The following is a 72,089-nucleotide window of genomic DNA, read 5'->3' on the forward strand; positions in this document are numbered from 1 at the left end:
TTCAGGCACATCTCAAAAAGATCGCTGATATAAAAGTAATTCCGCCATTTAAGAGTTGAAACGTGAGATTGATTGATGGGGGTGCCAGAGACAAATTCACTGTGAAAATATTGTAGAAATCTTGCTGGGAAATTTCACTGTTACTGTATTAAAGCGGCCGCGATTCGGAGTGGCTGATGCTGACAGTTGATCAATTACGAAGACCGGGAAAGTTCCTCACTCAACTGATTAATTAATGACGTGTATTTTTGTTTTATTTTTAATTATTTTGCGGGTTTAATGGGAACGAGATTTTTGGTGCGTTAACTTATAATTGGGTCACATTTACCTCTGCGTGACACTGATAAAACATGTCTTTTGTTGAAAATCTTATTATATATTCGACACTTTTGTGGTGTGTAGAGTCACTGCTTACATTAGCATAATCTTGTTTAAAATATACAAATGTTTTACATTTTACATGTTCAGTTTCAAGTTATCATACACTAGTATCTAAACCTATCCCAGAAATATAGTTTAGGTATTCTTAAAGTAGTCAAAATAAAGCCCATGAACCCTTAAGCTATATATCGATATTACTTTATGTAGTTTAAGTTATAATGTAATATAATAATCAACACAAACATTACGTCAATCTTTAAATATAATTATATAATGTTTAATAAACTACATATCAATTATAAATAATTATAATTGTTACTCGCTTTGATGTAACGCTGTCTTCCTGTTCTGCTTGTGATAACTCTTCTATAATGTGAGGTTTATGCAAAAAGTATATTTCCACATTCCATATAAACAAGAAAACGTTTTGTATTGCATTCTATTTATTTGAAGATGACCTTAAGGTTAATCGGTTTAACAATAAACCAAATTAAAGCATTTACAAAGCTTTTAAGTAATAATGTATCCATTTTGATGATATCATACATTCCTTAGTTTAAATATTATCTTTGCATCCTATAACGGATAATATTTTTTGGATGAATGATAATGTTGTGGTACTTTTTCGCAAGAATACTTCAAAATGGATTTTTACACACTATGATCAAGAAATACATTGATTTAAAAAAAATCTAAAACATTGTTCTATTTAAACAGTTAACACTTGTGATTAAACGATGATAAAATTTATTTTACTCATAGAAAATCACTTGTACACTGCTTGTGAGTGTTGGGCTATTTATTATTTTCCGGCTGGATCGTAGCTTAGGTCTTCAAATAATAATAAATATTAAAATATGTCGTAGTTATTATAGGATCTGGTTAAACGTATATCATCTACCTATCTAGCAAGTATCTAGCTATCATAATTAACCTTGTTGGTAATAAGAATTCATGTTATAAAATAGCCAACGAATACCTACCTATTTTTTGCACGGAAAATTAGGTGATTTATACTATTATAACGGAAATTAGTTTATATACTCCATTAGCCATAAAAGCCATATATGTATTCCAATAATAAATATGTCAAAACGGTCAAAACTAATTAACAGAGTTAAATGTCAAATATTTGACATAATTATTGTGTATCAAAATTAAAATAATTTTATTTTTAAAATCTTAATATATATAAATCTCGTGTCACAATGTTTGTCCTCAATGGACTCCTAAACCACTTAACCGATTATAATAAAATTCGCACACCATGTGCAGTTCGATCCAACTTGAGAGATAGAATAGTTTTTATAAAAAAACGTAAACATGTAGGTACCACGGGCGAAGCCGGGGCGAAAAGCTAGTTGCCATATAAATCCAAAGATGTGAAGATTATTATCACGATGCGATATCAAGTTCACTGCGACTAGACAACCTTGTAAGGTCACCGTTTATTATCTACATGTAAATGTTTCATCACAAGCGTCACACAGTTCGTCTTCACTCATATATTAATATTAAAAATACCAGAGCACTCCAAAAAGTACGAATTATGGTATAAATACGATGCACCCGGAAATGATTTTTTAAGTTCACCACTATGGAATGCGAAGTGTCATAAGCCGCGAATGTTGTGGGCACGATTTTGACCCTTCACGCATGGGTTTAGAGTACATTTTAGTTAATAGAGCGTCCTATTAAACTTGTATGCACTAAATTCATAAATCACGCATTTATTTCGTGAGGCACGGCTCGTTGCGGCCGCGGTACGTGCTTATCTGCTATTTCCAATGGAACGTGGTTTCGGCTACATATTGATAAATATTGGCCAGATTTCCCGGCTTAATAACAGCGGTCGGGGTAGTGAAGACTTCGTGATCGATCTACACGTGGGGATGGTTTCACAGATACGTTAACACACTTACACAGAAATAAGGGAGATTTAGTAGACGCTTTTAAAAAGTTTTTATATAATATTTCAGTAACTAGTAGTTAAATTCATGTACAAATGCAAGTCTATAATTAAAGCGCAAATAAAAAGTGTCGCCTCGTTGTTTCATTTTATCGTTTTAAAACAACAAACAAAATGTAATTCACAATATCCGTATACGTGCATAAGAAAACTTCACACAACTATGTACTATTGAATAAACATTTTAAATAATAACAAGTGAACAGTTACTACTGAACTTTGATATAAAAGGTTAAACACAACTCAACCGGTCAAGAATCAGTGATGAGTCGATGCATTCTTAAGTATCGGATATGAATTTATGGCCTTTTTGTAATGTTTTTATATAAATATTGCACTTATGAGCCCATTAACGGATTAACGTTTTAAAGACATGCATTGTTTATTTCTTTGTTAATTAATTGGTTCGTCGACAGTTTTACAGCCTAATCAATTTCAATAGAATTGAGCTCTTTTTGGTATCTGAGCTTTCACTTACCTGTAGTATGTAGAAATGTAGAAAGATACTATCTATATCCTTATAGATCGAAGACAACCTACCATTTCGATAAAACTGACCTAAATCCTTTAAAATTTTATTAAAAAAATAATAGAGTTGCATCAGAAAATAAACTCTAAAAATTTTAATATTTTTATGTTAAAATCTGAATACATGAAATGCAAAAAGTTGGTGTTATAGAGTGAATTTGAAATATAACAGGTTATACATGCACAATTTAAAGATCAACTAGGTACTTATTATCGCTGAAACAAAGATGTTACGCTTTAGAAATGCAATACGCGATATTTTTAAAACTTTTCCCCGACTCTAGTTATAAAATATGTACAGTAATTTCTATGTTCGTTTACTTTCCCACTATGAATATTATAATTTTTGTATCATCACAAAATATTCCAAATCATACTGCTACTTTCATAATTAGGTAATCTATATCTATAATGTAAAAATGAATCCCAAAATGTGTTGGTAAGCGCATAACTTTAGAACAGCTGAACCGATTTCTTTAATTCTTTTTTTATTATATTCCTTGAAGTACGAGGATGGTTCTTATGTAGAGAAAACTTGAACATGTACCACGGGTGAAGCCGGGGCGGACGGTAGTATTTTATAAAAATGAAACCCATTTTCCTTGGTCAGTGCATCACGCCTGAACGGGTGGACCGATTCCGATAATTCTTTATTATTATATTCCTTGAAGTACGAGAATAGTTCTTATTTAGAGAAAACGTAAATATGTACCACGGGCGAAGCTGGGGCGGACCGCTAGTAATAAGTATATAAAACTAAACAACGTATTCCATTTTAATAATTACTACTAATAGTAAGATATTAACTATAATATCGTTTGCAACTTTAAATAAAACAGAATATTCGCTACATTACCGTTTGAATATCAATAACTAAGGTAGTGAAGGTTTACGTCCACACAACTTTCAGTAAACTTCAAGAGGATTCAAGTTTCTAATTGATTAAGATAAACCGGTAAGCCGCTTTGATAGATTCGCTTTGCTGTTGTTTACATAATATCACAGATTTTATAAAGAAAAATATGTAAAATAATTTTGTTTAGATTTAGAAGTATTATTTCATATATTGTTGAGGATTAAATCTAAAATAAATAAAAAAATCTTTCTTATGTAAAAAAATCGTATGAAAAATAAAAATTGTAAATTATAAAACTAAAACAGACTTCTATATCTGACTATTTCTTTGTGTTTGACATATTTATTATCAGCAGACAATGGCTGAAAATAATGTAAATCATTATTCTTATCTAAAAAAAATATTAAAGCGTTTATTTTTAGAAAAATGTCTTTTACGTAAAGAAAAACATTAAATTTTCCGTCAGACCGGGTCTTAATGTATTTATCATTATATTAGAATAGAAGGAAGGCGTCAAAATAATAACTACGCAAAAATCAGTATCGGCGCCAGAATCCACGAATATTAAAATTAATTGGTTCGGTTTTTCGTTATTTGAATGGCATTCGCGTTAATTCACTAAACAAATAAGCTTGCGAACTGATTTACTTAGAAGTAATATTAATTTATTCCTTTTTTATTATAATGTGATATTAATTATGTAAAGATTCCATTCACGATCGAAACTTGTATGCTTCCTTGACTCTAATGTGCTCTATCTACGTCAAAATTTTTATCGTAATACATTCTGAAAAATAATCCCACCAAAAACATTTTCATGTAAAATGTTGCCAAGACGAACCCATATGACTCGCACGGTCAAAAAGTTATCAGATCTCATGTAGAGCCAAGCTTCTAACACTACACGCCCTAACTCTACAAGGCCTAACTTCACAAACTCTACACCTTAGTCAAAATATGTGCTTGGCCATTTCGCTACATTCACATCGGCGTAAGGTGAAAAATTAATTAATTCACTGTTCATTACTTTTGTGTTATACAATAGTTCTTGTAGTAACGAACGGCCAAGCCACATATTTTGACTAAGGTGTAGAGTTTGTGAAGTTAGACCTTGTAGAGTTAGGGCGTGTAGTGTTAGAAGCTTGGCTCTACATGAGATCTGATAACTTTTTGACCGTGCGAGTCATATGGGTTCGTCTTGGCAACATTTTACATGAAAATGTTTTTGGTGGGATTTCATTTCTTTTTGTAAGTTGTTTGTAACAAAATTTTAAATGTCGATTAAATTTTTTTTTAACAAGGAGTACATATACGGGAGTACATGTACGTATATCTATATGGGAACCAAGTTTTAGATTATTAGATTAGACCTCTAGCGTCATCAAAATTTAATTTAAAATTACAGGTCTCATACAAACTCCCATCCCCTAGTTTAAGGAGTTGGGGGATGAAAGTTACAAGTTTTATAATTTTTTTGTTGTTTGTGTGCTAATACTAGCTTACATACAAAATTTCAGCTTTCTAGGACATTAGGAAATACCTTAAGAATTTTGATGATCATCAGTGAGTCAGTGACGAAATTAGCGTTTTTTAGATATAAATAAAATCTGAAGTATAAAAGCTAATGTAATTAAAACTTAATATGTTCAATAAGTCCGCTATTGACAATATATCCCGAAAATTTTGTTGATCTAGCATAATCAAAACCCAAGTTATGAGGGTTCAAAAAAACGTCGAAGCGCTTCGAGAAAAGGTAGGTAGTGCCCGTGCGCTTCGCTTGTTCGCTTGGCTCGTCTTGGCGGGGGCACTACCGTGCCCCCAGATTAGGTCTTATTACATAAAAACTTCCTTAAGGATCTATCCACGTATAGTCTTAACCCATAGGGCTAAAATTTGACATGCAGGTAGCCAGAACATATAGGCATCCTCTACGAAAGGATTATTTTTTTCAAGATAGGGAAGAAACCACAATCATCTCGTCTGATGGAAAGTTAAGATGTGATATTTTAACAACTTGCGGGGTAATTAATATTATATATCTATTGATAATTGCTTTATATATACATAGTATGTGTCACGCAGGATAAGATATTAAATTTAAAATATCTGCGTGAAACATAAATGTTTATCTTTCTACGATCCAAACACAATAACTTAGTATATTTTATGTTACAACCCACTAAAACTAATCTAGATACAAATTTAAAATTTCTAAATATCTAATAACATTTTTATGGAGTCGAAGTTAAGATATCATCAAGCAATATTTATAGTCACCATAATTATAATAACGAGCTTTGCGTATAACTGGAAATGTTTATTTATACACGTATACGTGCTTTACTGATAAGATTTTTTAATTACTGTTTTATAAATTATATGAAGAATATTATTAGAAGGCTATTATCGCACGAAACTTCGTAATACATTGATAACTTACTGCTATTTATTATCATTTATGGAAATATCAGTAGTACCTAAGTTTCCTATGATTTTTTTATAGCACGAAGCCAGCAGGCGCATCCGGCATCATCAAAGCGTATGAAAGGAGTTATATATCAGAGATCTTTGAGTACCCGCAAAATCCACCCTTATTTCTCAAATGCATCTAAGGCATCTGACGATAATACACTACGCTGTAGGTACTAGAATAAGTGAACAATATACTTAAAATTAGTACGTATTTCTAAGGTCTTAAACTTAAATTAAAACAAACAAGCCCATCAAAGTTTTAAGACCTAGTTTCGCCATTTTGTAAACACACTTAATTTAACAAAATATTATCGTCTACTGAGCGTTTGTATAAAACTCCCACGCGAAAACATAAAATTTTGAAGTGTTTCGCTCCACTTTTAAGACATTTATTTACGTAAGTTTAATTTATTTATATCAAAACGTTGTTCAGAATTTGCTTGCACCAGGATCGAATTACTAGAGCATTTATTTATTTATTTATTTTGATTAGGTTTAATATTTAATTTAATAATTTTCTGTACAAGATTGAAATCGGAATACATTTATATAGAGATGAGTGAGTAACCTAATTTAACCCTTAATTTAGTGATTGACGTTCTTCTACAGATCTTGATGGATATAAACAACACAAATATAATAATTGAAATAATATGAAGATATTCAAACCTACGTAAATTTAGAAATGTTAAAGTTCTATTTGGCAAGAAATAACTTGTAATAGGTATGGCTCTTAAACCAGTTCTATTGAGATTTAATGTGATGAGTAATGAAGTAAGTGTAAAACTTGTAATAAGTAACTAAACTAATAAAACAAAGAAAAACTACTAAAATACTCAGTTGTATAAAAACGTTTTATCTACCAAAGTATTATTAAAAAAAACTGATTATTAAAGTACTATTATAAACGATTCATTATCTTAATGGACTAGTAAATTAGTAATAAACTAGATACATAATATTTTTCAATGCTCACAAAAGCCATATTTCATATTAATTGATTTATAGCAACTCCATGGAATTTAGTAGCTTCATGTGATCTGAGGTCATCGGATTTGTACGTCCTTGCGCGGTCGAATAACACGACCTGCGACATTTCAGACATCGTCTCGGAGTCCACATACCGAAATATTATAATAAAACCTATTAACTCCTAATATGGATCAATTTAGATCGCATATTTCATTTTACCAACATCGCGTAGGCGTGGAATTCGCACAAACACATAATAATATGTTGTTAACTGGAGCAAACGCTAAATCTTTCTAAGGAAAATCCTTAGAAATATCTAATTATACACAAACAGAATTTAATTAAATTCGTGTCTAACGTTAACACAAAAGCGTGTCTCTAGCACGTATGCGTTTTTTTATTTTAATTATTAATGAAATGCTTAAAAACCGTACATTGACACTAACGGCAAAGCCGGTAAGCGCATAGTATTGATGTCAAAAATAAAAGGGTCATGAACTCATGATCTGGTCGTTTCTAGGTTCGATTCCATTACTTTTTTCTCACGTTCGACCTAGTAAAAGTGATTGATATCTTCATATTCGCCACAAGTTATTGCACTTACCGTATCGTTTCTATCCGCAAATGATGCCATACCGTTGTGTAGGCGGAGGTATTCATAATTTCTGTCGATTAGACATAATAAATGCATATACGGATTAGAATGGGCTGCGTGCGAAATATAACTGTTTAATTTAACTTTAAGTTAAAATATATGGCCGAAGAGATAATCTTTAGGAGATAAATCGCTCCATTAGGTGTGATTTGAATGACAAAGCGATTGCATTAAATCGTTCGAGTGGAAAGGGTGGTTCACTATCGCGTATAAACCGTTATTTCATATCGATTGTCGCTGTCTGTAAGCTAAACCAAACAATCTGATCGTAAACAGGAATTGTACCGTTTCTTGAATAGATCAATTATAAATGAGGTTGAATATTTCTCATATTCTCAATATCACAATGGTAATGTTGTGGTGCTTGTTAAAACGGATTGTACGCTAGAGAGTTGGTAGTAATTCTGGTACAACTTAATTTGTTCCAGCAAATACAGACTGTTTGTTAGCTTCAGAATAAATACCCAATTAACAACATTCCTGTTTATTTAGTGTTAACATTGAAGATGCAGAAAAATTTATATGAGTCAGTCAATTTGTCATTTCAATTTCGTGAGTCACAAATTCACGTGAATGGTATCGCCTTACATTGAATTATGTTTAACCTTAAGACGGTTTGTGAATGTTTCCGCGAAGTTGGATTTTAAGAGCCGGAGCCAATTCGCTCCAAAAACTGCGAAAACTTGAATCCGCAGGAATGTTTGGAATGTGCCAGCTATTAAATTTGTTTGGATGTCGCGGAGGCGTCGGCGCTGGCGTCATGTACAAGGCGCCGGCGCGGACGCAACGCTCCGAGGCAACTTTGCAAGCGGGCTTTTAATCAACCCGCAAGGAGAATTAATTAAATAAAAGGAGCACAGTATTGTGGATTTACGGCTTTCTTTTTTGAGGATTTGGGTTATTTTATATGACTTTATTGTGCCTAGAACTATTGTTAGCTTTTGTATTAGTTTATTATTACAACACATGATCATTACAAAGTATTTCATTTACTTCAGATAACATTTTCTTTGTTTTTATTATCGAAAGGAATTTTCCTTTCTTTTTCTATAAACAAAAATATTTTAATTAGAAGAAGCTGTTTACCTGCCGTTTTGCCTAATTAATAACAACATAATCTGACAAACGAGTTCGATAGTTATAAATATGCATCTTTAAAATAAATGAGCTTATTTCGGCAGTCCGTTATAAAAACACAAATATTTTAGTTTTAGATGCGAATTCACATTGGATAGAACATCAATACAATTAATATTAAATATGGTAATTTACAAAGAACTATAAACCTATATTCCTTTTTAGATTCTTTACTTATAAGTCTTATAACGGAAACGAAAGCTACGCTACGCTATTGGGTTTAGGTTGATTTTATTAATTTACTTTATTATTTTGAGGGAGGATAGGAACTAAATTGAAGAATGATGTAATAGTAATATTATTTTTTGAAATTTGTTTCTATATTTGCACTGAAAAAATATCAGTTTTCTAAACATTGGTCGCTGGATATAACTAACTTCAATGTGAAACTTTAATCTCAAGGTTATTCGAAAGCATAAAGGTTTACACTTGCACTTATTGCAATTTTATGCAATTTAATTTGTATATTTGAACTTGATATAACCATGTAAAACTAATAAAACATAAAATGTCAAATACCATAAATTTAAATTACCAACATAATTAATTTTCCGACTATGTCAAACGAGTCAATAAAATGACAGTAAAAACAAGTCGTATACAAGATTTATTCATATTAAGTTATAATGCTCTGTATTACATTTATTTATTGTACATAAGTAAATAAATTAATTTTTTTTATGCATTTATAGATTTCACTCTACCTTCTTGTAAAGACGCTCTTTCGTTGCGTAAATGCGACCGATCTTTATTTTAATTATTTCTGTATTAACGTAACAAAGGGTTAATTATTATGTTTTATATTACCTTGATATAAGCAGTAACTAATAGTAAGTATATAAAGTAAAAAAAAATATAGTCAATAATAAAAATTATTTGTTAACGTTTATGTGTTACATGAAATTAGAACAGTAATTGCAGTTGTACCAAACATCAGACTAACTTTTTCGAATAATAATTGCAACAGTCTAATTAACTTCAAACTAATTAACAATAGTTATAGTTTTTATATGCCAGGAATATGCAAAAAATCAAAGATATTTCTCTCATTTAATCAAATTCATTCGGTCATTTCGATGAGAAACATCCAAAAGGTTTTTGTTGATGAAATACACAAAGAAATCAATAAACGGATCGCAAATATAAGTCCTTAAGAAGTCAATTGGCAGTTATTGGGAATGTCTTAAGAGTTAAGATTGACGTTACATCGATGCAGGAAGAGTCAACAGGCCTTTGAAAATGTGACCTCGATTGTCGAGCGGATTATTATGGGATAAGTTCACGTAAAGAACTAATTGAGTGTTCTATTCATATGTATAATAATAGATTTATATCACTAATTGCTATGAGAAAGAATAGTTGTAGGAAAATTTAATCGTCATCTTTTCATTGCTTTCGATAAAATATTTAATGTAAATAAGGCAGTTTGTAATTCTTAACTTATAAGACGTAAAACAATGTCACGATATATTCTTATATGGCGCTAATAAAAATTCACGTTTCGCTAAAAGTATATCATTTAAAATGTTTTAGCTGTTCTATGATCATTAACCTCATTTCAAAGCATAACAAATAATTAAAAACATCTAATTGAGGATGTATTTGTCTCTCTTAGTCAAAAAAATCCTTTTACTATTTATTATAGTTTACTTTATTACTTTATTATTTAGCTTTGCCCCGCCGTTTTACTCGCATTGCTCAGCTCATATTGAGCTTGAGTTGACACGACCTGTTAGATAATATTCATGCAAAATTTGACGTAAATTCATTTTTTACTTTTTGAGTTTAGTACCGACATACAGACAAACAGACAACAAATCTAAAAACTATGTTTTTGACTTCGATATCGATTGTAGATCATAGCCAAAGTTTTCTTTTGAAAAATGTTTAATGTATTGTATTGATTTATGAATGTATTGATTTTCCTACAATTTTATTATATGTATAGATAAACACTTTAAATATATAAAAAATGCAGTAAATGTCATGGTTGGTGGGCGCAACGGGCGGGGCCAAAATCTCGAGTAAGGACTCACTCAAGGTCAGATTCCCTAACATATTTGTGTATGTTGTTCTATAATAAAATGTATCTAGTGCCTATTATATCCATATTTAGAAAGATTTATGAATACGTCTTATCGTAGATTTAAAAATGCTTTGTGAAATCATTAATTTTTCCAATTTTTTTGGCAAAAGGAGTGACAAGTTGCATTTGAATATTTAACAGTTATCCGTCCAATAAAGTATTACAGGAACATTTTAAAATGTCACCTGTAAACTGTCAAATACGGACAATTAAGGTACAAGTCCGAGACGGGCCGCAGACCGCAAACTGTAACAGCAAACTGCAAGCGACACCACTTGTTTCTATGAACATCTATGAATCGCTGCGCGTTGCGTCTGCAGGCAGCAGTGTCGCCGCGCTTGGAATCAATTTTATAGATGTTCATAGAAACAAGTGCTGTCGCTTGCAGTTTGCGGTTGCAGTTTGCGGTCTGCGGCCCGTCTCGGACTTGTACCTTTAGAATACATTTTTAGAATACATTTTTGAAATGGTAATTTAATACGTTATTCGATGAGTTTTAACCACGCCACGGTTTGAAAAATCAGCCCTTAAAGATACACTCTTCTTTTAGGTAAGTGTAGTGTGCTGTAAGATATAATCGTTTAAAACTCAATACACGTCTATTATAAAATAATGTGAGAGTTTGTTTATTGGTTTGTCTTTCGCTCACGTCAGCTTTTTGGAGATATGACAGCCTAGAGACTAGAGAGTGACATAGTTACGCTACTTTTTACAGCGCTGAATAATTTCATACTCAGGGGAATCGCCTCTTAATTTGCAAGTGAAGCCGCGGGTGAAGCTAGTTTAATACATATATATCATTGTTATAGCTAGCTAAACCTAAATACACATTATCAGTATTATTATCAAGGATTAACATTGTTGTTCATGTATGTGCTTCCACTGAACAAACAGGACTAGATTATACTATGCATATTAATCAATATTAGACTTAGGTAACTATAATATGATAATTATTACTAGATTTTACTGCACAATTAACTTCTGATATTGAAAGAATTTCAATTATATCATAAACTAATGACCGTTGCAAAAATGTAATAGGACAAATTATTGTCAGAGCGTCAGATCGCATGTGCAGCTTTGATTTTCAGAGCATCTTATTAAATTATATACTTTTATACTAGCTGTGCTCCGCGATTCCACCCCCATTGCTCCGTTCCTGTTGGTCTTAGCGTGATCATATATAGCCTATAGCCTTCCTAGATAAATGGGCTATCTAACACCGAAAAATTTTTTCAAATCGGTCCACTAGTTCCTGACATTAGCGCGTTCAAACAAACAAACTCTTCAGCTTTATAATATTAGTATAGATTTCTCGATACAAGGAATATTAGAAAAAATATATTTTTATAAAATGTATGGCACGGTAATATTTACGGTAATATAACTTACGGTAAGCATATAATAAACTATTCCTTCTGGGTTGCTGACACACAAACATTTTCTTAAGAAATATAATAGGATACAACAATCAACATTTTTATGGTATACGAATATAACACCTTTTTACTAACACAAGTGAAAGGCGAACATTATCCAAATCGGCAGTCGACTAGATTATTGTGTTATAAAACAATAAAATTCCAAAAACAATATAAACTGAATAATTTCTCACTATAAAACTCTTTTAGCTTTAAAATACTTTCTCGAACACAATAAATTAAATCTTAATGGCGAACTAAAGGAAAGAAGGTCAAGGAAGGTTGTTAACAACTTCTAATTTATTCAAGGAAATTAAATTTCAATCATTTGTTTTGATAAAATTGATAAGACGGTTATTTCCGGTAGCTTAGAAATTGTTATTGAAATTTATGGTCAAACTAACTCTCTGAATTGTACCCTTTGAATTATATGCTATTATAATAGTTTCATATTTATTTTTATAAGTTTGACTGTTTATTTTTCATTGCACTCAACCGTTAAACCTTTATAAGTTTATAGGTTTAACGGTACTTACCCATATACAATATTGATTTTTTTTTCAATTTTAGTCGATAATGTAATATTGAAAGAATATAATAGCGAAATAATAGCGAAAGATAATAATAATACTATTTAGTTCTTCTATGGATAAATTAACAATATGATTATAACATGAAACATTATTTGAATTACAATAAATCAACTTATAGGCGACTACTAAAATAAAAGGATTTATTGCCTTTACCTACATAACAAACAAACATACACAATTTTCAAATATCATTCACTAAGTTATTTTAATTCACACGAATACTTTCAATAAAGACTAGCTATGTCGAGCGGTTTCAACCGCTTATTCTGATGTTACCTATATGTATTCCTGTAAAGTTTCATCACACCGTCCAGTAGTTTTTACGTCAAAGAGTAACAAACATTCGTACAAACTTTCACGTTTATAATATATTAGTAATACTGGTAATACTAATAGATGAAAGGGACTAAATATAATAATCATACTACTTTAGTATGACAGAACACATCTTTTTTATAGAAGCATACTTAGATAAGGTGTAGGTGTCCCAAATTCAGATCTATTAAAGTTTCATACAATCTCCTCAAAGGATGAAAAGAATTGGACTGTAGGAAAAGTGAAATAACAATGTGAGATATTAAACAAGGTATGAACATAATTCGGCCTTAATTGGCCCACTGAGTGTTTTATCGCTAAATACTAAGTCCCAATAAATTATTTCACTCCACCATTATCCACGTTACACTCGTTATTCCGTTTTATTTCTGTTATAATTTTTAATTCCATGTAATCAATCGTAAGGCGAATGTATTGCCGTCAATAAAGTTTTATTTAGTTTTATGTATTTATACCGTCAGTAGCTTAAAAATATCGTTTTAAGGTTTACAAGCAAAATAGCAATTAATTCCAAAGTCTTGAAAATATGTCCTTAATTATACTAGCCTTAACGCAGAAGCTTAATACGTATTCCAATGAACAAATAAACGCGCTAACTCGAGCTCTAGCCAAAAATCTAGAGCAATTATTCTAAAAATTTACATAATTTCTAGGACGATACGTATATTGTTTTTTAAATAAATAATGTCCTGTATAACCTCATATTTTACATGGCATTGCTATAAAATATTTGTTCTTGAAATTGTGGGCGTAGATATTATAAAATTTACGTATTGTCTCCAAAATGTAGATCTAGACCTATTTATTATTGATAACCTTTAATACAGGATATTAACTTTGTAAGTGGATGTTTGAAAAATCTGAAGAAAATGTCATACTTATTATTTCGTTAGATAGTAATGCGAATTATACGTGGAATCTTAGATTACAAAATAAAACGTGGCATTTGCGGATTCGAAAAATGAACTATATTTTTGAAGTGAAACTTCTTATGGCGCGATGGAGAAAAATGATGAGAGTGAATTTTTACGATGCGCGCGCACACTGACACCTAAATTTAACAGCATGAAGTTAGTTCTAGGTGGTATGAAAATTGATATCTATGTTCAAGTTGTATATTCTAGTATTTTTTTTCCATACGCCAAAGAAGTATAACTTCTAACGCGTGTACATAAGTTCACACACTCTTTTTTTAGTAGAGCACGCATAAGCACAAATTTGGCTTCAGACTGTGGAAGGTTACCCCCACAGAAGATCGGCGTGAAACAGAAGCACAATATGATTGCTATTGAGTTTTCCTAGGTACCTACTGGAAGCCCGTTCTTTTTCCTTTCCCATTACAAACCATTCCCGTATTGTCTTAGTAAATCATTTTTTCACATATTAGCGGGTAACGCTTTTACAGAGACTCAGCCTCGGCCAATATTCACAGCGAGTGGTGGTCGCTTACCATCAGGCGAACCACAAGCTCAGATGCTCGATGTAACATAAAAAAATAAATGTTCTTTTGTAGGTATATTTTATTATATTGTATGTAAGAAGAATGCAATTTATTATTCTCAGTGAAGATTCAGCAAAAATTTTCAAATTAAGGGTTACGATTTTTGCTAAGTTACGAAATTATACCTACCCGTCAATCGTTTGGATTCTTCAATTATTGATAAACAAATAACAATTGTGTACAATTTATTTCATAAAGCATGGTTGTTTTATTTCTAAATATGAAGTTGTGAAGCTAAAATGGAACAATTATTTCATTTTAGACATTGTATTTTAGTCATTTAATCAAAGTTCAATTATGTAAAACTTCCCGCAATTTAACTTACGCCTGACGAAACCAAAAATAACTTACAATAAAATTATGCTTGGTTTTTAATAATAAATTCCTAAGATTTGCTTTGTGCTTTCGTGCTTCAGAGAGATTTCCTTTTAGCAATTTGAGTTATTTATAATTTGACTTAGTTTTTGTACATAAATACATAAAAAATTCAAAGCAGATGTGAAATGAAATACAAAGCTTTGTAATATACTGGAGATATAAATTTCTAAAATAATAAAAGGATACATTGTAACGCCTACACAGAATTACAATGTAACAATTCAAGGATTTGAATCCATTCGTGTTAATAAGGTCGTTTGGATGAAAAAGAATCACGATATTTATTGCTTCAATAAGAGAAGGATATAACGATTAAATTGTTTTGGGTTAAGTTGAAATATAATTTAGAAATGTCACTTAAGGAAAGATCCCGTTAAAGTCGGTTCCGGGTTCAACTAAATTTGATAAAACCGAATGATACGTCACTGTATTTGATTGTGTTGCATTTCCTCAAAACCATCACAGATTTGGGGTAATTCTGATTTGTATGTGCCAATGCATAATGCTTATATGAAGGATTTTAATGTGATTATTTTACTTTTAGTACTTATATTAAATGGACGCAAGACCGACGGCAGACTTTATGACGTTTTATCCATATAGGTATTTAGTTGTGCATTTTTAAAGCTTCTTGATATCTTTTATTGTAAAATGTAGGCGTTCATATTTCAGGGTTCCGTGACAAAATTGATTATATTTTAAGCTCTACAAGGTAAATCAGAGTATCGTATATCTTGTAGTTTACTAAAGAATTTAAGGTGACTTGTACATTCTACATTACTTATTTATATGCTAAAGTTAATTGAATTCTAAAAATGTGCTTAATATTTATTATATGTATAAAAATGAATACCTATTTTTCTTGAGAATGCAGCGAAACACGTAAACAAGTGGACCGATTTCGTTAATTATTTTATGTTTTGTTTGTTATTGTCAGGTTGTTAACCTCAGAGTTTAAAAGAAAAACAAAGAGTCCGCTAAAGCTTAAAAAATAATAAAACTAACATTACTTAACTATTTCTAACATGGGGTCAGTTAGTCTAAGTATATAAAATTATTAGGGTGAGTTATGTACGTTTTAAGATAAACGTAAAGAAAATGTTCAAACCGGATATTCAATGCCATTTCTTACGCGTCTTAGTGATCGGCATTTCCCATATACATAATATGACTGAGTAATATCAAAACATAAATAATGTTAAATTATTGTCTGGAAATATTTCTAATACATGAAATTCTACGAATGCTGCGTAAGTATTAAGGATAAAAAGATGCATATTTATTAATGGATCAAGATCATTTCATCGTGTAGTTCTAGGATACGTGCATGACAAAATGATAAAAAAACGACGTGTTACACTCGGGGACTGCCGCGGTAAAGCTATTGCATGTTATGCCTTTGTAGCGACATCTCGCTCTGAATCGCGCAAGCGAAATTTTTTCGTTACAGAGCTATATATAAACTTTCCGACATCATCCATTGGGCCCTTAACGGCCGGCCAGTCGAGTAGACTAATCGTGAATTCTCTCTTTTTCGATGGAGGAATTCCACCTTCCTTCCTCCACACCTTCAAGCCACACCTCCGCCCGTTGAAGTGGGGAGCGTGAGGTTTTTCGTTACGGAATTTCTCGATTCGGTCCCCGCGCTCAAGGCCCGCGATAGAAGCTTAAAAAAAAAAAACAAGGAAATTTTGAAAATATTGAAAAAATTAAGGCAAGGCAGAGCAGTGAGCACTCTCGCGAAGCAATTGTTGTATGAAGCAGCTCAGTCAGTACTGCTTATGTGAACGAAATCTGCTGCGCGGGACACGCGGTAGAGTATGAACCGTTCCCGCAGTTTCGCCCAAAGGGTAGGGGTAGGAGGTATCAATGCAAGATTTCCCCACTATATAAAAAAGGCCAAGGAAGTCGCGTGTCCTTTTCCTAATTCGACTATGTGTGGACTGCTAATAGCAAATTTTTAAGTTGTCAGATGTTTATGAAGAAGAGGAAGGATTGATTGAATGGGTGTGGAAGAAATATAGCTTAGAACAGATAATCTGGAAAAGCTGGAAGCACGTGCTTACGTGCGAGATAACCGCTAAGCTAAAGTTCGCTGGAACAGATAATATATATAAATATTTTAATACAAATCTCTTCGACACATTATTTACGAAATAATGATTATATAATAAACTAGCGGTCCGCCCCGGCTTCGCCCGTGGTACATGTTTACGTTTTCTCTCCTTATGGAGAAATCTGTTCTTATGAACCATCCTCGTACTTCAAGGAATATAATAACAAAAGAATTATCGAAGTCGGTTCAGCCGTTCTCGAGTTGTGCGCTTACCAATACATTTTGCGATTCATTTTTATATTATAGATTACATTTCCCTACATCGACATTTTTATGAAAAGTGAAGTTATGTAGATTAAAAATTTAAATAAAGCTAACGAAAAGCTCTCATAAATTCATTTCAAAGTAATGGACGATTAAATACTTATACAAAGATAGTAAAAAAGTGTGCTGAATTTAAATTATATAAATTTAATGAAAATAAACTATAATGGAAAAATTTATAATAAATAAATTTAAAGCAAACTTCTGTATTGACCAACCAGCTATACGATTACAATATTACAATGAAATACAATGAATGTACTATGAAATCATCTTATTATTTTACCAACCAAATAATTAATCGAATTCGCTGAAATGACCCCATTATAATAATCAACACAGTGCGTCGACTTGAACAACTGTCTACAATAACTTCCGAGTATTAATCAATAGGAAATCCAAAATAAATTGGAACTTACAGGAGAATAAACAATACCTCGAATAATATTGTTATAAATATAATAATAACTAAAACGATAAGATTATTTTGTTGCCTCGATCAGGGTTATCGTATGTTTACAAATTTTTATAAACTGTTTATATTTCCACTAAGTGAATACACATGTTTGTTTTGTGATTTTAATATGACAGTCTAATCCGACACTAAATATCTTTATTATAATTCATATTCTTTATTATAATAGAAGGAATCTTGTTGTTGTTATTTTATAGAGATATACACTGTGTTCAATTTCTGGGTATTTACAGCAATAATACTTATATTAGATAGTCAATTGTTTATAAATAAACGTTTTTAAATGTTTGTAAAACAATATTTTATCAGAGATAAGACAAAGCTTACAATAAAAATAGAAAACCGATACATAAGTAAATATATTTTTCAAAATAAATCACACCCCCTGGATAATCATTTACGGTCACTTACCACGTCTAAAATTAAAGTACCAACCACCTTTTCATGAAGAATTATACCCGACTTCTTATGAAAAACAGTCATAAATGTTACTCTCATAAAACCGATAAGAAAGACATTTATTTACCTTATCCTGCACCTCGCGCAGGTCAGATATATTCATTCTTGGCTATCAAGGTTCATACCAAAAATGCAGCAGGGATTTCCAAAAAAACACTATATAGCATTTATATAGAGATAAAATATAATGAATTGTTTGTTATTGTTTTTATTACATTTATATATATTTTTTGGTTTTTATGGCATTCAAATGCTTTAGAAATATAAATTTATAAAGAATAGAAAAAATTCGATCACGAGGCGGGACTTGAACCCGCATCCTTCGCGCCATTCCGGGGCGGATGCCTAACCAACTCAGCCACTCGTGACCCGCCTGAGCTTCAGGCGGAATGGCGCGAAGGATGCGGGTTCAAGTCCCGCCTCGTGATCGAATTTTTTCTATTCTTTATAAATTTATATACATTTATATAAATAAGTCCTACATACGAAAGAATACAATTTACACATCGATTCTATTCAAAGAATTATCAAAATCCATCTGTCTATAAATTATTATGATTCTTCAAAACGTTTGCACTTACTGCTTTATATTATATAAATAATATGTACATATAGTAAGCTTTTAAAAAAAAAACTTTAGTTCTACTGCTCGAAAATCATGTATTTTATAAATTCTTGTTATTTGAACTTTTCTTCCGTTCCGTTGCGTCTTAATAAAATCATTTTTTGAACAACATCGTATACAAATGCGTATCATTCGTCCGTAATGTGGCGATAATATCATACAATAGCTTCCAATGAATACATTCACAGTGGCTCAAACACGGATTACATCGGAGCCTTCACTTGAAGTTCAGAGAACAGTAACATAGCATGTTTATTATCTAAGTTCTCGTCGGCGCCAGCGCATCGCCGCTGCGTCACAACCATCGCAATATAGAATTTTCTAAGAAATTCCAACTTATTTACATGTTATTAGAAATATTTTGTGACAAATAATCAACGGAAAACCGTATCCGGATGGCACATTAAAATAAATTTATTTGTACTGAATAATAAAACCGTTAAGAAGTGGTAGAGTTAAATTCTTCGTCTTGTTTTATCACTTTATAATGAACGATATGGTTTTATTTATATTATCCAATCACACATTCTTTCAATTAATTGCGCAATTTCATATATATTTTGGTGCCATTTTATAAAAAAATAAAAATTATGTTACACGGATACGCATGCTTGAGCATCATATTATATTTGAAATAAATTATACTATACGCTGTTTAATAAAATGCGTGACATACCTACATTAATTATAACTGCATGTCAATAATCAAACAATAAAATCCATATAAGTATAACAATAATTAATTCCATAATTAGAAATACTAGTGTCACATCACTCATTGTCTAGCAATAAATTTATATTGATACCACAGATAATATAATACTATAGGATATACTAAATTATTTAATGAAGCATTTGCCTCAGCACTTGATGTAAGCGATGTCCAGATTCCAGGTTATAAAGAACAAGCACTCATATTGCGAATTATCAAAAAACGATTTGCAATCAGACGAGAGAGGAATAACGGGTTGAAATTTTAAGGCTGACTTGACCTGATTGAAAAAAAGGCTATAAAGTATATAATACAATAATTCAGGCGCCTCTGCTTTAATGCCATAAGGAATGCCTGCATGATACAATATTTTTATTGTCCTTCAAAAAAGATTTGTCTGGTCCGCTTTTGATATTTATGTACGCGGTAAAGTAAACACTATGGAAAAGCGCGTCTTAATCATGTGTATTTAATAAAAGGTATTCTTTTAACATGTCAATCAAATGTAATTTATTTTTTAAATGTACTGTACTATAACTGTACTAAGTATATTTTTAGTTAGATGGAGTTCGGTATGTAACTCAAAATGTACTTAGGTTAAAAAGGAATTTTATTAATCTTTTAAAATCAAGTTAAATACAAATGAACTATTTTCTTTCATTTCATTCTATGCAAGTTTTTTCATTCTAAAATCTAGTTGCATTAGACTAAATTTCGTGAAAAGAGAGTATCTAGTCTAAACTCTAAAGTCTAGATATAGAATGTCCTAGTAGATAGGGAGGCGAAGAGGGGAATTTTCTGCAATACTCGAGCGTGGCAGTTTAAGATATGAGAGATACCTTAGACCTAATAGAACAAACTTTTTCACTATTTAGCTCTATATGTAGTGACGCGCGCCTAGGATAGACGATCAGATTAGTAAAAAAAAATCGATAGTCTGAAATACTCGAGCGCGTCAGATTAAGATATTGGGGGTTGATTTTAGTGTTTTAAGACTAAATTTAATTAATCTGACCATAAGTCCTTGACGCCGCCGAGTTATAGGGTCGGGAACTTGTAAAAAAAAAACGTTAACCCGGCATTCTCGAGCGCGATTTTTTTTATTTTTATTTTGAAGAATATAATCTAAAACTTACTAAAAACACAAAATCTGCCGGTTTCCGCATGACCGGAAGTCTGGAGGAGCCATTTCGTCTTCCGAAAAACGCGTTGCAGCATATAAGTCGCGAACTTTACTTTTTCAAAAAAAAAAGTTTAAATAAACAAAAAAGGTAATTTTATTTTACAAAAAAGGTCTCTTTTCATTTTTGTCCAAAGTTTAATTTTTTTTTACTTGAAGCATCATAAAAACTCAAACTCCCGGTTTTTTGAGTATATCTCGAAAACTGAGGGTGGTAAGAAAAATTGATATGAAATAACGATGATTAAAAAAAAGAAACCCACAAACCTTTTTCGGTCAGATTAAGAGAACCCACCAACATTTTTATCAGATTAAGAAAATATGCTTTCAGGATACCGAGATAAACCTCCCCTATGAAAATCTGACGCGCTCGAGTATTTCAAAAGGACTTTTTTTTTCTGCATTTTCAAAAATTCATCGTAACTTATCGTCATGCCGTAATCGTCAGTTTTTTTAAGGGGAGCTTTCTTGGGGCCTGATTAACACCCCTTCCGAAAATCTGACGCGCTCGAGTAAATTTTTTTTTTGTGCATTTTTGACGAATTTATATGCCTAGCCCCACCACGCAAACCGGCAGATTAGTATACCGTTGTTATCAGAGGCACTTGGGGCATACGTAGTATGAATATCTGACGCGCTCGAGAATGCCCAAGTAACTGTTTTTTTTTACATTTTTGAAAATCCGTACACGCCAAACCCACCGCTAAAATGGTTTTTACCATAGAAGCTTTTCTTTTCGAAATTATTTTCTCTTTCGATTTTGATAAGTCTCGACGACGCCGTTGAATTACGCCATTTAGCTACCTCGCCTCCCTATCTATAGTTAACGTTAAGCTGAAATCTTTTGTTCGTGAAAACAATTTTAATAAAAGTAGCATAAAAAATGGAGATTCACAAAGAAATTAGCAATTTCAAACGTGGACCACTTTCGCGGGTAATCCCAAGCATTAAGAAATTTATTGGGCTCACACGTTATTTCTAAAACTAATTAATAATGTGAAATTTTACAAGGTCATGCTAAATTCTATGCATTTCCGAGTGACAAAAGATTAATGTTCAATAGATATGTTATCTAATTAAAGATTTATTCCGCGCCACACTAGCGCAAATCTAACATGATGGATTTGGTATTATTTCTCTTATGAATTTCTATGGATTAGCATATAATATTGGGTTTTATTATCGTCCATAAAAGAATTGGGCACAACTTTTTATTTATTTACAACTATTACGCACAGTTAAGAAAAAAGATGTGAACCTATTTATCATCTGGGTATGAATCATAATGTTCTCAATATTTAGAATATTTTTACGATTATAAATAAAGCGTATGTATTTCAAAATTTACACCAGATTATGAGACTAATGGTATTTTCATGTTTGAAAAAAATGCCTTAAAATATTACTATCTTCTGATGTAATCAATATATTTGTAAGAATTATCTTTACTAATATTATAAAGCTGAAGGGGAATTCAGCGGTCCGATATGAACAATTATTTCGGTGTTAGATAGCCCATTTATCGAGGAGGGCTATATGTCATCATGCTACGACCAACAGGAGCGGAGACACGCGCGTGAAACCGCGGTGCGCAGCTAGTAAGATCATAACGAGAAATGGTTTAAATTCTAATCAAGGTAGAGTTCAGATATTTGAGATCCCGGATAAGACTCACCTTATATTAATATTTAATATCATTCGATGACTCATATCAATTTCTTCATTGTCTATATTTTATATGGACTTAATAGGCTTTGTAGGCAGTATATAACACATGTTATTGTTAACAAGAAACAAATGATCGAGAATGAAATATGTTTATGAAAATAAAATCTTTAGGAACATATTTCGGTTAACAGGAATATGTAGCTAATATCTCTACGTAGAAATGTTATTGTTTTTATACCTACTGATAGAGAACTTTAGTTTGAATTATAAGAAATATTCGATAGATTATTCGATTCTGTAAACACATTAAATTGGATCGTATTTTATTATTAAAGATAGTAAATATAGGAATTAAGTTTACGAGGGTAACATAAACAACATCATTTTAATATATTAATGGAATTTTGAATCAATAAGAACTAATATACTAATATTATCACAGCTTAAATATAAAATTTGATAAAGTATGTTCTCTATAGGACATTTATTGTATTACAAATGCTTAATCAGTTGTTTTTATGGACTTATAAAAATTAATCTATTTAAATATTTTCAGTTAGGTAGAGACATTAAATAAAATTAATAAATAATTTTCTATTCTACAACAAAGATAAAAAAGACGTGTGGCACTCGGGGACTGCCGCGGTAAAGCTATTGCATAGCATGCCTTCAAGCCACTCCGAGCCCGTCGGAGTGGGGAGCGTGAGGTTTTTTCGTTACGGAATTTCTCGATTCGGTCCCCGCGCTCAAGGCCCGAGATAGAAGCTATGCAATAGCTTAAAAATATTTTTATAAGAGACATTAATTATTAAATGTAACGAGATGCAGTTATTTTTTCATTTCCGTTGCTGCTAAGGAAATCAATGAAATTGAAATAAAAACAAAATATTTTATAATTTGATCACACACAACGAACGGACGATATGAAGTTATTCATAAAAAATCATTACTGAAACTGACTAAAAGTTATCTACAAAAAAAAAATATTATTATTATAAGAATTTTCATGAAAAATCTAGTTCATTCTTCAGGGTCATATTGACAGTCAATTTGAAATCTATATTGATTGTGCGATTTCTAGAATTGTAATTCCATATGACTACGAATTTCCCAGATACCCTAACTAAATAAGCGACGATGATATTCTAATTCGCATCTTTATGAAAAATGTAGTTTGTAAGAAGTCATTTTGAAATTTATTAATTTGACATCAAATTTTTTATTCGCTATTAAATGACTGCGGATTTTCCAGATGCCCTAACAAAATAAACGAAAGAAAGTGGTATGTGAATGCGCAGCAGGGGAATATATAATGCATATCAGATTCACAAAACTTATCTATTAGAAATGAACTTGACATTCGATTTCTAGAATTATCACTATCGGATTTCCCAGTTACCCTAAAAAAATAAGTGACTGACAATGGTATGTGAAAACGCATTCAGCAGTAAAAATATAGTTCTCATCTCGGTACTACAGATTAAAAAGTGTTCTATTACTATAAAAAATTGATTAGATACTCCGTTTTCTAGAATTATCGCTATCGGATTTCCCAGTTACCCCAATAAAATAAGTGACCGGCAATGGTATGCGGGATGATAAAAAATACGTAGGCCGTGCACATGTGTGCGTTACGTAGCTGTAGTGACGTTGTCACACGCGCGAGCTTTCCGCCGAAGATGAGTTGATGTTGCCAATGTATAAAAGCGAAGCGTCGATTTCGAAATCAACACAATGATTTGATATTCTCTAAGGAGTGTACACACGAGTTGGATAGATTTCCGCTAGTGATCGCAACCGTTGCAGTGCACGAGTGAACCTTTGAACTGTAACCGTTTTAGTGATTTTTTGGAAATATTATTTAGTGCGTACCTACAGGATGATTTCGCTAGTGGTAATATATTTTTTGTATTTACAGAAAACTATTTTGTTTTCTATACTTATTTTAAGTTATATTCATAAAATATTTTTCGTAACTCAATATTCTTATTATTCGAAAAATAAAATAAATTATCTTTTGAATAATTTTTACGCATATTTTTAATATCTATTTTATTTTTAATAATGAACTACCTATATAATGTAAAATAATTATATTTTTAAAATATTTTACAATGTATTCAACATTCTAACGTTAAAAATTCAAAACAAATGTTTTATTACTAATAACTTTATTACTTAGCTTATATTAGACTATTCATTAAAGTCTTCATTAATTGACTCTTAAATCATATATTGTTTTTAATAATTGCAGTGTGTTTTCGCATTCTGCGCCGTAGCAGCCTTCGGCTCGCCTATCGAAGACGGCAGATGGAATCCTTATAAATATGGAGACAGTGGCAAGTAAGTAAATGTCATCATACTATATGTAAATGCTGGTATTTTACATGCAATACTTATAAAACAAACGTAGAACAGCCAGTACCACTTTGTATAAATTTACGATCCCTTTGATATCGGTTTTAATAAAAATAAAAGACACAATTTTCTTCCTAAAACAATATTCCGTGAACAAAAGGTTACGGTAAAAAGTATAATCTAATATATTTCTAGAAATAGGTGTTAAGATCAGATAGCAGCTGCCAGGGAATGGAGCTTACCGAAAAAATATGTCTTGATATCTTTTTGTCTTTCTCCTTGGGTTTCTTAGAGATATTTCCACTTGGATATAAAGGGCATATCTAAAGCGATCAAATATCTCGGATTATTTATTTTTTATTATTTATTTTCTGAGCATTGTTTGGTTTTAATGTTATATCTTTTTAGTTTAATGAGCCTAGAAAATATTTAAAGTTTTCAAAAGCTGAAACATTTCACTTTTAATAATTTTTGTCTGAGAGGGATTTAGTGGCTACACTCCAGCAGCTGTGATTTTTATTTATTTAATGTAAATAATTCTACTCCATTAATAACAAATTTTGAAATCGAATAACAAAAGCTTTGCGACCTAGAAAAAATATTTCTCAAAGTTTTTCATGGTAGTTATTTATATTCATATCATTTGTACATAATACTTAAAAATAAAGCCAACTTACACGTACGATATATATCTTCAAAAACTTAAGCACCTAACCTAACCTAACCTAACCTAACCTAACCTAACCTAATATTTTTTTAATTTCGAATTCTATCTTCCTCCCCAGGTATATACCTACCAACGAAGGTAAATACATCCACATACCCAATCCATACATACACATAGACAACCCGTACGACGGTGGTTATGGCCCATACGCTCATATGTACGAGCCTTATGTCAGCGAAGCGACCCAGGATACCTACCGACTTGTTCTAACGCCGCCTAAAGATATCCCCTTCTATAAGGACGGCTACTATAAGAACAATGGAATCAAGATCATCAGCCAGAAGCACAACTACAAAGAGGACAAATACGACTTCGAGTAAGTATTTTACACGTAAATTAACTAAAACTTCGCCCGTGGTACATATTCAGGTTTTCTCTACATAAGAACCATCCTCGTACTTCAAGGAATATAATAAAAAAGAATAAAAGAAATCGGTTCAGCTGTTCTAAAGTTATGCGCTTACCAACACATTTTGGGATTCATTTTTATATTATAAGATATTTGTTCAATTTTCATCATAAATAATAGACCACTAGACTTGAAAATAATCCAAATTTTTTTTATAAACTCGACATACCATTCACATTAATTTAAAAGTTACCTAAAATACACATTACATTCGCTTAATTCGTAGCACTTAGCTTTATTGAAAATGCTATTCGTAAAACTGTTAAAAATTCAAAATATCACTAGCACATAAAACAAAAATACGAAACAAAGCATTAAATACACATTTTGTTTGGAATTAGTGGGAAATAGTTCTCAGTGCAAAATACAATTTAATAAATTTCCGCGCTTTTAAAAATATTTTTGTTATAACGCAGAAGCAGCTGTTACATTCGGTACGTATTTTACGAAGTATTGTTTTATAAAATCGTATGTTCAAGTTGACACAATTTTTCGATAATTTCGCGTCGTGATATATTTTCCTTAAAATTGCAACCATTGGCGTGTTATATTTCCGCATAGCTCGTTCTTCAGGTCATTAATATAATATTAATATACACATCAAAACTGGATTAATTTATGATTTCCTTATAACATAAAAATGATGGCATTCTGTAGATTGATATTGATAAGATGCTACTATAGCAAAATTACATTAGCATTTACAGGTCATTAATTTGTGTAATATATTTTAGATTTCTAAACAATACCATCCTTGGTTGAATGCCGAGCTTATCTTGTAGGTTTGGATATTTGCATAAGGCACTATATAGCTAAATATTCCGTTATGTTAATTTGTCTAGACGCTGTTCAGTCTCATACAAATCATTAGGTGACATGAACAACAGTAGCAGAAATATTGATCCGGCAGTGTATTAAATCTCCTTGCCAGGAATGTACTTAGTCATATGCAAATAAGTTATTAACCGTCCAAGTTATGATGATAATTAACAAAACACATTTATTTTAATTACTTTATTATGCACCCGGAAATGCAACTCTATATCCGTAAATAATTAAAGCTTTGATTCTCGCTACGTCAACCGGTGTCCTTGACCGACTGTAGAATTCGACGCTCGTATCGGCTGTGGCGGTCACAGTTCAAATCATTTATATTCATTTACGACACACTTATTGTTATTCACACACCAGAGTATCATTCATATTTGATTAACAATGTAACGCATGATATAACACTGAACTTTACATCAACAGCTGTAGCCATGTATGCGAGAACTCGTTTAAAGGAATTTGTTTCGTCTCGAGCATTAATAGATGTCTATCAGTTAGCTTATTTTTCTTCTTTTATTTACAGTTTCGAAACTGAGAACAAAATCCGCGCCAAGGAGAACGCAGTTTTGAAGAACCCCAACACGATCGACGAAGGAATCGCATCAAAAGGTTTCTACGAATACATCGGGCCTGACGGTTTCATGTACAGAGTTGACTACACCGCCGACGAGAATGGTTTCCGTCCCAAAGTGAAGAGGCTAGAAACTCCGTACTCTGGCAAATGGGTGCTAGAAAAAGTCAACTAAATCAATACCTATAAGCACCAAAAACGTAAACCTAATACTTTCCTCACTACATATATCAGTATTTTCAAAGCGGTCCGTGCGCTGTTTGGCTCAAATATGTGATTTTTCAAACCAGATTGTCCATCAACCACTTATCTTACAAACATATGAATTACTAATAATGTTAGGAAATTTTATTGTGTATGTAGTTAGTTAAGAGTTTTTTTCAATTAATACAGTATTTGTGAATTCAATCAAGATAACTGAGCCGATGATTACTTGATTTCACTTTTAGTGTCAATTTCGAAGCTAAAAATATCTGAAATTGCTGACAGATCTAACACACAATTTTTTTAACTAACTGCAAAAATCCTTATTAAAATAGTTAGTTAAAAGATTTTTTTATTTTGGACTCCTAACTTACGAAATTAAAATCCACAACAATGTGAATTTTTTTAGAAATTATAGTCGACAAAATGATTATTTTCACCAAGATATTTGACTTAATTGAATATAATTTATACATATTGCAATAAAAGAATGTCTTACTTATAAGATAAAATTTAAAAAATCAACTAAGGTACCTCTATTATTTTTCTACAATTTTTTTAAAAGTACTATAAAACACTGCGCGCGACCCGATTCAAATCAGTCGGCAGCGAGCCTTTCCAGAGAGAGGACATGTTGCTCGGCGCTCTCCTGTGGACCTATGCTGTTCATAGTAAAAGGATAGCGCAAGCCGCGATCTATCGTAATAGATCGCGGAGATTTTGACTTGCGTTAAATTGAATAAGCGCTCTTAACTCAACTTCACGCATCAATTGTAATTAAAAGCAATGTCACGTACCTCACGACTGTGACATTTCTATGAAGTCAATTCTGAACAAATTATTCATGAACATTATTTATAATTTAAAATTGTAAATCATGAATTATTTTGTTTTTCAAAATTTAGTACAATTTCCTGTCACGATATGATGTTCCTCGATGGAGGAAAGCTTTTTGTCTGGTTAGATTTAATATAATTTATATTTTAGATGTAAGGCCTTAGATGTTTCGGATTTAGATACTTATTTATGAAATGTGATAATAAATTTATATTTCCATAATAAAAGTTTTTATTTCTTTAAAAACCTATAAATGTTATTGAACTTTTATTGGCCGATAATCGTATTTTATTGTTTCCCTTTATTTACATAAAATATTGGCCCATAAACATTTTTGTGTAACCAGTAACAACGTGTTTATGCATAAAAAAGTTTGTGCAGTATAAACCTTACCTCGTAACTTTTTAATGTCTCTCATCAAATTTTGTTAATCGAGGCTGTAGCCAGTAAAGTTTGGAGACAAGAAATAACAGAAACAGTTCAAAATAGAGTAAAACACAATACATGATAGTGGTTATAAAAAAACTCACATTTACCAATGTGTTATTTTTTTGAAGAGAATATCTTACAAACCACATGATTTTCTAGAATATTCTAACGCATAAAATGTACGTGCTGATTCAATCCAATTTCGTGATAACAGAACATGCAATATGCATTTAAATATTAAAAGCTCTTAGCCGAAAATAAACGAGATCCATTGAGCAGCGCAAGATCGTAAAACCATGCGTACTAGGGCACTGGCAAGAATTTCGTTGAAATTGTTTTGGCTCCAGCTTATGAAGGCTTTTACTACGCTAGGTTAGTGGAGACCATTGCCAAGTAGTCGGCGCCGGTTTGACCGACGCAGTGCGATCACACGCGGCTGCTGCACTGCGCAGTGCTTGCATTCCGATTATTTCTTCAACTACATATGCCACTGCCAAATAGAACTAACCCGCCAACCCCTTCAAACCCCTAAACATTCTGTCAAGACGATATGTCGTGTTGAATGCCCGGGAGCAACGACTTTCCAAATATTTCCATACGGGCGTAAAGGTTGTGAGTACATTCGTTAATTTTATAAGACATTAATGGTATCCAAATGCAAATGAGCAGAGTTCGATTACCGTATCAGACCAGTAAGTTGTTATTGCTACTTTGTTACGCGGATTCTAAAAACATCTTTCGACATATTTTGGTATGTTAATACGATTACAATAAATTTCTAGTTTAAAACACCTTCATAGATGCCATTTTATTTTTATTGAAATGTGTTTTGTTTAAACAATTATTAGCATTCTGAACAGATTGGTAAAGACGAGACTTTTTTATGTGGTATAATTAATTTTTAGTTTAAAATTCAGTCCTTGGCCAATTTATAGTGAAATATTTAAACTACATTACCATGACTAATGTAACATGCCAGAGTATGAATAATTTGATCAGATATAGATTATCAAATTCAGTTTCTATATAAAAATAAAAGAAACATTTTTGAACACGTTATTATATAGAACTGGTTTAAAATCGCTAAATACGGATTTTCGTCACTAAACTGATTTGCAAAACCATTTCCTACTCTATTAAGACACTTAACCTAACCGATAAAATCAACTGGATCACAGAATATAGGTAATATAATCAATTAAACATTAATTTATTGGTACAGTGTATAAGAGTTAAAGGAATTTTTCAATGTGTTATATCTTGTTAGTTCAGAGCTTAGAAAGATTTAGCGGTTCGAAACAGCCGGAAGAAGGGCGGACGTCGGGGCCTGCTGGCTTAATTGGCTGAAGACCAAGTTTCCAAAAAGAAACCTCCTGCGGAAACGTGATGTGGTTGAGCGAAAAAGGAAAGATAATTACACTATGTATTTGCGATGAAATAGTTTTCGCTAAATGTGTGAATAATTGGATTTTTAAAAGTTGTGTGCTGTGTAATTATATGCTATACTAAACGTGTGGTATTATAACCCTATGTTTTAAAACTACGCAATGTGTTTTTTTATAGATACAGTGATTCTGGAGAAAGATTTAATATATAATTTATTAAGTTTTCGTCACAGCGGGCGAAGCCGCGGGCGGAAAGCTAGTAATTTTATAAAAAAATATGTAAGTATATTGTGCAAATAAAATAAATGTATCGAACGAGTAAATAGCGAATATTTCTACCGTTGTTTGAATGCATGCAACCGAAATAACAAACTTAATAAACGATCATAAAGTTGAAGTTGCACTGGTTAGTTTCTGACAACTGTATAATGTAATATTCTAAGTAAAAAATTATATATATTATGTTGAATGTATTTTGTAAGATACTAGCTTACCGCCCGCGGCTTCGCCCGCTTTGTCTAAAACCTAATAAATTATATACTAAAACCTTCCTCTTGAATCACTCTATCTATTAAAAAAACCGCATCAAAATCTGTTGCGTAGGGAAATAGAGAAAGCGACTTTGTTTTATAAGTACTATGTAGTGATGTGACGCATATTATGTAAATTAAAAATCTTCTTTAACTCAGTCAAAAAGAAGTTAACTGGCAAGGGTTTTATGAATATGGGTCATGAAACAGTTACTGGTTTTACAGTTTTTAATCAGAATATCTTTGGCAATATACAGTAATTGCCTTCTTCGTTCGATTGTAATTATATGACTGTAGGCTTCGAGTAACAATTCTAATTAAGTTTTGACATGTTTAATACAAACGCTAAAGTTAAAATTAAACGTCTGTGTTTAAGAACAGTACTTTGGTAATGAAATTCCAAAACACTTCTAGGAGTAGCGGCAAAGCGAGCAAAGGCTACACTGTTGCTGAGTGGATCCATACAAAGTATCAGATCTATTTACCGTTCAACAAATGAACCATTGGAATACAATTCTTTCAGTTTAACCGCATTGAAATAACATAAAAGTTTGTCCGTGATTCTGGACACATTCCAAATAAGGTAACTGTCGCCGACATCCGCCGGGGGCAACTGAAAACTTCTGCAAACACAGTTCAATCAGCTATTGGACTTTATTACAAGGGGATAGAGTGCAGAACGGTTACACGAGCGGTAAAATTTGTAAGCTATAACCAACTGTTCGCTTCCGGAGTCGCTGGCTACTCGCGAAGTTTTATATGGCCAGTGGATTGAATTCGGAGGTGATTATTACAAACGCTGTTATAAATTTCGATGAAACATTGTTTTACTAGAAAAATATATACAAATCTATGCTAATATTATAAAGTTTGTTTGTTTGAACGCGCTAATCTCGGGAACTACAGGTCCGATTTGAAAAATTATGCGGTGTTAGATAACCCATTTATCGAGGAAGGTTTATAGGCTATTATATCATTACGCCACGACCAACAGGAGTGGAGCCACGGGGGTGAAACCGCGCGGAGCAGCTAGTGTAATAAAATTGTAGAAAACATTGCAAATATTAATTATATGAAACAACGTGGAATTAAACACAAACTTGCAAGACCAAGGCAATCAAGGGCGTCATCACTTCATAATGTAGACATTACTTTGTCTTTTATGTCCACTTTTGATAACTATCTTAAGCTTTGGAATATGTTAAATTTACTTGAAATGAAGGTCTGATTATTCTGTAATGAATTAGTGTTGATAATTTTTTCTTGCCTTTGTTAATTTGTGCATTCAGTTGGTTTATTTCAGTTCAATGTTTTAAGCTTAAATTTGTTAAAAAGTTATAAAAACGAAGAAAGCTACAATTCAACGTAGGTAATTGAAATTATTCGATGCCTATCTAATCTCAAAGCGAGACGTCTTTATAAAGGCAATGCCTTTCTTGACAAATAATATTTACTTAAAGACTTAGCTTTTTCACTAAAGTCTTGTTTTTATTTTAAAATACACTATAAAGAAAGTATTGAATTTGTAACACCTTATTGACAACACTTTATCAGTCGATAAAACCACTTCCTTATTAAAATCTCAGCGTGTGTCCTTTAGTTATACCAAATGCACTTTGTGAAGTGTATTTTCCTAATTATTACAAGCATTTATGTAATAAAATTCATGTTTTACATTTATACAACCTTATTTCCGCGTAAGTACAAGTAAGTGGCCATCTTGCATTTTGGGTGGTCAGTAATTTAGATATTGCTTTCAATTTACATAATCTGGAACGTGTCGCAACATTTGTACTTTATTTTTTGTAATAACAGTAATAAGGTACCTATTTTATTTGCAACTAGCTTCCGCCCGCGACTCCGTCCGCGCGGATGTCGGTCTTCGCGTGGATGGTTTATTTCTCTATTTTGAGTAACTCTGACAATGACATCATATAAATATCTATTGGACCCAAATACGGCTAGGCCTATAATAATACGCAACGTGTGTTCGCGGTTCTACAGAACAACGTCTATGGATAAAACTGAAAAATTAAGATTAATTTTTTACTACGTATTTTTTCAGGATAAAAAGTATCCTATTTTACGCCCAGGATAATAAGGTATAATTATACCAAGTTTCATCGAAATCGAACCGTTAGTTTTCACGTGATGCCTTCACATACAGACAGACAGACAGACAAAAATTTTTTTTAATCACATATTTGGGTTTGGTATCGATCCAGTAACACCATCTGGTTTTTATTTTTTCAATATTTTCAATGTACAGAATTGACCCTTCTACAGATTTATTATATGTATAGATAAACATTATATGGTGTTAAATATACTGTCTACAGAAAAGTTCCCATTTAGAAATTTCTTTGTATTAAAATATATTAACTACAGATAAAGAAATTGTAAAATACAATAAATGAAGTTTATTCGCCCGGAACTTGTGATTACACAGTACATTTACGCCCTTGAATTACTTGTAGTTGCTGTATGCTAAGCAAGAAAAGATGTGAAATGAGAAATACATTTTATAATACAAAGTTTAAAATATAAACAGAATAAGTTCTATATAAACGTTCTAAAATTAAATTCTAGGTCAGAGAGCCACTTAAAATAAGAATCCTTTTAAAATCACAAACCGTTAGGTAATCATATCTAGTATCATATCACATTGTTATAAAATGCATTTATTATTCAAACTACAAAGCGCAATGAATAACGTATATTGTGGCAATAATCACAATGCAGTGTCACGAAACGAAACAGTTTCCTCTAAAACTACAGTCGTAAAACATCAGACGAAGCTCGTCTTGAGAATAACGTATGTTAAAAAATGCAAACAGGGAAATTTAATGGTTCGTGAAGTAAACCAGATAGGAGTGCTCCACGGGATTGCCTTCAATAAGAGAAGCAACTATTCGTCCCTTTTATTGTTCCCTCTTTTTTAAATACCGTAACGAAATTGTGTTTCGGATTACCATTTATCTGGGCTAGTTTGCTCTACTCGTATCTCTACGAGTTTACTTTTCTTTATACATTTTCTATTACGCTTTTGTTTTTTATAACACAATGTTTGTCAAACAGATTTCTTAGTAGATGAGCTTTACTGCATTAACCTACATAGTCATTAAACAACCGCGCATAAAATAAATGCACTACCAACTTTAACAAGATATAGTGGAGAAATATATCGTCGTATATGAAAACAGATAATGTATGGCTGTTGGCAGTACTGTTCAATAGAAAGGCCGAAGTTTAACGTTAGAAATAAATGATCTCAGCTATAATACTTCTGGATGGAGGCCAACATTTGAGCAACACTAACACGGTACCATTTTCCTAGATCTTTGAATTATTGAGGGTAGTTGCTTGCCGCATACAAAATAGATTTGGTTATGCCGGCCAGACCCATTCATATAAAAAGAAAATAACTTGGGCGTAGTGACAAATTTACAAGATCAAATTTATAAGATGGTATATATTTAAATATAACACGTCTACGTTTTATTTTCGCAATGAAAACCTTCCTCAACTCTAGGTGATGAAGAATATGACACTGATAAAACTCAAATTTATAAAATACATATGTATATCTACTCTCAATGTTTAACAATCACGTAATACGAAATGTAATAAACGGTTAACATCTTTATCGCAAAAATTTGTATCTTATACTTTTCTACGCTTTAATTAGAAAACGAGTGTGCGTCCTTTGAATAAGGAGCTTTTTGATATTATTTCTTTCAATTTTCAGTATACTTAAAATTATTGCAATCAATCATATTACAGTGATAATTGTACATAATTAAATTGTTATGCATTTTTTGTCATTAGAATAAAATAACGTTATCAGACAACTGTGTTATAGTCATCTCAATAAATAGAATCCATTCATTTCACTGTAAAGTATACAAATATCCATGTGCTTATGCCAAACAAATTTCAACGAAATATAAACCCATTAAAAGGGGTCCGATATTATGAATGTTGCTTTAAATATTACTAACTATCACTTATTATTCTAGGCCATTGAGTAGAACATGGAAATTGCGTTTCATACTGTTTATATTGGGGTTGGCAAAAACGGATGTCGGGAGATAAGAGCAATATAAGCTATGAAAGCAAATTTGTTTACTGCGTAAATATTATAATAGAATAATAAATCAGAATGCTACGAAATATGAACAACGGCAGCGTATTGGATTTTCTGTAGTAAATGGGTGTATGGGCGAACTAAAAACGAACATAAAATAGCTGTTACGGGACGAATAAGTTTATTTTATTCTTCGAAACAATTAGGCGATCATTTTCGTTAGATGTAGAATTATGGACTGTAAGTGGCCTAGTTAAGGACGCCTTGTAAAATGTTTATTCGAGGAAAAATGTAATTACAAATTAAGTTTGCTCAAAAAATATATCACGTAGGAAAACACTGCATAATATATTTTGGTGTTAACAATAAATACATAAAAAGTGAGCGCAAAACCTCCTCCTCCTCCTTGCACCTCGAATGTTTTACACGTTTTATAAATGTAAATGGAAATTTAAATAATTCATTAGCAGGAGAAAGCGTTAAAAGTTTCAAGACAAGAATTTACATTAACTACGAGTAAAATTACTACACTTGAAAATAATAAACAGAAAACAAGATGCGCTTAAGGAGCCACTTAGCTCGGACACGCCCGAGTGTCACTTCAGTATTTAATTAAATGAAAGTGAAAAAGTAACTGAGAAGGTAGGGTAATTTGTCAAAATTAATTAAAAAGAAAACGAAGGAACTGACAAATTACAGTTGCTCTAACAAGATCTAAAGTATTCGCCAAGTCGTTGGCCCGTTTGTTGTCTAGCTAATTACATCCTTGATGAGGTTGTTCCGTTCTGTAAGAACAGTGAATTATTGAAAACAAGCTGCCATACAGAGCAGCGCAATTTGATCGCCATCTTGATATTTGGCGCGCCATTTTGGGACTGCAGTAGATAATAAAAATGTTAAATGCGTTGATGTAATCACTCATTTGTGTTTTGTGTTCGATTTAGTGCTTTTAGCGTTGTTTTATTTGTTATAAAATTTTTTAATGGAAATTAAATGTTTCTAGACCAACCGCTTCATTAGCAAAACAATTGTCAGTAGTAATAAAAAGGTTGAGCAAATATACCGTGAAGCTCCCAGAAGTATCTCTTGATTAATCTTTCTCCTTTTCAAATTATTAAGTTAATTGGATGATTAGCATTTAAATAGAGCAATGTATACAAGCTTAGTTATAAACAGTAATAATAACTAGAATATAATCTAAAAAGCATTTTACCAACATTCCAAAAATAAAATAAAATGAAAGTGTTCGGTTAAAGACATTGAACAACACAATTCTCGTAAAGAGTTAGGGTAATCTTGGCTCCCTCTACGGATGCGGTCTTTACATACAAAAGGCCGAATTGGCTTCGCTGATTGAATTATGCCCCTTTTCCTTCATGCCTTTGTGAATCATTTATATTTTACTGCTTTATACTTGGATAGTAAACACTATAAATATTATAGTTTTTTTTTTAAATGTATGTTATTGTTAACGACTTTGTTATAATTTTTGTAAAATACTTGAAAATCAGAAAATTTTAAATAATAATATTCAATTATAAAATAAAAAACCGGCCAAGTGCGAGTCGGGCTCGCGCACAAAGGGTTCCGTAGCAGCAAATATAATAAATTACAGTTAAATCAACCTATCTCAAAAACTATAAGAGATACTTTGATCAAACCAAAAATCGTTGAAAGAGTTAATTAGCATGCATCACCTCTATTTTTTTTAGAATTTTATACCCCGTAGTTATAAAAATAGAGGGGGGGGGACATACTTTTTACGACTTTGAGAGCTGATATCTCAAAAACCGTTCACTTTAAGAAAAATGTTTTTTAGAAAACTTTATATCATTTTAAAAGACCTTTCCATTGATACCCCACACGGGTATGTACATCGAAAAAAAAAATTTCATCCCTCAGTTACATGTATGGGGGGCCCCACCCCCAATTCTTTTTTTTACTATTTAGTGTCATATTTTTGTAGCGGTTCATACAACACATATTCCCATCAAATTTCATCACTGTAGTACTTATAGTTTCCGAGTAAATCGGCTGTGACAGACGGACAGACGGACAGACGGACAGACGGACATGACGAAACTATAAGGGTTCCGTTTTTGCCATTTTGGCTACGGAACCCTAAAAAACTAAGTATAAAGGTCAATAAATTACAGTACCTAGCTAAAGTTAGTACATTAATAGCTACTCAAGAGATGTAATTTTGCTAGCTCATATGGGAAATAAAATAAAGAAATAGCAGAAATTAAAAAAAAAATGTATGTACTGCTATTAATACGGCCTGTCGATAACGGTAGTCGAAACAAAACAAATTACATCTTTGATCTTGTTGCTATAATTATTCTACTAATAGGTAAACTGATGTTTCAATTATCTCGCTCTAAGTTTAAAAAAGTAATACTGCAGCTTATTGACCAAAAATTGTAAAGAAAATCACAAACAACACACACACACTCACACACACACACTTTCACTCACACTTGTACTCATAATATATTGTTACCAATTGTTACCTTTTTATTTAGCTATAATTATAGATATAATATAGGGTTTGTAATCTATACATATAATAAATCTGTAGAAGGGTCAATTCTGTACATTGAAAATATTGAAAAAATAAATAGCAGGGGGTGTTACTGGATCGATACCAAACCCAAATATGTGATAAAAAAAAATTTTGTCTGTCTGTCTGTCTGTCTGTCTGTCTGTATGTGAAGGCATCACGTGAAAACTAGCGGTTCGATTTCGATGAAACTTGGTATAATTATACCTTATTATCCTGGGCGTAAAATAGGATACTTTTTATCCTGGAAAAATACGTAGAAAAAATTAATCTTAATTTTTCAGTTTTATCCATAGACGTTGTTCCGTAGAACCGCGAACACACGTTGGGTATTATTATAGGCCTAGCCGTATTTGGGAATTGGGTGCAATAGATATTTATAAGATGTTATTGACAGAGGTACTCAAAATGGAGAAATAACCATCCACGCGAAGACCGACATCCGCGCGGACGGAGTCGCGGGCGGAAGCTAGTCGTTAATATATATTTCTTTACTTTGCTCACTCACAGTATTATGATTGTTATTGGTGTACCTTTTAATTGGCGTATTGAAATGTTAATGTTATATCTAGTGTAAGATTAGCTGTAAGGTACCTGTACATAAATAAATAAATAAATAAATGTCGCTTCTTCGTTTAGTCAATGAAGAACGAAATGATTCATCAATAGTTCTATAAACTAAATAAATAAGTGGGTCAAAATCGCGCCCAAAGAAGTCGGTTACAAACAAACATACAAACATACAGGTGAAGCTAATAAAAAGCGTGTAAAAAGAGCGTTGTTGCACGCGTGTCAGAACGCAGCGCAAACTACTTTGGCAACATTCAAAGATACCAAAATACTCTATAGGTAAGGTGTGTTGCCCTAACGCGACCTTGAAATTTTACTCTCAAAAAAAGTTTCGCTTCAAAAAGAAGTACTACAGTATAATGAGACCACAAAAATAATTACAGTATAATTATTTTGATATGAAATTAATATACTCAAGTATAAAACCACCCAAAGTAAAAATACACTTAAGGTTCGTCCTGATTTTATAATAACATATTTTCATGGTTGCCTTTTATTAATGTTGCTTTAACGATTCAGGTAAGAAACTAATTAAATGATATCAATTTATTTTATCCCAAAAACGTTTATTGTCAAGATAATTTCACTAGGTATGTTATTATTATTATAAAAAATTAAAAAGTTCTGGTTGTAAATTTTTAATAACTAAACATGTTGCATGTTAAGGCGATTTGTATTGAAGTTTTAAATTATTTTTTGAATTATTTGACATTTTTATGGGCACTTAATTATAGCCAAGGTAGCACTAATTTCAGCTACTGGTATAACCGTATTAGTGATTTATTAGCATGCTTAGGTAATAAGTAAAAATCTGAAGATGACCTAGAATCCTGGGATTAACCATGTTAATAGTTATACTTATACATGATGATGTCAGATTTCCTTAAACTACTGTCTACATTTGCCGGTTTCTTTAATTAATACTAAATTGCCGCCCGCGGCTTCGCCTGCGTTTTCAAACTCAAACTCAAACTCAAACATTTATTTATTCAATTAGACTTCTTCGAGAAGCACTTTTGAAACGTCAATACTCAATACATATTTTTAACATTTACCACCGATTCGGAAAGCAGTATCTATGGAGAAGAATCGGCAAGAAACTCCATAGTTGCTCTTTTAAATCATTTCAGTAAGTATAACAATTTAATTTTACAAAATATGTAAGTAACTGCAGTACCTACGTATATATTATCATAATATGCCAAGTATTCAAAGGAAAACCTGCATAGTTCCCGTTCCCGTGGGATTTCCGGGATAAAACCTATCCTATGTGTTAATCCAAGTTACCCTCTATATGTGTGCTAAATTTCATAGTAATCGGTTCAGTAGTATTTGCGTGAAAGAGTAACAAACACACACACATCCTCACAAACTTTCGCATTTATAATATTAAGTAGGATTTTTGAATAATTAACATCATTATTGTCATAAGTGAATTATTTATATCAAAATATGCAATTTAATTAATTATAAACTATGAGGCATATCGAAGATATGCTCATAATTTATAATTAATTGAATGATTGATGAAATCTCAAGTTTTTAACACACAATATTCGTCCACTTGGCAAAAGGCAAAAACTTTTAATATAACCAAATGTTATTCGGCTATTAATTTGCACGCGACCGAATTAAGACGTCCTAGCAAAACATTTATTATTAAATTAACTAGAACAAACAAAAAGCTATCCATTAACAAACCAACAAACATTGTAACCGTTAAAGAACTTTCACCCGTACACAAAACAATAGTATTAAAAAATACTTGTGTCAAAACAACATATCTCATATATCGAAGTATTAACAATACTTATAAGAATGCTAAAAATGGGCGCGGAGCTTTTTTTAATTTCATTGTATTCTAAACTAGCTGTGCTCCGTGGTTTTACGCTTCCCAGATAAATGGGCTATCTATCGAAAAAAAAATTTCAAATCGGACCAGTAGGTCCCGAGATTAGCGCGTTCAAACAAACAAACTCTTCAGCTTTATAACATTATAAAAAATAGTATAGATTATAATAAACTATCGATAAATGCAAAATTGTGGAAACTTAACACACCTAGTCGTGACCTAAGTTTAATCATATTACCATAAAAGACATAAAATCCAATTTAAGGCCTGAACTATTAAATGTTTTTGCACATTCGTGGGCTTCGATTTTCACGCTGAATTCCTGTAGACATATTATGACGTTTTATATTTGAGGATTGACGAGCTCAATGAATCAATACCTAGGATTCAATTCCATCGTATAAAATTCTTCGATGCAAAAGTCATATATTACATAATGCATTGTCATGTATTTGCACATTGGGAATGGTTAAAGGGTAAAGAATTACACGGGAAGGCATTTTTACTAATAATACAGCTTAAGTACAACGTACCTACTAATAATGGTTAGATCGGTGAAAGGACACCCACAATTCACAAATTATGACTCAGCGTTGAATATCAACCCTTTCTTTAAATCGTCCTCTAATTGAATAATAAAAATAAAATCATTATGAAATACTGGTCTAAAAGTTTTAAAGTAGATCTCAAACTAAAAATCATAATATGAAATATTCGTTAAATAATTTGAAAAGCACAACGTGGTTTACAGTGCAATATCATTGAATTTGAAGCGATTAAAATACAAGAAACAGAAAGTAATTAAGTTGAAACTTTTCCGACAGAACACAAAGCCGCTTGAAACAAAGAAAACTAGAAAAAAAAACGAATAAAATTACAAAGCGAAACGAACTCGTCAGCAATGTGTCGACCCCGAGCCAATTGAATTTCAAAGCTGACAAGCGTCTACCACAAAATTTATTCAAAGAATAAATCTGAAAATTTGTAGATCTAAAGGCATGAAGGCAAAGTGGCGCCGACGCGTCGACACAAAGGAATTTCTAAATTTCACGGCTTCCGCTTTGCCTATTTGTATTTATATGCGAGGGTAAGAAATGACAAACGACAGTGTGGAAGCGAGGAAAACTGTAGGCGATAATCTGTACTAGAGGCAGGACCCAATGTCACACTTCGTCACCACGGGGGCTTCACTTGCAACGAAATGAATTCGTTCCGCTGTACTTTCAGCTAGCTTAAGATAAATTATTATTGTTACAATAAATATTATCATCGTATTTTTCTGTTTCCAGATACAATTTATGTAGGTACTAAATTTCGTGCCTTGCCTGGAAAATAAGAACGCAGTATATATGAAAATGTTGTTTCACTTATTTTTATAATTTTTCTGTGACACACAAATAATTTACTTTCATCGCATACGTTAAGTAAATCAGAGTGTACTGTGTAATGTATAAATTCCTACCTAATACCTACCTTTTTATTTTTTCTACTTTATTCTGCTGGATTTCAAATTTGAACAGATTTATTTAAATTTGTATGTACCAAACCTCTTTCAGAAATCACAGTTAAATTATTTATGATATCTTCGTACTCCAAAACAATTGATGTGCCCTTAACAAAAAGCATGGCAATATATTTTTAATAGGTATTTTTTCATAATTTCTGACAAGGCAACCAAAAGTACAACACTTAATAAAACCATAATAAAACAAATGGAAAAATTAATAATATATGAAACACGTTAAAAATAACCTAAATAATTATATATTATATCAAAATAAATATACATATAAAAGCTTATCCACATTCATCTGTTTAGGTATTAATTAAATAATCGATTATTTTATCATCTATTAGTTTAATACATCTACATCTATTAACTACATCTGAAGCATTTTTTTCAGTCTTCAAAACATCGTCAGTATTTCGTCACACGCTTCGCAGCAATTCACAAAATCTAATTTCCAAGTAGGAACGTAGTTCCATACAATTCGTCGTGTATATTTTCACGTTAGGAAACTTTGCCATAATAAAATAGAAGGCGTGCTAAAATCGAAATATTTGTCACCTTATACATATACCTTAATAAAAATGTATTTATGAGATAAATTATGTTTATTCAGAGACTGAAACTCAAGTTTCAGTCTCGGGAAGTCCACTTCTGGGTATGATTATTAAGAATGTAAGAAATAAAAATGATAAAGGACATGGTTTATGCCCCTATTCACAGTAAGCTACCTGAATTCGCGAAGTTATAAAATATAAAGCATAATGTTTAATATTATTTCCTGTCTTATCAAATCTCCAAATAATATTCTCTAAATTGTATCTAAGTCAGTAGTTAACGGATAAAAAATGTTCATCAAATTCGGCTTCACGCTGTGCAGAAAAAAAATAAATAATATTGATGGGATATAAGCAAGGTACGTACCTAATATGGGCGCCGGATGATGGAACGGGGACATAATCCATCATCCGGTGCGGAGAGGCGGCGTGAGAAGTGTTCCGTTCACGCCACCCCCCAGGAAGGTAGAGCTGGCGGCCTCCCGCCACAGCTTTAAGTCGTGTTGGGCCTAGAGATAGGTTGCCGCTGACGGGTCTACGGATGCGTTCCAACGAATACCCGCGGCTCCGTCAATACAGCGGCACGGCGGAACACAGTGGAGTTTAGTCGGTAGGTCCCTGCACTCTGCAGGGTGAGTCCGACATAACCCAGGGCCCTTTCCCTGAGCGCTCAGCGGGTATGCCTAAATGCATTCTCCACTATAAAAAAAAAAAAAAAAAAAAAAAAAAAAAAAAAAAAAAAAAAAAAAAAAGGTACGTACCTAATATGTAAAAAAATATCTTTATAATAAATAATCTAAAGATCTAATAAATAATCTAAAGATCTAAATCAATTTGACGAATTTTTAAATATAAGTCCAAGTTCCCCCATGATTTTACCGTAAGAAGCAGCAAAAGATAATATTAAAAACGCAACGAACACAACAAACTATACTTACTGATTTGGTTATAAATAAAGAACAGTTACTTACTTTATTAAACGGATATTAAAACATTTACAGAAAAGATTAATATCATTACTCTTGTCGCGTGAGAAAGATAATTATGAAATTTAAGTTGTATCAATAATATCTTGTACACTTGCTGGTAAAAAAAAGGTATCAAACATTTCAATAACAGTGTGGAATGTATTTCTTAATAAATTACACTTTCTAATGTTAATTAATTTTCAATTTAGATATAAATGTTATACATGAAAATGTAATGAGCTTTTTACAACACAGCTTATAAGTTTTGAAGTTAAACTTCTTTAGGCTCGTTGAGAGTAAAATTTCAAGGTCGCATCATGACAATACCGTCACGTCATGGAGTATGCCGAAGATTTTGGTATCTTTGAATCTTGCCAAAGAAGTTTCACTTCTGACACGTGTGTTTCTAGAATATCTGTAGATACATACTTACCTATTTTATAAAATCATTGATCATACATGTACAATGTACATACGCCCTCAAATAATAACATACAAGTTAGTGAAATGTTAATGCAATAAAAAATCCCAATGACTCTGTTCAACAGTGTACAAGACATTGCCGTCAGCGTTCACATTTCAATAAATCTAAAGAAATGACGGCTAACGCGTTAAGCAGTCACCATCCCGATGGGTGGTCGCCAGACGCTTCTACGCTCATTTCACGCATACAAAATAATATCAAAGGGGTAACACGGAAATAGTACCAAGTAAGGATTTATGGAGTTAATTAATTTTTCTTTAGTAAGAAATTTTAATGCGTTACGGTTTTAATGTCACATACTGTTTAATAAATTGTAATTCTATGTTTGTGTGGAAGTGATTTGTTCCCCTTTCGCGTTTTACCTGTTGATCCGGAATGAAATTTGGCATACTAAGGCGAAGTTCTCATAACACGGTATGAATTAAGTGAAGAATATCATGAATAAGTATGCTAACGTGTCTCTATAGACGCCTTACGCTTGAAGAAGGAATTTGTGACAATTATAGACATCATTTGAAGTCGTAAGAGTAGAAGAATTTAAATTGATGAGGTCAGTTGGCGGTAAGCTTAGCCTTCACAAACAAGCCTCATGATCTTTTCTTTAGTCTTTATATATTACAACACAACACTTTGACTCTATAAAAACAAGTGAAGTTCTATGAGATTGTTATCTTTAATTAAATGTCTTTCGTTTTCTAGATGCAGCAAAGGGCACTCAATCTTCAGGCGCTTTTCGCTCCTGCTGTCCTAAATTGACTTATCAACATACAAAAGAGTAGAATGGTGCAATATATTGACAGTATATAGAGTCCTTATTTACGATGGTGGGAATAGATATTATATAACTTTTTGTCTACATAACTATCTTACTTTTATACTATAGAGGTTTTTAAATAAAGCTATTTAATATTAAATATTTTTACCTGAAAGGTTTGTGATGTGTGATTTTTACCTGAAAGTGCATTAATTTAATATCATACTTACAATTATTCGAATGCTAATGGAACATTTAAGCTGGAATAACATATTTTAAGCTTCCTTTTAACAGCTACAATGCAATATGTATTCCACAGTAATGAAATAATTGAATTATCATGAATCCAATCGTAACTATGCACCTTTACAAGCTTTATTTATCGCATCTCTGTTGTGAAAATAAAAAATATCAAACAATAAAACAAAATAATAACAAATACGGATAAAATAACAATCCATAGGCCTCGCTCTAATTAATACGAAGTTAATTGGAACAGTGAATTGAAATCAAAGCTGTTTTTTATTTGTACCAACTTTGTACTCACGTTACAAAAAAGCGTTCAAAGTGAGATCTAAAGTCGAGTTGTTATTAAATGACTGGCCGGTTTACTTGGTTGGTACTTGGTAGTGACCCTGCCTTCCAAGCCACTGGTCGTGGGTTCGATTCCCATCCGGGGCAAATATTTGTGTCATGAACATAGATGTTTGCTCTATGTCTGGATGTTAATTATCGATAAAAAAATAATAAAAAATAATAATAAAATAATAAATCTTTATTTTGCCAAAAACATTAACTCGATAGAAGTATTTATTTCAAATTATATAATATATACTAGCTTACCGCCCGCGGCTTCGTCCGCTTTGTCTAAAACCTAATAAATTATACACTTAAACCTTCCTCTTGAATCACTCTATCTATTTAAAAAAAACCGCATCAAAATCTGTTGCGTAGTTTTAAAGATTTAAGCATACAAAGGGGCATAGGGACAGAGAAAGCGACTACTATGTAGTTATATATATGTTTTTCAGTCATCTGGGTTCCATAGCTTCCATAACACAAGCGAAATCTTAATATGGGATCAGATCGTGCTGAGTGTGAAAATTGTCCCGAAATACAATGTTTATAATTAATTAAAACACGCGTGATACGCTCTAATAAGTAAAGTGAACGAGAAAAATTAGCTAAAATTAATTTAGTTAACGTTGAAACTTATGATGAGAAAATTGCTAGTTCGCTACTGATGATATACCTACAAAGTTTAATATAAACTTTACGATATCTAACTTAAGAGATATAAACGGTAATAAACAGGTTTATTATTAAAGTTTAGTGCTATATGAAAATATTATTAATTTGTTAGTGTCAGTCGTAGTCTTGCATATTAAATTTGTTTTAGTTATTTCTATTTTCTTGCACGCTCCGAAGATAGCCGTTTAAGTATGGAACTCAGCAGCACCTTTCTTTTTCTAATGTTTATTATTCACGAAACCTAGTTTTTAATAATATATTACCTTTATAAATTGCCTAACTATATTATACACCTAAGATACCTGAAGCTTTTTATACTGAAAATTTCATTTTATAGTATAATTAATTGAAATTCAACTTTGTGGTCAAGTTTTATTTCTAAAATCTAAAGCGGGCTTATTAAGCAAAATTACATAGTATAATATCGTTTAACATTCAGCATAAAACTATAAAACTCACAACTTAAATTAAAACCTTATCCGTTGCTTTTTTAAGTACCATCCAAACGCTCTCGTAGCACTGAAAGCAAAGAGTTGGAACAAAAGTTTACAGACGACAAATTCTTAAACAGTCACTGAATAAAAACTATACGTAGCTTAATATACCGTTGCGCGAATTCTTTAAAATTCAAGAAGAAAAGAATCAGCGCAGTTTTAACTTTTCGTACTTTTTCGCGCTTTCATCTGGTTGGCGCTCATCTGCCGTAAGCGAGATTCTGTTCATTCGGGCCGAGATTTTTAATTTCTTTCTTTCTTTGTCAGTATTAAAAATTCAGTGCTCACTGAATACTTAATGCTATTTAAATATACATGTGGACCATTTTAATACTATTATTTTCAACACACATCGGAACGAGCCAAGAACTTTCATAAACCTACCTATTAAAACTTTACATGAAGAGAACAATGTTTCGAAACGGCTTGTTACAATACACTTTGTTAAAACAACGAAATAAACATAAAAGCCGGTTTAATACCACTATGAAAAGTTCGTTGTTAGCTTCAGTAAAGTAAAACTAATTAAACGTAAACATCTGCGGAGAAAACTCGATTAACTGTAAGAAATAAAGATTCGAATACAATACGGATTTTAGTAAAAGCAATAACCATTCGGAGGTAACGATGCTTCGAGTTAATAAGAAGAGTGGAAAACGTAAATAACTTGTCGAAGATAAAGCACACTGGAGCATAATTTAAAACATTTTTTCGGGAACACTTGGAAGTGTTAAGTGAATTCGAAACGTCAAGAGAATCTGTTCCTCAAATTGAGTCAAACAAACGAAACTCATCGACAAGATTCTATCTCGCAGAGTTTAAGAGCAATTTTTCTCTTAAAGCCAAACAAATGAGGAACCATTAGATGGAGTGCGAGCGCTTAATCTATTTCTGACGAGTTTAGTGACGCCGACAAAGACAAATCGACATTAGCCTACCCACACGGCGCGAAGGCGTTCCACTTCTGTTTCAATTCCACTTTTATTTGCGGATTAACTTCTTATTAGTCATTGTGCAGCGATGAGACCCCGGCCGCTATCACGAGCCTTATGAATGGCTCAATTATTTTGCAGACTCAGTTCGAATCCATCCACTCAGTAGAATTTAAATGCTCGATTCAAATGAGTTATTTACATACCGTATTTAAGAGGCATTACGCTCATTATATGAAGCTTAATCGTTCCAAAGTAAGAAATGTGTAAGTACGTAATTAAAGCGAAATGAAGCACATGTTAAACATAATATGACTACCAAACTATTAGTGTGAAATATGACAAGGATATTAATAAAGTGTGAATATATTAATGGCTTTTGAATGTCTGGATTAATGATGTGCATAAATCATATGTCCATTTAACATTATTTGTAACCTACAACTGATTATAAATTGATTTATTATAACAAATATTTGAACGATAAGATTACACATTTTTATATTTTACTAAGTAGGGTAATGCTAACAAATTGCATTATTAACCCGGAAGACACGAATTAGCCTTTACTCGAAAAACAAAATTTCGTCCAACTTCATAAAATTCCGCTGTCGTTATTTGAGTAATTAGTTTAGAATATTAAGCGATACGATAATAACGCTTAAATATATTATGCTAATGTTTAAAATAGCGTCTAGAGATGAATCAGTTTCTAAATAGTGGACCAAAAATAAATAACTGTGACTTGTGAGAAGGGAACGCGTGTATCTCACAAAGACAAGTTGAAATATGTCGAAATGTGTCATCTGTCAGTCGGTATTTAAAACTATATGTTATTTTAAACGTGTGAGCTGAAGTGCGCCTGATTTTGTCACATCTAAACTGTCTCTGGAAAGATCACACGTTTCTAAATTCTAACAATCTCTATTTGAAAATACATGAAAACTCACTTTAAAATGTGGCGTCCGTTTAATGGTACATACGTGATTGGTATCATCTAGTAGGAGTTTAAATATAAACAAAAAGGCATTATTGTCTTACATATACTAATATTATAAAGCTGAAGAGTTTGTTTGTTTGTTAGAACGCGCTAATCTCAGGAACTACTGGTCCGATTTGAAAATTATTTCGGTGTTGAATAGCCCATTTATTGAGGAACGCTATAGGCTATGTATCATCACGCTAAGATCAACAGGAGTGAAGTAATGCGGGTTAAACCGCGGGGCACAGCTAGTTATAAATACACGTCTCATTTATGGACATAGGTATTCTATCTCCAAACTTCGGTTTCTTGTCGAAATTGGGTCCTTAATAATAAGCAAATTGCTGTTTATATCACAATTGTAATTTGTATATATAAGTAGTATTTATGTCTAAACAACTACGATCGCTGACTGACGACTCTACGTGGGTTGGGGTATAAACATACTGAAGATTTAAGAGCTTTCAATATTCTATGTTTGACATAAATTTTAGAGCTAGCGCGCAAGAGCAACTTTTGTCTCCGCAACTATTTCGTCTCTCCCATCAACTCTATGGGGAGTTGCGTCGCTACGTGCGCGCACTTTCTTACTAGCCCATAGAGTTGAAGGAAGAGACAAAATAGTTGCGGAGACAAAAGTTGCTCTTGCGCTCTAGTTCTTAAAGGAATAATTTGTGACGATTGACATTCCATAAAAATAACGTTTAGTGAACCAAATTGTAGATGCAAAAGAAAGATTTTCTATTATACATGTAACAAACCTAAAAAACTCAAAGAAAATGTTAAGAGTGTGATTACATACCTACTTAAATATTCAGATGAAACAAAGGTATTACATACTAAAAAATACTAAATGTACTTACCTCTACATTAAAGACCTTAACTGTTTAAAGTCGTGTTTCAGATGCTAATATGCGAATGCCTAATTCCTGACCATTCACCAATCCTTCCTTCATAACCAAAGATTTAAAATCAAAACAACATAACAAACACAACTAGTGACACACATCTGACATAACTTATCATGAACTACAAACAGTTTTTGCGCTCTATAAGTTCAACTTTACGCTACACGGTAGAGAAAACGCGACCTTACCCATAATAGAATAAACTCCCAGTGTATAACATGATTACATTTCAGGGTTCGTTAAATCCCTGTTGCCTGCAGTCATTCGCGGATAGAATATATACAAGTACAGTTGCAGCTTGCGTTTGGAAAATAAAATCATCCGTTGAAACTGTTATTTAATAAATACAGTTGACAGACGCGACATATTTCCTTAAAATGCATTTTATTGCATACGGGAACAGTTTTCTGGATTGATTTTTGAGCAATGTTCAATCAGTTTCGTATTCTGATACAGAGAATTCATTTATAATATAAGAATCGGCAGAAAATCTTATATCGGTAAAAGCAACTTTTTTAATATAGCTTTAACATCCAATCATGGCATTACACAAATTAAGTCACTCGTTTTAAACTCTATCATATCATCCTACTGTTAAAGTAAATCAATTCTAATTCGATACTTTCTGTACGGAAAAGCGGTTTGACACATAAATTGCATTCAAGGAAAGTTACCTTGAAATATGTCCGCACCAAAGATACAATGTCAAGATATATCAAATAGCTGAATAGACAGGATTTACGGTAGAAACCGTATTGACCGATTTACGTCAATCTGTTTAGATTATCTAATCAGCAATGCTATTATGGATTCAAAGTGATCAATGCTAATATTTTCCAATTGGCTGGAACAATTTCCTCTTTGTGTTATCGCAGCAAAACTGTTAATAGCTCAGTGGATAACCGATCACACTTGAAGGCGCTAACACTGGCAGTTGAATCAAAATACATTGCCATAATTAAGCAGTACTACTTTAATAATTCGATGTTTATTCTGTGAAAATTACATGTTAAAATGCAACAATACGTTCGTTATAATTTTTGAAGTGAAACTTCTTTAGGTCGCGCCATGGTAATACTGTCACGGTATGCTGTAAGGCGACGATTTTGGTTTCTTTGAATCTTCCCAAAGAAGTTTCACTTCTGACACGTGTGCTCGGTACACACACTTTTTTCTCTAAATAAAATTTGGTAACCTCAATCATGAATACCTCATCATAAACAATAAACAATTAAAAAGTTAAATATGTAGTTCCTACCGTGTGAATAAAATTGCCTCGTATTAAAAACAATTTTAATCATACAATTAACCACGTTTTATAATATGCGTATCGATAAGAAGTTTAAGTGTATATTGACTCTTTGAACCCCAGGTAAATCATGTACAAATATAAATAAAATGCTGTGTAAACTCTTGTTTATACTAACCACTTCCACCTTCAATAGAAGGTTCTCGGTCAGCAATCGTGCACTTGAAATGTAAGGTTATGTTTACATTGTTGCAAAAAAAAATTATAAATTATTTAACTCTAAACAAAGTGCATATTTTTTTAGAGGCAAGATTGAAGACTGAAGGAATGAAAGAAATACTGTATATTGTACATACATAGATATAAAGTTTGTTACACAATCAAGATAGCTTATAATAGCACAAAGCTGCTTTATCGCTCGTGAGCGATTTCTTCCAAGCAACCCTATGTAGATAGATATAGTGAGCAAGAATTAAAATAAGACAAGGAAAGAAGAAAAAGTAAACATAGAAAAGTATTATACCATTATTATACATATAAATTATAAGGAAACTTAAGTTGATACATGATTGTATTATATCTGCCACTAATAAGCGACTACATAGACTTTCTATACCTACCTAAGTATTGAGTTCAAGTTCTTTAGTCAAGCACATCGTCAAAATACCTTTAAATCTAAATCTAGTCTGAGATATCAATAGAATTATCTCATTTTTAGAAACAACAAAGAACAAATTAAATTGCAGTCTCGTCTTTTCTTTTTGATTTATTAGCTTAGAAAAAGCGAATTACAAAGCGTATATTTAGACTTTTATAGACTTAAAAAGAACACTTTTTAAATGTGTCTCGTCCAATTTGATAAAGTATCTGTAGTGAAAAGTTTCATTGTTTAAAAATATTTAGTAAAGTATTGTTCGAAGACAGCTTCTGAATATAAGTATAGTTATAATATCAAAATGTTTGGCTGGTTTTAATCGCATTATTTATCATTATCGTCTGCCCACATATTTTCTAAAGCCGGTAAATAGGTATTTAGTAAAGTTTTTACTACATAATCTACAACGCGGGCACATGTGGGCTGGCAGATGTCATGTATCTTTTTGGTTTTAAGACATGTTACCCATCGTCGATATGTGGATAATGATCATTAGTCAAGGCTTGAACTTATAAAGATCCCTTGGTTACAGGGCTATTTTCCATCAGTAAAACATAAAACTGTAGGATAGCAATTCACAAAAAAAGGTAAAATTTATTTACGTCGATGTGATCGCAGCTTTACAATATAAGCAATAACGATTTTCCAGCAGGTAGGTGCAGCAATAGAGTCGGTATGTCGAGTGCATCGTGATTTTTGCTCGTTATATCGCAAATTTGTTATAACAATTTCATTTAATGCGACATTAGAATAATTTTCCACTTTAACTCCCATTATAGTTGTGGAAAAAATTGTGAACATTATCATTTGCAAACGTGCTTGAATTGCATACATGCAAATGTCTACTTTGTTCACTTTTTGTTGTTTCTCACTTTAAAGAGCCTTAAAATTAGGGTGAAGAAATATCGGTTTAACCCTTAATGAAACATTATTAATTGGTGAGCATAACACATAATATTATGTAGGTAGTTTTGTTTAAATTGTCCTTTTAATTTTTCATGACGGTAAAGTGATGCTCTTAGTGATGCATTATTTTATAGATCCGAACATTACAATTAAGATTAATAGCATTTTAATTGCTTGTAATGTGAGAGCAATTTTAATACATGCAAACTTCATATCTGTCATTATTTTATTCCTTTGATACATTCTATAAATAACCAGGGATATAAAATACATTAGGGATTCCTATTATTTAAACTTACTATTTTATTACTTAAAACTTTTATTTCATTTTTATTAGAGATGCTGTAGTGTATGTGAGTGAAAGAGAGGGAAGTATTATGTCGTCTCTTGCGCACGTGCAACGGTGACACCGCTCACACAGCTCAGTTGGCTGCAGGCGGTCGGAGTGAGAGGTCGTGTGCGTCTAAGAGCCGATAATAGGGAAGGACTTACACTACATTTTGGCGACGAGGTAAATTGGGAATAAATGTAAGTAATTTTTTTTGATAATAAAAAAATTACAAAACAAAAAAAAAAAGGGAGGAAATAGGTGTGCTGTGATAACTATTGAACTAATTATATCCACAGTCGAGTTACATCGAAGGGAATATTAAAGTTAATAATAATATACACACATACTTATTTCATTATGATATTTTGTGCCGCTTACATAAAAAAAAATACCCGCACAAAGTAGATTAATAACATGTGCGTGCCTTTTCGAGAGGCCACCGCGCCGTAGAAAACGAAGGTTTCGTTTACATAAAGATTTAGCAAAACCTCTTAAATAATTGTAGCCAGAAGGATAAAGTAGGTGTTGTAAATTGTTTCTTGTATACATAACTACACTGATACCAATGCATACGCGAGCTGTCTTTATTGCTCGAGCGTATGGTGCCTGTATGATAAATACACTGTACAGTGTACGGATATACAGCTAGCGTCGTCCAGTATGTACTCACGTAGTCATGCATAGGACTGTAACTGCGTTAAGCGAGACTAAATGTGATATTTTGTTTAGTCGAGGCTGTAGATTATTATTTTGGGACATTTGTTTACATATAAATTTATTAATACTGATATGTAAAAACCTGCTTAGAGGATTGGTTAAACATGATTAAATGAGCTAAGAAGGTTCGATTCCCGATCAGCTTAGAATAGATTTGTCTGGTTACAAAAATATAATTATACCAAATACCCACTTATATCTTATTTAATTACTCGATGTGAAGTTGCATGAGTATTATTTAAGATTAGGTATTCATTATTGCATAAAGAAGTAATTAATGGTTATCATGCAAGAAACGTAAGTTTCCTGGACAGGCTAATATAGTAACATTATGGAAGTTCTGATGTATGTGTTTCGATGGTGATGTGGACCACGACAAGGGATTTCTAAAGTTGTTGTTGTTAAGCTATAATGTTACAAGATGAAGCCTGACAAAAAAAAGGGTAACGCCCGTGTACGTACTTTGAAATGTGCTACCAGATGATGCCTGGTAGTACAGGAAAAAACGGGTGATGACCGTGTGTACCTTGTACTATGTTACCAGATAATGCCTGGTGGTCAAGAAAAATCGGGTGACGCCCGTGTGTATTTTGTAATGTTATACCAGATGATGCCTGGTAGTACAAAAACAAAAAATCGGGTGACGCCCGTGTGTATTTTGTAATGTTATACCAGATGATGCCTGGTAGTACAAAAACAAAAAATCGGGTGACGCCCGTGTGTATTTTGTAATGTTATACCAGAGGATGATGCCTGGTAGTGCATAAACAAAAAAAATCGGGTGACGCCCGTGTGTACTTTGTAATTTCATACCAGATGATGCCTGGTAGTCGTAATATAATTACAATACAGGTGATGCCTGTAGTGATGTGATACGGGTGATGCTCGTATAAAATGTTTATATTTTGGGTGATGCCCATATTGCGAATTCATGCGCTTAAATACGCGATTTTAAAAAAGATGTGATAGTTAGTCATCATTTCATAGTGTTTCTTCTAAGATGGATTGTATCTTCGAAAATACTTACGGTTAGTATTGTTATCCAAATTAAAAATGGAATAATACAATTTTAAGAGTATAAATAGTAAATGCTAAAATATTTACAGTAGTTTTTATTATTCATAATATCTAAAAGTGACTTAATATTTTCATAATTTCGTACTTAACAGATTTTGTTTAACAAAGAAAGAATAGTCATGATGGTAAAAAAAATAGTGATAGTTCGTCACCATTTCACAGTGAAGTATTGTTCGTAAGATAGATTGTATCTTCGAAAATACTTACGGTTAGTTAGGATATCAATCCAAATAAAAAATGGAATAATACAATTTTTAAGAGCATACAGTGAATGCTAAAATATTTACAGTAGCTTTTATTATTCGTATCTAATAGTGACTTAATATTTTCACAATTTCATAGCAGATTTTGTTAAACAACGAAAGAATAATCATAATGATAACAATACCTAAAATATCTGCGACTGTATTGTACATTTAACCGACAACTATAAAGTTAGACAGGTTAAGTGATAATATAATAATCATAAACAGGGTAAGGTAATAAAACAATGAATATTCGAAAACAAAAATAAATGGAATGAGAGACATACAGAGTAGTCTCAATATTCATTATTTCAAACTAGCCACCTGGCAGACGTTATGCTCTTTCGCCCTTTACCGATACGCCGCGCGCCGAGGTTTGAGTTTTACACTTAGCAACATATTTGGCTATTCATTTTTATTGTATATACTATGTGGCGTTGTAGGTGAGGTGAAAACAAAAAAAATAATAATAATAAGAACTACTCACCATACAGTCGACAATCAATTTAGTTAATTAATAAAAAAAAAATACAACTATCAGTAACAATAAGGGTCGTGGTGTGCCTAGGTCCAAACCTTCCGGTAGGGCTCTTACCGATATAGGTAAGATGGAATGCACGTCTCGTTGCGAGGGCCAGGTGGTAGGGTGTCTTTAGGGTTGGTCGCTGAATTCCTTCAACAGGAATTAAGGAGCCGAAGCAAGCAAGACGTAGAAGGATTTCCTCAGCGGCAATCGTAGCAATGTCGTACTACTACTGAAGATGGGTCTTAAGCGGTATGTAGCAGCGTATGAGGTTCCTTATCGGAACGTGGCAAGGACGCGACAATTCCCTACGCGGGAACGTTGCAGGTATGTAGAAGCTTTCTAAACGGAACGTAGCAGTAGTATAACACTACTCCCTCAGCGGAAATGTAGCTCCCCGGTTTGGGGTTAGGTATAACACACAATCATTACAATATGTTGGAACGTTGAAAACGACTTTTACGTAATTTATACAATAATATACCGTGAAAGACAATAGTTGGACAATAGACATTTGCATAAAATATGAATCGTTAATTATTGTAGATAAAAATTACTTTAATAGATAGTGTATAGTGACAAACAACCTGTCATCAAATATACACTTCAAATATTTAGATAAATAATAAAGGTCTGGAAATTCAAGACGAACATTTAATGTAAAATAAAAAATGGCATAATACCACATCATACCGCAAATATTGGTATATGCAAGGTATATGTAAGTACCGTGCATGGTAAAATCATACACCATGTGCATCTAGTTACTATATTAATAACGTCTGTTTTTAATTTAAAACACCAATTTTATTATAGATGAGAAAATCAGCAACACAAACACCAACGTGAATAGTATTATAAAAGTCAATACACTAATAATCTTATTTACAAGTTTAAAAAGTTATTAAGTATTTAATAAGATTTACAACGTAGTAATTCATATAAAATCCAAGTTTTAATGGTGGTTTGTAAGACTGGTCTGATTTCATATTCATAAAGTACTTACGTATGTCCTACACTCAATTAAGAAAAACGTTAAAGATTTCTTGTCAAAGCAAAAAAAAAAAAAATGTATTATCGCGAAAAGTTCACCATTCGTGCCTTAGTCAGAATATAAATTCCAAGTATTAATCTCTACAATAGTGAGTGGTAGTGGTATTGATTTCGAAATACAAAATTGAATATTGTTTTGTACATTCAAGTTAATTAATTTATGCAAATACTTATATAGTTATAGGTAACAAAGTTTTATTGATTGTACAGTTAAATTTGTATTATTGATTGTTACAGTTAACATTGTACAGTTAAAAAAAAAATTATGTATCTAACTACTTATTTTCAGACCATTAATGTGTGATTAATGTCTAGCCAATAATTATTGTCATTAAGTTATCTTCTTCTTTTTCAAGTGGCTATTAAGTTGTCAGTAATACAAATACAAATGTTATCATAAGCACAGACTAATAATAATATACTACGTATACATCATAAGTAACAAATAAAATAAAAAATAAAAATGTCTTCAACAAAATGATACATTGTGATTCGTTTTAGGTACGTTACATTAAAATTAAATTTTAAATATGTGTTATTAATGTAATAACCATACAATGAACAACACCGCGTGTGTGTTGAGGTTACAAATATAAAATAAAATAAAAGTAATAATTAATCACGCTTTGCTAAGATATAATAGGTATATTCATTATTGTATTGTCAATAAATTGTTGTAATATTGTCACTGAAGTTAAATCTGTACGGTTTGGATAGGTCATTAGCGAGTCGAGAAGAATCGGTTGCATACAGTCATACGAACATACAGGTGAAGCTAAAAGCGGTTCAATAGTCAATGTCACAATAAACTACTATGATATTGTACTGTTGCAGAGCAAGCTCCACAATGCCTATAATTCTGTCAGAGTGGTTTATACCCGAAAGTTTGTATTGAAATAATTGATAATTATGAACCTCATTGTAATACATGTGACATTTGAATATTGCGTGACCTATCGGAATTTATAAAATTAGGAATTCAAATGCGAACCATAAATGCATGTTTCTGTATGAATTAAATATTTTTAATGCGCTATAAAAAAAAAAAAGGCTGCCACTTTCTAGCCTCTAAACTATCACCAAAAATATATCATAAATCACTTTATTGCGATATGAAAGAGAGACGGACAAGCAAATAAATAAACAAATCTTCCCTGTGCCTAAGGATCATATTATGATAACTTGTTGTTGCTTAAATAAGAATAAATAATGAACCAATTAATATGTTTGGTTAAAATTTTGCCGTATAAAATTTATTATATTATTTAGGGTACAGATATACATATTATAATACATTCCGATTTTATTAGGCATATTGAAATTTAATTAAAATTGGAACATATATTGTTTTAGTAACGAAGTACATATATACAGAATATAGATATTAGATAATAACCGAGCATTTAAGTATGTACCTAGTCTATTGGCATTTTACTTGGTAATAATTGTACCGAAGTTTTACTTAGATTGTTACTAATCCAATTATAAGGTCTTTTGCAGCTATTGTTTAATAATAATTTTAATATGTGGGAAAACAGTGGTTACTTAAATGGTGCAGATGCCGGTGCAGGTAAAGTGAATTAAATTTTGCGCCAGAAGAAGCAGCATTCACCTCTTCTAAATGACCTGGAGTGCGTCATGATAAATAGTGAGGAAAAAGACAGATGATAACCTATGTTAGTTCCACATCAACAAAGTAGTGCAATAGTCATGTAAGGAAAAAATAAAACAGGTTAAGTTACAGTACCTACAGGTACAGTACAGGATTTAGTCAAAAGTATAGTTAAGTTACAGAAGGAACATTGCTCAAACATTATACCTTACATATACAGTAAGTTACTGAAAACGATTTCGTTCCATTGGTTATTAAATAAATAATGACTTAATAAACTTAAATATAAGTTTACAACTTATTCATGATAGATTGTCGTATACTTAAATAAATTGCCATTATTGTTATTATAAATACCTATGTAAGATGTTACATTTCTATGATTTTGAAGGAGCAACTATGCCTATATATTCTTGTCGGCTCTTCTCTGTCGAGACGGCTTTCCGAACCAATGGTAAATTCATATTTTTTTCCTTATACTGACGATTTTAAACCGTTTCCGGACGAAGTCTGGTTGATGAATGAAGGTTTGAGTTTGAAAAATTATTGATATCGATTTTAATACATATATTGTAAAAATGATTATAATTTGAATATACATATACGTATTGAAAAAAAAAAATGAAAACGAGAGATGTTGCATATAGATAGAATTATATTACTAGGCCAGGTGACACATTCTACTCTATCGCTGGTATGGGCGGACGTGTCCCTGAGTTGTGTGTACTAACTGATACTGGTGTTTAGGTATGGACTAGCATACCCGAATGGAACATAATATTTTATTTTATTTAATAAAATTAATTGAAAAGAATTAAAAATTTCTAAAATAAAGGAGGGATGTAGTGTATGTGAGTGAAAGAGAGGGAAGTATTATGTCGTCTCTTGCGCACGTGCAACGGTGACACCGCTCACACAGCTCAGTTGGCTGCAGGCGGTCGGAGTGAGAGGTCGTGTGCGTCTAAGAGCCGATAATAGGGAAGGACTTACACTACAGATGCTCAACAGCTATCTTATAAAACGAACGAAATCTTGAACTAACACGAACATCTACTTAAGAACTTTCAATTTTATCCGTTGTTTATAGATACAATAAAGTTTATTGGTCGACTTTATTTGACCTTTATACTATAAAATGGATTTTAAGAGTACAATGATGGCCATTTTCCTTTTGTAGATAAATTGGTACTTATTGAGTTCAATTTTCAGATTTTATTGTTTTTAAATGTTGCGACAATTTAAGATAATCTTACCAATTGGAAAAATCGTTAAATTTATTTTATATAAATAATTAAGGAGCAGCAACAAAACCGTCCGTTTCCGAGTAAAACTTAATTTCAAAGTTCGCTCACTCCGTTTTTCGTTCAATACGCAGTTAAACAAGTTGTTCAGAAATAAAGAAAAGTGGTAAAGTCGTGGCTAAGTCGTATCAAGGCTGTCTGTGTCAGTGGTCGAAGTTCAGGATTTCAGCTATTTATTGCTATCCCACAGGATCCGAGAATTTACGCGGGAAGAGATAAAGGATAGTACTTGAGGATAGGCGCTTCCACTATCGCGCTACCCGAATGAAAGAAGCTATAAGTTGTGCACTCGACATTCTTTGATTCGAACTTATATTGTTTGCTAGGTAAAGGGACAATATTTTTTACTTTTTATAGATTCTTAACCATATTTAGAGTCCGAAGAAAATAGGTATCTACCTATGGAAAGTTTTATTTACAGAACTTGAACTTTTTAAAGAAAATCTAAAAAATAGTGCAGATAATGTAAATCTAATAACAGTGGGTGATATATTTTTAAAGATAAGTATTATTGTTTTATAGCATTCAATTTCTATTATATAAAAATGTATTTTTTACACATTTCAATTTTACGCACGTTTGATTTAATTTTCAATTTTAGATCACAAAAATCAGACCCGACCAAATCAAAATGTACTGAATAATATAAGTCTATTTTCGGCGCAAAGAATGGAAGAGGGTCGAAATAATTAAATCAAAATTCGCACTGTTTGCTTTGTAGAGTACACAATGCGGTGGGAGCTAATAAATCGCCGTGATGCCACGCGTCTACTAGCTTATAATAACTAGCAACATACTACTAGCTCACGCCCGCGGCTTCGTATGCATTTTCAACGAAAAACTTACATAGTTTCCGTTTCTCTGGGATTTCCGTGATAAAAACTATCCTATGTGTTAATCCAAATTACCTTCTATGTGTGTGCTAAATTTCATGACAATCGATTTATCAGTTTTTGGGTGAAAGAGTAACAAACATCGCATTTTTTAATATTAGTATGAGTGACATGTCTTCTGATCAAACAATTTCTATGCATTTACAATATACATTAGGTATGTTTAAGTCTCACTCGTAAAGTTTTGTGTATAAACTTATACGGCCAACGAAGTTTTGCTTTTACGATATGACATTTATTTTATACCATTTTAAGTGGTACATGCAATATTGATATTACCCACTGTTATAGGACTTACGTAAGTCAAATATAAAAAATAATAAGTTTATGTAAACTGTAAACTGAATATAAACGACTATTTTATTTACAATCTACCGTACATTGAAAAATAACTAGCCGATAAGGTTAATTTTTTTAGCATGCACTAAACAAATGGATAGGTAATTTAAAATTAATCCTCTATTTTTTACGAACAAAACTTTCATCTTTCAACTTGTTGTATGAATATTCCAGCGTATTATTTAACGTAAATAAACAGTTTTCAGTTCCATACCAACATTTACGTAATTTATGAGTCACATCGCAAAATTAACTACACATTAAGTGTAAAGAATTGCAACGGGAGCGTTGCACCATTATTACGCAGCGTAAAAAAAAGACGGGTTGCACTCCGGGAGTGCCGGCAGAAGTGAAAACTTGATTATTAACGTTCAGCATGTTTGATTTGATATTTTGGAATGGTATCCGTCTTACGCATGGAATATAAGGGCTAAAAAAAAATCCGTCTTACGCTTTTTCGATCAGGCCACGTGTCCTGACGCGAGTTTAAGATTTTATACCCAACGCCGCTAAAGAAGTTTTCACTTCAAAAAACTTATATTTCGCACTGCAAATTAGAAAAGGAGTTAAAAAGTTAGCGACACTCGTTGAACCAAGAAATACGAGCAAGCCGCGACAGTATAGTGTCCAAAACAAATAAAGTATCAGTGAACAATAGCCCGCGAGTCGAGTCACAGAATAATTTTAGCTTGGCATACCATCGTCGCGTCGCCTCATATACTCCAGAGAAGTAAATTAATTGAGGAAGCGATATGAACGCAATTCTGTTTAGAATGCGAGAGTACTTTAAACGGAATTTGGGGCTCCAGCTTTCTTTCGAATATAAAAGCTGCCCGTCTGTCGACTTGTCTATTAAGCACTTTTTGTTTTATGTTGTTTATTTAAATTCCTTTAGCCGCCGATTTAGAAACGACGGAATTTCAGTACAGGAATTTAAGTAGAATGATGCTTTATATTTTGGTAAGGGTATGCGATATGTTTGCTGAATTCAACAAGAATCAAAAACAAATAATCTATTTTAATTACTTTCTTCGCCTTATGTTCAAAACAATGCATTTTAGTATCTTATGTCATTAAACCTATCGTTAACTTCTTGACATTGTTTCGTAATTCCTTACCACATAAATTTTGTGTGGACAATACCATATTAAATTCTTCTCACGCGGCAAACTTTCGTCGTCAAAACAAATGTGTCTCATCCAGTTTCTAAAGTTGATTTTTGCCACAATAAGCTGGGCGCTATCTTTACAGCCCTCGTGGGAAATAACCCAGCGTCACGCAGAATATACTGTACCCGCACCGCAATTAGAGATTACCAGAAACTGCGTAATTAGCCATTTATCGATCTTGCATATGATACTGATAGATTGCCCCAACTCCCCAAGCGTTTGTTTTAAATCTCGTAGTTCTTGAATAGCTTGTTACTCCATAAAATCTGAACGTTTATCAAGTTACTATACCTATACATATCTATTATCAAATGTTATCGCAAATCGCAATACTGTCCTTTAATTATTGTAGCCTGTAGGTAATGAATGTATATTGTTGCCCTTTGAAACCTGGTTGTCGATAGTTTCCCAAAAAAAAAACAACAATAGCCTATTGTTTACAAGTTAATGTAAATAGTCATTACATATTTGATTTATGGTCCGGGAGCCAGAAGCATATTTTATGACCAAGTTCCTCTCAAGCGGTAATTAGTAAAATGCATCAAAATATAGTATTATGAAGCCTCGTGAACGTCAGCTGGAGCTCGGTTGGGGGGGTGAGCGGTTGTAGCCTCCCACGCACGTAAGAAAAAAAAGTATATTCAGTCATTTCCTCTCAGCTAAAAATTTGTCAAATTGTAGCTAACCCAATATCTCAACGAAAAATAATAATCAGCTGGTTACAGCATGGTGTATTATGCGTCAGCTGGTGTCTCGAATATAATGAGACATTAACAAAATCATCGAGATACGTGGAATTCCATCAACATAAGTCCCCGTAAAATATAAGTAATAACTTTATTAATTATATATTATACTATTATTTTTTTAATAATTATAGTTAACTAATGTTTTTAGTGGGTTATTTCATATTTGTTACACTTTTAGGTAGTTATGTGAATTTGATGATATTATGATAGTTATTTTTAAATGCAGTTTATAATATTTGTAAAAACATGTTTACCGATGTGGCTGAATGTACGTAGTGTAATCATGTGCACAACTAACCACCTCCAAGTACCTTATTACTGTCTATATTATGCTAGCGTGTGTTGCTTGAATTTTTAAAAATAACGATAATAATTAAAGATACGTCATTTCATCTCAGATGAAAATTTGTGAGCTGATTGTTAATATACTGATGCGATAAATAAAAAAAAATCAGCTAGCAATAATTCGAGGAAAACCTAGTAAGTTGATGCATATAAATTGGCAATAGATGCTTCTGTCTAACTCCTATGTAATTACTTTCAAAGTATCAGCTGACGGTTTTTCCACCCAGATACAGCCAGCTGACCTATAAATATATCCACAGTTACATATAAGCTATCATCAGGTAAATTTTAGTTTGAGAGGAAATCACGGAAAATAATTTTATTTTTTTCATGTTCGAGACACCAGCTGACGTATAATACACCATGTTGTAACCAGCTGATTATTTTTTTTCGTTGAGATATTGGGTTAGCTACAATTTGACAAATTTTTAGCCGAGAGGAAATGAATGAATGTATTTTTTTTTCCTACGTGCGTGGGAGGCTACAACCGCTCACCCCCCCAACCGAGCGCCAGCTGACGTTCACGAGGCTTTATAATACTATACTCTGATGCGTCTGACGAATTATCTCTTGAGAGGAAATAATTAACCAAATTTGCACCTGGCTCCCTAACCATTAGTTATAATATTTTGTAAGTATGTACCTAAATATCTTTGAAATATATTATTATTATTTTTCATAAAATTATTATTTTATTTTTGCCCTTGCAAAATAGCATATCCCATAAATTAGTTTAATCTGTCACGCATTTCACATAACCAGACCACCGGAAACATTTTCGTTCACTATTTTGGGCGTCTTTTTGTCAACACGCCCGTTTACCCTAACTACAGTTAGGTGATCATTGGGAAGAGAAATGATCGTAAATGGCAGGAAATTACCGAGGTACCTTATCGTGGGATTCAATAAGAGTGAGGGAATAATGAAAGTGCAACTATAGCATCTATTCGATTGATGTTCTCGCTGCGTCCGTCAATGGCCGTAATTGCCGCTTATTCGATTCTTTCTGGCGATTATAATTCTGGACGGTTTCTGTTTTTATTCATTTCAAAAAGAAGATACTACTATATTATCAATATTTATGTTATAAAAAACTTAAGAATCTAAAATCTATTTTTTTTTAAATAATAAAAAATAGATTTTACACAGGTTTGTGTGTTTATATTATCATTCTTTTAAATGAAACCATCCCCCTGAAATAAAGATTCATTCCATCGCTATCATGTATTTCACGTATTTTTAATATAGGTCAGAAAGACGTTTTTAACTAATTTCGTAGCATTAAATGAAATAACAAAATATTATTAAACTACAAAGTTAAAACAGCTGAAATTTGAATAGCATACAGCACTAACGAATGCTCATTATATGTTATCCAGGTAATACATGCAAATTCTGTAGAAATATATTATTTTATATGGAAATTCATAACATTCGCTAAACACGCTACAGCCAATCGATAGAATATTGGAAAACTATGAAATAAAGGCTAAGTTTTCAAGAGATAAGCGTTTTGTTTTTTACGCGTGTCACGTTTTATAACATTTTTTTACGATAGGACTGTAGCAGATATCTAATGTCTATATTTCATCGAAAGGAGATACGCTTTTATATCTTTTACTTTGTATTTCTTTCCTTAAAAGTACATTATATTATAAAGTACAGCTCCAACTGAGAAAAGATACAATATCAAGTTTATAAAACTCAATAAAAACTATAAAGTAAAACTTCCCTTCTTTGTTGTTTTATAATATGAATTTTAGCTGACGCCCGCGATTTTGTCCTCTTTGCGAGTCCTTTGTAAGGAGCATAAATCTTTTTGCGAAACAATAACTGCTTCTACAGCCTGAGTTTATCCTTAGAAGTAGCATTTCTGCAGTGAGTACGTTAAAATTGTGCAAATAAAAAAAATGAAATGGTTTCGGAGATTAGCCAATTCAAGTAAAATAGTCTACTTCATTTTTCATACCTATAGAAGATTTAAAAAAGGTTCAATATTTATGAAAAATATATTTTTGTAATTATTCAACAATTAGCGCATGCACATTATTTAGTTATTGTATCAAATTATTTATTCATAGAAATTACTCATAGTCATATTTTCATAACATTTAATATCTAGGTCAAACAGTTATATAATTTTAATTAAATAATGTACACATTGTATTATATAATATACAATATACGCACCATTTGTTAGTATTTAGGCGACATAATTGCATGTGTATAACAGATTGCTCACGAAACCATTGTTTACTCGATACACAATTACGCACCTGTAGGACAAATCGATATAAGGAATTTAACCTTAAATAATACGTGTTCCGCATAAGCCACGTCTTAAGAGAACATTTGTTCAGTAAAATGTGTGACGAAATTGCGTATAAAAGCCTTGCTGGCGTTTTTCGATCACCCGTCCCCTCTTAGCCATCCCTTTTCACCAATTTTCGAGGTTTCTTTGCGCCAATCCCTAACTATACTGCGAATTGTGTTCGTTTTGCCAAGATGGATTCGGTTGAATGAATATTCACATAATGCGATCGAATTGGGCCTAATACGCTGCTACTTCAGTGGTAGTTTCAAATTGGATGTTTGAGAGTTTAAAGGGTGGTTTATTTAACACGTATTGCTGGGAATGACGTTTTCTATATGATATTTATTACTTTTCTTGTAGATATACTTTTTTAATAACAATTGAGTTTTAAAAGCGATGATAGGCAATAGCTTACAAATGTTTTTTTATTTGATAATATAGTATGAAGTAAAAACGTACATAAAGTGCTAATAAAATGGGTTCTAATAACAGTATTCCAATAGATTTAATATACCTAATGCATTTATTTACACCACACTAATTCCACACCACAAGAGGATAGAATTCACGACACATAATGCACTTACCAACTAAAGCGAGTCAACTTAATTACACCGAAGTAAATATAACAATATAATAATAAATTGGCCGTATAAAGACAGATAATATACTTTACCAGTAGTATAAACACGGTATCTAAGGATTTAACCGAAGCGTTGGTTGATTAGACTGCCTCGTAACGGTCCTGTTTGTAATAAAGATTTTTGGGTAAACGTAATATCATAGCTTTAGGGCAATAGCTGCCTCTATTGCGATGTACTATTTGTGGAAATGTTTTGTAAAGAGATGCGAATAGATCATTCAGTGTATGTCACTTTAAAGGTACCTATGGATTTACTTTGATGTGACTAGAGAAATATATCTTTACGACATTAGGTTACGAAAGTTGATATAAGCAGAAACATAACTTTTGTTTTAATTAAATCAAAAACGTGCACTAGTCCCACATTTTTAGTCGTATTAAAAAAATACATTTAAACATTATAACTGAATTACGTACATTGTCGATACATCATTAAATGGGTATTATAAAATCGAGTCAATAATAATTGGATTATTCAAAAGTGTTATATGTGTTATGTATTTTATACGACACTACGGCATTATTTCAAAAATGTATTATGCATGTATCGTGAAGTGGATACAAATATGGTGCCTTGATAATTTTCCTATGCATCTTCAATGTTTCATGAAACCACCCCCATAATAGTCTGCAGGGAACTTATCTTATTGGTGAATCTAAATTGAATCTTGGTTACGCGTATACTCCATAAAACACCCCCATACTTACCAAAGTATCGGAAAGAAAATATCTCACTGTTAAGTTAAGATAAGCAAATAAAACGACTTATCGGAACTGTTGGCCACTGTGAACATGGGAAATGTTAGGCTAATTAGGAAATATTCTTAGATAAGACATCAGACAATATCAGCTATACAAGATATTGCCCAAGAGTTTGTTTAATTTTTTTGAACGAGATCGTAGGTAGTATTTGTTCTATTGAAATTAATCGAGAAAAGCATTATTTTTACGGCCTATAGTTCTCCTATCGAATGGAAGTGTCAATGAAAAACATAGAAAATGGGAAGAAATCTCAAAAAGATGTGAGAACACGACAACTAGCTTTTTGTTGCGTTACGTTGCGTTGATAATTGATTAGCTAGTTTAATATATTATAATGAAAATTAAGTATAATGATTTCTCGTTTGCCAATTAAAATAGATATAAACCAAGTGACCGCAATTAACCAGCCGTGCTATTGATGCTGTTGACCCATTAAACGCTGGATCTAGTCAATATCTGTTAGGAGTCTTTTTTATGAGAGCAGTAGAACGGGATGAATATTGCTTATGATAAGTAATCACGACAACTCATGAGCAAATCGTTGAAAAACCAGGAAACAATTCTTTGCAAAATTTGATTTTTAAGTTGGTGGTACATTTTTCTTTGTGCAGCATTATTATTTATTACCATAGCTGTTCTCATATTAAATTTAAAATTATAAAGACCTTTAATGATTTTTATAAAACAAAGACTTACTCGTTACTATGTATGTTATTTATTGCTTATTTTGATAAGGGTCAGAATTTTATTCATTTCTGGGAGAGTTGGCTTAATAACTGAGAATTCCACAGTAAATAAAAAGCTAATAACTTCCACGAGCGCTTTAGTTTCACAAAATTCGATGGACTCTTGACCACTTATAATATCTGGGCTAGAGAAATCAAATTGATTTGTGGCCGAAAGATTAAGTGCTCAGCTTGGTCCAATACTAAACACCAGTACAGCCCCTCAGCCATTTGTTACAGTCACCGCGTCAGATGAAAGGATACAAAACTTCGCGGCTCACTAACCACAGGGAAACGTAAGAGCATTCGTATCTGATATAGTTATTCAACGATAAAAATATTAATGGACTTTTATGATTGGCTACTCTGCTAGGTCACGAGCGATAACGTGAGTTGTGACATATTTTATAGAGGATACAATGTTATTTTGATAGCGTTGAAACTAGCCGTATCGTCGTTAGCTTACTTTGTAGATTTATCTGAAAGAACATAACTTTTGACGTGACAACGTCTTATAATTTGATAGAGCCGGCTGCACGCACGAAAAAACATGACTCATGCGGCGTTACCTCGCTCTGAGGCGTTCCATGTAGGCTTGAAGTGCGAGCGAGAGCGCGGAACTAGCGACAAAGAAGCACAATCGGCCTACGTTGTCACGTTCAACTATCGTCAGTAAACCTACTTTACAGACAACCAACCAAAAGACGTGTGGCACTCGGGGACTGCCGCGGAAAAGCTATTGCATAGCATGCCTTCAAGCCACATCTCCGCCCGTCGAAGTGGGGAGCGTGAGGTTCTTTCGTTACGGAATTTCTCGATTCGGTCCCCGCGCTCAAGGCCCGCGATAGAAGCTATGAAATAGCTTAATAACCTGCGTTATATTTTTGATAAGTTCGTTATTAAAGAACGTCTAAACCTTAACAGCTTTCACCAGTTTATAAATAGGTTTAGATACTTCGATAACATACAATATTTTAAAAATGTTTCTCTTTGCTGTTCACATTTTCAAGCAATACCTTTCACACAATATTATATTGATATCCGTTCCATTATTGTGGGGATAAACTTTGATTTGATTCCAAACTTCTATTGTGTAACAAAGACTTTATTTGTTACGCAAAGTTTTCAAAGAATCTGATGGAAAATTCCTCTATAAAGGAAAATAATTTCAATCTAGACATAATTATTAAATCGTTTATAAGAGCTTGTTGTACCTACTTTATAAGTTTTAATTGTAATACAAGTATATCGTTATATTATCCACCACATGCTGTGCTAAAACTTATGGCAATTTATTATGACTCGAATTTAAAAACTTATAACTGCACTTTCTTATCGAATTGATTTATAACACATTGAAACAAATATTAAAAACACTAACATTTTATTTTTAAATATGTGAAGTGCATTTATTCACAAGTAAAATTGTCACATATTTTCTATACCGTAACAGAATGACCCCAAAGAATAATTCAAGGCCGTCAGACTTTTATAGGCGAAATTTTCCATAAAAATTGTATTAGCGAAGGATCGCCTCAACCTAGTTTGCGTAATTCAGGAGCTACTTTTCGCTACGGCTGTTGAATATTTTCGTATTTTATATAAGCCACGTAACTCCACAATTTAGGGTGATTGATGATCAAAAACGAAATATAGAAATGCATAAACGAAGAATTGTACTTATTTAGTACCTAGTAGCAGACTTGATTAGCGATCTGCTTAAAATAGCAAAAGATAATTCTATTAATAAAAATGTTTATAGTCTTATTTATAATTAACGGTATTAAATGACAAAAAATGAATATGAAGCATTGTTTTCAAAATCTCGTGCCTGTATAAAAAAGTGTTTCGAATTGATCATAAAAAGTTCAATTTCAAAATATACATCAAGTTTTAATTAAAAGTTGTTCAAACACCCAAAAGATAAGATCGTATTTTCTCTTTTATGATTGTAAATTTTCATTTTCTGAGAAAATAGGATTCGCTGGAATCCCTTACATTGTTTTTATTTCCAGTGTTGATAATAAGGAACATATTTTACACGATGTTGAAAGGGGAATCCTTGGGATCAAGATAAAATCATTCTGTTTATTAAAGTTCAGGTTTCGTTATAGGTGCGTTCGCGACGGCATAACGGTTCGTCCCCTAGGAAATAACAAAAATAAGGCTACACATCCCGTGGGCTTTTCAGGCATGTTTGGTTGAAGACTTGCCAGCTTACATCGAGTTTTATTGTTTTCATATTATGTTTTCTTGAGCGAGAATCCCTTTGCGACTCTAGACTTGCACTATTGGGTATTAACTTACGTTTTACGTAACTTTTTCTTCGCCTTCGTTGCGAGTAAAGTGGTGTGTTTGGTATATTCATTTAACACTATTGAGTGAGACTTACGATGGATATTCGTATGTTTATATATTTGTACGGTAGATTTCAATAATTTAATGTTTGGTATTGGGATTCTTTTTTTGATGTCGGAGCAAGTGATATACCTAAACTGTTTCGTATTTCTTATGCCGTACAGGCATTATTTGCTTTAATTATTGTGCTAATTAATAGATAAATGAAATAAAGGTGATGTATACATTCAAAATTGTCCCAAAACGTTCTTAATCGATCACAGTACTTCACCTTTAGTAGGTAAGAATTAATATTATAATACCTATATTACGATCGGACAAATATACCTATTATTACCTACTACGATTTCATCGATCAAAATCACAACTTTAAACTTTATGCATGAAAATCTTTGTTTAAAATTTAAATATTTCATACAATATTTATCTTCACAAAAGCTTCAAATGACTTCAAAGCGATCAAATAAGACGCTAACAAACTGTAAAACTTCGCAATTAAACAAAATTTTGTGAAAGAAAATAATATCTGTGTTTACTTAAACAAGGTTCATATCATTAAAAGGCAAAGGTTATTGCCTCAGACAAGTACTATTATTCCAAACTGCTTAGCTTTATGTTCGTATCTGAATATAAAAAGATACTGTTTTGAATAGATACTATGCAAGACAAATTTTATTTTTTATTTTACGTAAGATTTAATCATTTTTTTGAATTAAGGATTAAACATCGGGTTCATGAATTTAAAATGCTCTTATTTAAAACCTAAATTTCACTTTATTTACGCTATGCGTAGCAAAGCTTGACTTTAACCGCGTTGAAAATAAACTCATTTCTCGGACTTGGCCAAGAGTGAGTCATAAGGATTTCTTCTTATTTCATATTCTCCGTTGAGAATCGTAAAAAGCGGATTATAGTCGGTGGGTTGGTGGCGAATAGAATTCGTAAGAGTTGGCAATACGGGTTGCTTTATTTACCCGCTAAGCTGCATATAATGAAAACGCACTGTCGCCTCACGTCACACGTCACGGGACTCCCGAGTAAAAAGAAAATGTGGACGGCACTGCCTTGATAGTATTAAAGTTGTTTTATTAGGTTTACGAAGAATCTTATTTCTATAAAGATCTTTTTATTTCTGAAGCGTAGTAAGTATTTAATTTGAAGAGAAATTACTTATTCATAGTTTTGGCAACGGCCTACAAGTACTTTTTGTGTAAATGAATTAATTTTGTTAATTTAAACATAAAATATTTTTAACATAATGTGAGTAAATTGATTTAAAATAAAAAATTCAGCCTTACACGGTAAGGTTTTAAAGGAAACGGAGCGACAGAAAAAGTTATTTAATTAATGATTAACCGTTGAAAAGTCTTTAATATCTAAACAGCAGATTTACAAAGTATACTAAGACCATACGTATAAAAGGAGCAGTCGCTTCTTAGAACCAAATAAAGTCCTTCCAATTTTGCGCTACACTAAACTAAGTATAACAGCCAGGTAAAATGTAAACTCATTCGCACTACCCTATGTAACATGCATTATAATTATGTTAAATGCATAATTTCTCTTAGACATGCAAATATGTTATTTAACTAGGCAACTTGATTAGTAATTTCACGATAAACACAAACACGGCACGGACGTTAATTGTTTTAAGTAATGAAATGTGTAAACTGCATACGCTCGTTACTAAGTTATCGAGTTTAACAAACAGTGTTCAACTAATAAAAGCGTAATAATAATATTATATGAATATTAAAATGGACACTAATTCACGAAAATTTAGCGCATTGTTTGGGGTCGTAAAAGAACTGCATATTTTATTATTTTTATAATAAGTGTATTGTAATTAACAAAGCAGTGAAGTTAGGTACAGTTTATAATTTTGTGAATTCGTTTATTATATTCATAAGTATGTAATAAAATCTTAAGAAGAAACAGATTTTAAATTTAATAACAACTCTGAGATAATTAAATTTCTCTTACTACAGAATGTGTGTAATGTTAATTAAAACAATGACCTATTATACTAGTAGACGCGGCATACGCCAACATCATTGCACTAAAAAACAGCGTAATTAATACATACCTACTTACTAACGCATTATCACCAATACAGTTGTTCTCTCTTTCACTCTCACGCACGAGACATAATACATGTCTCACTCATGTACTTCGTAATAACAACTGCCGATTAAAATATAAAAAGAACGTCCAGCCACGACGCTGAATGGTGCGTGACTAAGTGAAACTCGGGCACTTAGCTGAGTTTTTTCATGCCAAAATAGAGAGCGGGTAAACGTATCTAGCTCTTTTATATAATATCATAGAATTAAAACAATTAAATCTACAAAATATCTAGTACCTAAACCAACCTAATGGAAATAAGTTGAACTACATTTCTAATTATAAAATTTTGTTGTTTGTAATATCATCACCCACACCACAAATAAAGATTATTATACTTAAAATTTAATACACATTCTTAGTTAGGTTCTATTGCAAATCGGTTTTAATAATTAATTTATGAGGGGTGGATTATGCCAATCTCAAAGCCTAAGCTCTAAGGACCGAATTTTCACTTGCTAATCACCAATTAGATATTCACGATGAGTATTAAAGCTAATTATAATGATTATGCGTTGCTCATTCGATTGTATAGAACCGAGGTATCATGGGTACGATTCCCGGTTCGACAAACAAACAAAAAAATGCCTCAAGCTATCGAGACATAAAAGACTCGGCAAATGATTTCAATTGATAAAATTCTCCTTTCATTTATTCCATCCTAATAATAAAAACATGGAATAATAAGGTGATAAAATATAATATCAAGTATCAAAACCATTTGGCTCTACTAGAATGAGTCACATTTCTCTTATATGTATGTTTGTCTCGTCACTTGTCACACGCGACGCCGACTCCCACAGTTGCCCTTAGATAAATCCATACACTTCCCCAATTATATTAAAAAATCCTCGTAATGAAATTGAAGCCAGTTGTATGAATCGACAGAATTTCGTGGAACATTTTGACGCGGATTTGTATTTACCCTTGTTAATCTAATAATATATTATTATATTAATTATACTTACGCAAAAAAGGCAACGAAATCTCAAAGTAGAAATATAATTTGAATGTAAGTACTA

General features: G+C 32.1%; 1 protein-coding gene across 1 annotated transcript; it reads left to right on the forward strand.

Annotated features, from left to right (window-relative positions):
• Positions 1 to 24,530: 24,530 nt before the first annotated feature.
• LOC123692173 (larval cuticle protein LCP-30-like) lies at positions 24,531 to 27,931 on the forward strand. Its single transcript, XM_045636877.1, has 4 exons — positions 24,531 to 24,681; positions 25,042 to 25,130; positions 25,931 to 26,188; positions 27,636 to 27,931. The coding sequence occupies exons 1-4, from the start codon at positions 24,667 to 24,669 to the stop codon at positions 27,856 to 27,858; spliced, it is 585 nt and encodes a 194-aa protein (XP_045492833.1). The 5' UTR covers positions 24,531 to 24,666; the 3' UTR covers positions 27,859 to 27,931.
• The last annotated feature ends 44,158 nt before the right edge of the window (positions 27,932 to 72,089 follow it).

The sequence above is a fragment of the Colias croceus genome, chromosome 1 (genome assembly GCF_905220415.1).
Source record: "Colias croceus chromosome 1, ilColCroc2.1".
In the NCBI taxonomy this organism is placed as follows: Eukaryota; Metazoa; Arthropoda; class Insecta; order Lepidoptera; family Pieridae; genus Colias; species Colias croceus.

Coding starts and splice junctions, on each gene's coding strand:
- LOC123692173 (XM_045636877.1), top strand. Junction 25,131..25,930: donor AAATATGGAGACAGTGGCAA/GTAAGTAAATGT, acceptor CTTCCTCCCCAG/GTATATACCTACCAACGAAG. Junction 26,189..27,635: donor GAGGACAAATACGACTTCGA/GTAAGTATTTTA, acceptor TTTTATTTACAG/TTTCGAAACTGAGAACAAAA.